The sequence below is a fragment of the Nansenia antarctica genome, assembly GCF_963989245.1.
Source record: "Nansenia antarctica genome assembly, chromosome: 15".
Lineage (NCBI taxonomy): Eukaryota > Metazoa > Chordata > Actinopteri > Argentiniformes > Microstomatidae > Nansenia > Nansenia antarctica.
This window is the reverse complement of record NC_137685.1, coordinates 7786453-7858541: the sequence shown is the minus strand read 5'-3', so window position 1 is coordinate 7858541 and position 72089 is coordinate 7786453. Positions and strand designations below refer to the sequence as shown.

The window sequence follows — 72089 nt, the reverse complement described above, 5'->3', positions numbered from 1 at the left end:
AAATGTTACAATAGAGGGATTAGAAAGGATGTTTGTGGTCTATATCTCTTCATCTGAAGTGGAGCTAAGGGTGGAGCATGGCAGCGCATTGCCCAAGGGCCTCTCATCCACAACATGTTTCAACCATTTCAGTATGTTTGTTGTAATAGTCTATAATTATGAGAAGCATACCCCACCCATATTTAAGGCCTATTATAACATCCTGACTACCGTTGTTGCCATGGCTCAGATTTGTAGTACTTTCTGAGATGTCTATACACCAGGGGAGGGTAGGATATCATTCCTCATTCCGTTCCATGCATTACAATGAGCCCATCCTCCGATTTCTACCTCCACTGGCCTCCCCTGTTATACACATCCCTACTGTGACAGTCCTATTCCAGAATATTAGCTAGTGGTTGTGAAACCTGCCTGTTAGCCTGTCTGAGCTGCTTCCCTGCATGGTCACGGTTCAACTAGTTACCATGGTGACTAGGGACAGCAGCCATGCAGGACATGGCATCAGGACAATGGCTCTACAAGAGAGAGTGTATCCTAACTAACATTTGTGTAACTAACATTACTGACTGACTGACTGAAAATGTTTGCTTAGGTACATGTCAGGACACTGTTTGCCATTTCCATGGAATCTGAGGTGGCTTGGCGAGGTGGAACATGTAACCAAGATCTGGCTAGAGGATGCCAAGTAAAATGTTCTCTCAGCTTTATCCCAAATGAACAGACCCATTAGTGTAATAGGTCCCTGACAGGAGAGTGATGAGATTTGGCCCATGTCTGTTTTCTGCTGGCATCCGGGTGTGGCCCAGGTACAACTCTGTTCCTGGGCCAGAAGTGGGAATGCACTGGCTTCCATTCCTGAGCCGTATCTTTGCCATGAAAAGGCCAGACCTTGGCCAGCGTGTGGACGTGGTCCAAGTATGACTTTTTGTTCCCCAGAACTGGTCAACCACACTCAGACCAGAGATGTCCCAGTTACTACAGGAACATATCTGGGTCACATTCCTCATACCAGAGCTGGCTCAGAGGGCTGGCCCACCCATGTTCAGACCCGGTCTGGCCCACCGAATACTTGCCATTTCCGTAACTGAACCATATGTGCCACCACAAGACCAGATCTGTCCCACAGCTGTCTGCTGACGGAGGTCTGACTGGTCACCATATGGGAACATTGAGGGAATGAATAAGTGGAATAATAAGCGACACTTCTGAACCGGCTATCTGCCTCTGAATGGTGGACAGGAAGGCTGTTGTTAACCCCCACTTTTACCCCCACTTTCAGGTCACCACACTTTTGGGGTGTCTGGTATCAGGTAACACGTGTCTCTCTCAGACCTATTGATTGACCCCATTATCATTGATCAAAAGAATGCTTCTCCGGGCATCCTCTAATCAGCACCTACTGACCTTTGTCCCAGCCTCCCCTATTGTTCTACCGCCACCATCTTCACTGTTGCATCAGATCATTGAACAGTATGCCTTTCTTGCTAGCTGTGTATCCGTAGTGGAGCCTTTAACTCTGGTATGGAAATACATTCAAACACAAAGATAACGTGTCATAGCTGGCAGACAGAAACCGTTCTTCAAATACAGGAAGTGTTCTATCCATCCCTGTGGTAGAAGGGGAGGGTTATGGTTAGACTGTCTCAGTTCTGAGCTGTCTGCAGAACTGTGGTCGTCAGAGCACCCTTCAGCTCAGGTGACGTCGTATAACGGTAAGGACTTTACTTTGCTAGTCAATTGACTTTATTGAACTATTCCAACAGAGCTAAATACGTGGTATGAAATCTGTTACAATGTCATATCTTGGTCCAAGACCCCAGAGCAAAGAAAACTAAGATGTGTGAAACTGAAAAATCTGTGAAATATTATGTTTCAAAGACTTTCAGTCAGGAAGTAACTTCAGAGCAACAACGTATATGTCAGGCTTCCTCTCTGTTTGAGGTCAGCTCTCAAACACAGCTCTTCTGCTTTTGTTCTGTTTGTTGTGTGTCACAGCAGACAGCTTTAGCTTGATTGACAACTGACTGAAGTAGGAGAGACATCTCCTCTTACCTCAGCAGGAGTCATGAAGGTGGCATCCTTCAATGTCAGGAAATTGGGCGTCAGCAAAGTGTCTGATCCGACTGTCCTTCCATACCTCATCAAGGTGATTTATCATTAACCATTTATCTTTGTCATTCTAAATCCTACTCAGTTAATCCTACTCAGTCCTGTACGATAGAGTTACACATCTTCCAGACATTCCAATGTGCCCGTCCTCTGGTTTCTACCTCCACCAGCCTCTCCCCTGACTCATACAGTATGTGACCTCCCCCTGTCCTCAGATAGTGTCTCGCTACAGCGTGATCTTGATCCTAGAGGTGGTTGACAAGTCTGGCAAGGCCATGGCCAAGTTCCTGAAGAAGCTGAACCACACCAGGTTGGCTACCATTCCAAGTCTTCTTCTCAACTGTACTTATCTACTATAACCATCTTGAAGTCTTTCCCACGTCTCTGTTCTGTACAGCATTACAATAATGGTAATACTATAATCTACTACTATAATTCTGTAATTATGATCATATTTAATTTGTCCTACGTGTGTTCGTATTGTCCTGGCAGGGGGAACAGGCATCATCCGTACAGCATGGTGAAGAGTGCAAGGCTGGGTCGGGACGTATACAAAGAACAGTTTGTGTTCCTGTACAGGTGTGTCTCTCAGCAGCTGGTTAGCCTGAAGGCTAACTGAAGCTTCCTGAAATCTGAACCTTAAAAAGTGCCTTAAAGAGATACTCTTTATTATTTTTAGATTAGTCTAAAAATGAGCGCTCACAAGCCAAAGAATTGGTCCTGGATGGGTACACTTAGTCCAAAATGTAATGGTAAAGAATTAGCGAAAACAAATCCTGAACATCTCTCTAATGTTGCCAAGTTGAAAATGATGACACAAGTACAGTATGAGTGAGCAGCTGAACTAGTGGAGATGTTAGTGGATGCAGGTGTTAGTGATGTTAGATGTCTCTGACAGGGAGGACCAGATGACAGGGAGGATAGGGAGGACCAGATGACAGGGAGGACAGGGAGGACCAGATGACAGGGAGGACAGGGTTGACCAGGTGTTAGTGGTGCTAGATGTCTAATGTGAGTCTCTGACAGGGAGGACCAGGTGACGCTAACTGGTACGTACCAGTATGAAGACAACCAGGCGGGAGACGAGGATGTGTTCGCTAGAGAGCCCTACATCCTCCACTTCACCTGCCTCAACACAGGTGTGTACATCCTCCACTTCACCTGCCTCAACACAGGTGTGTACAGGTACCAATTCACCTGCCTCAACACAGGTGTGTACAGGTACCACCTCTGCTGCCTTAACACAGGTGTGTACAGGTCACTGTGTACATGAGAGTATTTGAGGCGTGCCTGATTTATCTTGGAGTGTACACTCAGACAATTCCAATGTGTCCGAGCACACTAAATGAAGCACGTTTCAACTATTTGAAAGCATTTGCCATGAATGTAATGATGTAGTTGTGTTGGGTTCTAGTGCTGAAGGCCCTGGTGTTGTATATAATAATGTGATGTTTCCATGTCTAACCCCTTGTTGCGTCTGTGGGTTGTCCTCAGTGCTGAAGGACCTGGTGTTGATCCCTGTCCACACCAAGCCAGAGGACTCAGAGAAGGAGCTGGATGAGCTCTACGACGTCTTCAATGCTGTGAGGAGGAAGTGGAGGACTGACGTAGGTTCACTCTGGGTCACGTGACATGAGGCCAGGTTCATGTCGAGCTCTAAACAAGGAGAGGGTCTGAAACATAACCCTGTAAATAGCCTTTGTGTCTGATTTTTGTAAATAAACGATACAATAATGTAAATGTTCATGCAAGCATTTTTCGTAACATTTATGTGTATTGTGTGTATTTGTGTATGTGTATTGTGTGTATTTGTGTATGTGTATTGTGTTTACATATGCCTCTTTGTTTCCAGTATTTGTTTTGAAGTAAACAGAATAGAAACTATGTGTGATCCCTACCAGTCTCTGTCTCTGTCTGTCTCTAACTCTGTCTCTGTCTGTCTCTCTCTCTCTGTGTCTGTCTCTCTATGTCTGTCTCTCTATCTTTTTATATGTCTCTGTCTCTCTGTCTATCTCTGCCTCTGTCGCTGTCAGAATGTCATGATCCCTACCAGTCTCTGTCTCTGTCTGTCTCTCTCTCTTTTTCTGTGTCTCTGTCTCTCTGTCTCTCTCTGTCTGTGTCTTTCTCTGTCTCTGTCAGAAGGTCTTGATCCCTAGCAGCAGTGTGTCTCTGTCTCTGTCAGAATGTGATGATCCTGGGGGACTTCAACGCAGCTGGACGCTACGTCACCAAGACAGAGATGAAGGGTCTCCGTATCCGTAGCGACAAGAACTTCCATTGGCTGATCGGAGATGATGTGGACACCACAACGAACACAGGCAACGACTACACCTATGACAGGTAGACCACACCATGACCACAACATGACCTGAACATGACCTCACCAACGACAGGTAGACCACAACATGACCACACCTACGGCAGGTAGACAACAACATGACCACACCTACGGCAGGTAGACCACAACATGACCACAACATGACCTGAACATGACCTCACCTAAGACAGGTAGACCATAACATGACCACTCCTACGGCAGGTATACCACAACATGACCTTAACATGACCTGAATTGATTGATTGATAGATTTTTATTTGGGTAAAAAGTACATCCCAGAGGATAGCACATAAAAGTGTACTGAAACACTTGTTTCCAACATGGTCCTCCTAGACAAAGAGCTACAATACACAAGAACATACAAGATACAATCAGAATACAGTTTGTCATTCTTTACACAAAAGTGCTGCGTATCAGTGTGTATGTGTATGGGTAGGAGTGTGTATGACTATGCGTGTAAGCGCATAAGTATAGTTGTAAAATCAAAGCCTAATACCTGTGGAAAACTTTCTTCCAGAGATGTACCATGTCCTGACAAGTAAAAACATTTAGAGATGGCGCTACCTTAACTGTCAGAGGGAGACTATAATTTTGTTCTATAATAATACCCCGTGAATAATAAAAAGAGCTCAGAGAGGCAGTGCCTTTCACCCTAGCCACTGTGCAAGAGCGTACACTGGCTCTAGTATTATGCTCAGGCCGGGAGTGCACCATCCCGACTTGACTGCTCAGGTAAGCTGGGGCTGTCCCATTTATGACCCTGAACAAGTTTCAGCTTGAGCTGTTCAACGTGCTGCTCTACTGGAAACATGTAATTTATTTATTTTTATGTTTTTTTTTCTGAGTGGGGCAGTCCCACTCATATTTTTCATTTTTATTGACAGTTACAGTGAAGATTTAGACAGGAAGGATGGGTGAGAGAGAGAGGAGGGATGACATGCAGGATATGTCCCCGGCAGGAATCGAACCGGGGTCAGCGCTTAACCCGCTACGCCACCTAAGCGCCCCGGAAACATGTTGACTGCTCTAAATTCAGGTACCCCAATGTGGGTTCTGGAGGGATCGTTCAACATGTAACGGATTATGTTATTTTGCATTACCTGCAACTTATGTTTTAGCTTGGCTGACAGACCACTAAACCAGGCTGAACATGCGTAGTCGACATGACACTGTATGAGTGCAGACACAAGCAACCTTTTGATTCTTGTGTCAAACTCCCTAGTTTTCCGGTACAGAAACGTTAGCTTGTTTGCACTCTTTGCAAGAACAACTGCCGGCATGTCATAGACACAAATCAGAAACATTACTGGACCCAGAATGCACCCCTAGGGCACCACACGTCACCTCCATGGCCCCTGACAGCATCACAAATCTGAGATCTGTCAGTTAAATATGATTCACACCCAGACAGACAGCTTAAGACAGCTTAGAGAAAAGAATAGGATAGTCCACAGTGTCGCAAGCCTTCTGTAGATCCAACACGACCATCCCTGTATAGTTTCCTTTTTGACCTGCCTTAGGTGTTGTCACCTTAGGTGTCACCTTAGGTGTGGTGGACCATATTGTGGTCCACCTGTCATAGGTCATGTTCAGACACATGCATTATACACTTATTTGACCATATCAATGCATGTGTCTGAACATGACCTACGACAGGTGGACCACAACATGACCACACCTACGACAGGTGGACCACAACATGACCACATCTATGACAGGTAGACCACAACATGACCACACCTACGACAGGTAGACCACAACATTACCACACCTACGACAGGTAGACCACAACATGACCACACCTACGACAGGTAGACCTGAACAAGCAGGATAAAAGATGGAGGTGATGTGGTGAAACAGCAAGAATGTTATCAAATGCAGTCCTTTCCTTTCTCCATAGAACCTCTTGTAACGGTCAGTTTGCTTTTTTCAGTACATGAAAAATCGCAAACAGCTCTCTGAAGACCCATATTATATATGGCATTCACTAAATTAAAAATGTAAATCACTTGTGTCATTTCCCTGTTCTTTGCATGCTCTTTGTATGCCATCAGGATCGTCGCGTATGGGGAGCACATGTTGGAGGCTATAGTCCCTGACTCAGCTCAACCCTTCGACTTCCACACAGCCTTCCACCTGTCTGATGACCTGGTGAGTCGTCAGCGGCAACCTCCATGCCTTCCTGTCACCTCCCGTATGTGTCCAAAGAAGAGGAGGCTGGTGGATGTAGAAATCAGAGGGCCGGTCATTGTAATGCATTGAATGAGGAATGAGGAATCTTGTGTGTTTAATACCGTTCCTCATTCCGTTCCATGCATTGCAACGAGCGTGTCCTCCGAGTTCTACCTCCACCAAGCCTCTACTGATCAAATGCAAGTGACTATCTCTTGACTGTCTTGACTATCTCTGTTTGATGAAGGCCCTCAGTATCAGTGACCACTACCCTGTGGAGGTGGAGCTGAGGACGGCGGAGGGACCACAGAAGAAGAGAGCGTCTCCCAGGGCAGAAGGACCACAGAAGAAGAGAGCAGCATCTCCCAGGGCAGATGGACCACAGAAGAAGAGAGCATCTCTCAGGGCAGATGGACCACAGAAGAAGAGAGCATCTCCCAGGGCAGATGGACCACAGAAGAAGAAAACATCTCCCAGGACAGATGGACCACAGAAGAAGAGAGCATCTCCCAGGGCAGATGGACCACAGAAGAAGAGAAGAGCATCTCCCAGGCTGGCCCAAACAGCTGTGAAGAACAGGAAGAGGAAGAGGAAGTAACGGATGAGAGTATTCAAGACCACGATGATTGTTTAAAGCACCATGAAGCGATTGGTTGTCAGCGGAGGCTGGTCCTGGAGCCCGTCCTCCGAGTTCTCCCTCCAACAGCCTCCCCTGGTGCCTGTCTAACCTAATGAGCCACTAGTTACAGGAATCATCAACGAGAGCATGATGATAACAAACGTCATGGAAGATAGAAGTGGATGTTCTAAACATTTGCATTTTTTGACATTTAGCAGATGCCTTTATCCAAATCGACTGACATTACACTTACATGTGTCTAAAGTAAGTGAATCATCTAGTCATCATAAGAAAAACAAATTTATGCTAGAACCAGGGGCCTTCGGCAGTCACAGTATTACTAAAGTATTACTTTAAAAATGTTTGTTTTCCCCCTACCCTTTTTCTTTCTTTTCAAAATCTTTACTTTTATTCCATCACTGACATCTCAATGTTTTTGTTGATCGCTCTTTTTAGCTTTGTTTGTCTTGCTTTGAACCACATTCATGGACCATATGTGTACAGCTAAAAGACTGGAAAAAATAGTAGACAAAACATGACATGATTGTACAAGTTGCTGAAACTGAAATAAAAACTAACTGAATGTTTGTTTTTATTTGTATTATTTACAGTGGAGAAACTGTACAGGGTGGTAGTGGGTTGGGTTGCACATTTTGGGGAATATTCAGAGGTGGAAACCTTCTGTAGGAATTAACGTGAATACTGTATATGTATTTGAATGTATGTATTTGAATGTGTTTTGCATTGGATATATTTACCATATCATATGGAGACAGAAACATAAACCTTTTTACCTTATCAGAAGTAGATGATAATTGCAAATGATTAAATCCTTCCAATATAAATAATAATAAAAAAACAATTTAGTTATTATTTGAACTTTAATTAAATTAAGTGACTCTTCAAAAAACTCACAAACTGTCAAATGCTTTCATATCTGCAGCATAAGCCTTTCATTCCACATAAGCACACACATTCTTTCAAGCTAACCCTAACCCTTAAATAAATACATATTTGTTCACTCAATTTCGTGTCCTGGCGTTCTCTGTCCACTAGAGGGCGGACTCACTCTAGTGCTATTGGAATGCTCAGTAGTCATATTCATACTGCTCACATATCCACAACACAGTAATGGTTGTCATCGAGACCCCCTGCTGGCAGGCTCTGTCTCCCTGGGCAGAGTACCTGCTTTGTGGACGAGCCCTATTGGCTGGGGGCGTGTTCTGCGAGACAACCTGCTCTCTATTGGCTGGACTACAGGAGGTGTGGTTGCAGATTAGTTACAACCTCAAACATTTTACAAAGAAATTGTAGAAACAAAACTAGCACAACTAATTGCCGCAAGTACATAATAAATCCATTATCTCCGTGACATAAGAATGGTACAATAACAAAAATGGTAGCCGCTAACCAAATATGCAACACTAGCTGTAATTATGTCAACAAATACTCTGAATCATGGGATTAACAGAGGTATGGCTTCCTGTGTATCAGTCCCATACTCACATACACATCTGAGTTAGGCATTGTGTGTGTGTGTATGTGTGTGTGTGTGTGTGTGTGTGTGCGTGTGTGTGTATGTGTGTGTGAAAGAGAGAGAGAGAGAGAGAGAGAGAGAGAGAGAGAGAGAGAGAGAGAGAGAGAGAGAGAGAGAGAGAGAGAGAGAGAGAAAGAGAGATAGAAAATGTGGAGGGGGGGGCATCAAACTGGTTCTTACTCACACATCTTAGTTAGGCATTGTGTGTGTATGTGTGTGTGTGTGTGTGTGTGTGTGTGTGTGTGTGTGTGTGCGTGTGTGTGTGTGTGTGAAAGAGAGAGAGTGAGAGAGAGAGAGAGAGAGAGAGAAAGAGAGATAGAAAATATGGAGGGGGGGGGCATCAAACTGGTTCTGCCACATGATGGGAGTCACCGCTCCACCCTGAGGTGTTTAAAAGGCGGGCGTCCATCTGAGGCTCCTCAGCCCCTGTCACCCTGTCCTGCCACATCACTCCTCCTCTCCCTCTCTCTTCACCTCTCGACCACCTAGCCTCCACCTCTGTCCCTCCGTCCTCCATCTCTCCGTCTCTCCCTCTCTTCATCTCTCAACCACCTGTCTCTCCCTCCTCCATCTCTCCGTCTCTCCCTCCTCCGCTCCATCTCTCTCTCTCTCCCTTCCTCCACCATGAGTCTGAGGAGGACCAAGCGGATCAGCTCCAGCAGTTCGGTGCGGAGGTCATACAACGGTGGCGACGGCGGCTTCAGCGGCATGTCCCTGGGCAGCAGCTCTCTGTACGCGGGCAGCAACGGCCACCTGAACAGCCCCTTCTCCACCCTCTCCGTCAACAGGAGCCTGCTGGCCCCGCTCAACCTGGAGATCGACCCCAACCTCCAGCAGGTCCGGACCCAGGAGAAGGAGCAGATCAAGGGCCTCAACAACCGCTTCGCCTCCTTCATCGACAAGGTCTGTGTTGGTGGTGGTTCTCTGGGTGATCTTCTCTGTATGAGTCAGCTACACTGTAGGAGTGACCATCTGGTTTAGTCCCCGCTGATTGAAGAACAGGGAAGACAGTGATTATTCAGTGATTATTCTGGATTTATTCGCCGTCTAATGATCACAAGGTTGGCAGATCGGTGGTTCGAGCCCCGGCTGGCCACATGGGGAAGTGTCCTTGGGCAAGACACTGAACCCCAAAATTGCTCCCAGTGAGCGGGCCGGCGCCTTGCATGGCAGCTTGCCGCCATTGGTGTGTGAATGTGTGTGTGAATGGCTGAATGAGAGGCCGTTGTAAAAGCGCTTTGGAGCAGCAAAAAATAAGTGCAGTCCATTTACCATTTACCATTTATTATAAAGTATTGATCTTTAAAACATTAAAGGTGCATGCAGTCTATGCATGTATGCATGTTATTCTGCAGTCCGTGGACGTTATTTGAAGATAAAGTTGACAGCAATGTGACATGTTCTTAGTTTAGTGTACTGTATCCCTCCATCATTATTTTGACCTTTAAAATGAGACGTGGCCTAGTTCACGAACACAGAGTCACTTTCACCGTAGTGGTCACTGATACGCCGATTACAACATCTCCTCCCCCCGTTCCCACGGCGTCAGTAACAGGCTCACAATACAGGTATTGTATTCTGCAATCCTGCACTCTCCGCATCACCGGAGGTGCACTTCAGCTGAGCGCTCTCTGTGAAGAAATCTCTCCTTTTCATAAAGGTCATTTCATCTCACAACCATGCACTGATGGTGAAGTACATCCTGGAGTCATATCCCATTTATGAGGCATATGCCATTATGAACTAAGGTCATGTTCTCACATGAAAGTCTGAATCAGGACCCGGAGCAAGTGGATGAGTTTGCAACATTGTTGCATAAATTATTTCTCTGATTTGCGTTCTCACAGCCCTTCATGTAAACGAAGTAACATACGCAATCTAAACAACAGACGTGGTAGTTGATTGGTCAGAAAAAAAAAAAATTGCCGGTTCGTCCCGCTCTTATCCAGATCAACACGCATGCGCTGTTGTTTTCCTATGGACAGCCTCGATGCGTCGTTTCTAACCGGAGCGAAACCACCCTTTTCAAGCGGAGCATCCGTTGGTTCTTTGCTCCGGGAGTTACTTCGAATGCGCGTTCTCATAGCTCCAAACAATGCAGAGCAAAGCACATTTTATCCTAAACTCTGTTTCAAGTGAAGCAAATGTTCTAGTGAGAACCAGTGAACAACGTTTCAAGTATCGTATTCCCACAGGGGAGGCTAATGAAGGCAGAAATCGGAGGATGGGTTCATTGTAAATGCATGGGACAGAGTCAGGAATGCTAAACAAACACCATGCATTATAATGAGCCTGTCCTCCAATTTCTACCTCCACCAGCCTCCAGTGAGTGATGTCCCATTTCTCGAATCTCAGGTAGTAACCTGAGAAAAGCAGGACAGACTTGGCGTGACCGGAAGGTTCCCAGAGGTGTGTACAAAGCTTTTAGCGTCAGTCACAGACAATAGGAAGAGAATACTGTGGCCAGCGGCATGAAATACGAACTCCAAATCCCAGTAGAATGGACTAGCTGTTACCACGGTAACACATCTGAAGCCCAGGTGACCGAGCTCCAAGTCTGTGGGGGGTAGCTGAGTGAAAAACACTTTTCTCATCACCATGGTGACGTGGATTGACAATTGAAAAGTCCACCATCTACATTTACCTTACATTTTACATTGTTGGCGTTTAGCAGACACCTTTATCCAAAGTGACTTACAACAAATACATTGTCTAAGTAAGTGAATCATCTATCCTCAGTCATAGCAAGAAAACGTAATCTATGCAATGGCCAGGGTCCATTGGCAGTCATAATGCTAGAAGAAGGAAGATCTTTTAAAAAATTAAAAATACAGTAGAAAAACAGGGGGGTAGAGGGGATGAAGAGGGCTCAGGAGGGACAGTTAAGGTGTAGCCTGAAGAGATGATGAAGAAGAAGAGGTCTTAAGTAAAAAAACAAAACAAAACATAATTTGGCTTACAGATAGAACAAAGGCAGGGTTGGTCCTCCGTGAGTGTGTGAACGCCTGTCCTACACTGTGCCCTGACATAGGGCTTTCACACCGGCAAAGAACCGTGCCGGTTCGCGTTCGGAAACCTCCGAACGTTGGCGCTGTCTGGCGAACGAGCCCGTGTTCATACCGCTGCCGGTGTGAAAGCCCTAACAGACAGCCAACGCTGATTACAGCTACTGACGGAAATGTCCTACACAGCCAGGTCAGACGACAGACAGTATTCAGCAGCCCACACACGACATCACTGTTCAGATGCCTGGATTGTCATCAGCTGTTCTCTGTCAATCAGAAGTATTGACAGGTCTGAATGGACATATAGATGTGAGAAGAGGCTATACCTGCATCAATCCTCTATATCATCTATTGACTACTCTCCTCCTCTCCCATCCTCCTCTCCTGCTCTCATACTCTCCTCTCCTCCCCCCTCCTCCCCTCCCTAGGTGCGTTTCCTGGAGCAGCAGAACAAGATGCTGGAGACCAAGTTCGACCTGCTCCACTGCCAGACAGCGGGCCGCTCCAGCATCCAGCCGCTGTTCGAGGCGTACATGGCCACGCTGCGGCGTCAGATGGACGTGGTCAACAATGACAAGGTCAAGCTGGACGGGGAGCTGAGGAACATGCAGGGTCTGGTGGAGGACTACAAACACAAGTAAGACACAATAAAACCTGTTCAATCTCTCTCTCCTCTCTCCTGTTCAATCTCTCTCTGTCCTCTCCTGTTCAATCTCTCTCTGTCCTCTCTCCTCTCTCCTGTTCAATCTCTCTCTTCTCTCACATGTTCAATCTCTCTCTCTCCTCTCACCTGTACAATCTCTCTCTCCTCTCTCCTGTTCAATCTCTCTCTCTTCTCTCACCTGTTCAATCTCTCTCTCCTCTCTCCTGTTCAATCTCTATCTTCTCTCACCTGTACAATCTCTCTCTCCTCTCTCCTCTTCAATCTCTCTCTCCTCTCACCTGAACAATCTCTCTCTCCTCTCTCCTGTTCAATCTATCTCTCCTCTCTCCTGTTCAATCTCTCTCTCCTCTCACCTGTACAATCTCTCTCTCCTCTCTCCTGTTCAATCTCTCTCTTCTCTCACCTGTACACTCTCTCTCTCCTCTCTCCGGTTCAATCTCTCTCTCCTCTCTCCTCCTCAATCTCTCTCTCCTCTCTCCGCCTCAATCTCTCTCTCCTCTCTCCTCTCTCCTGTTCAATCGCTCTCTCCTCTCTCCTGTTCAATCTCTCTCTTCTCTCACCTGTACAATCTCTCTCTTCTTTCACCTGTACAATCTCTCTCTTCTCTCTCCTGTTCAATCTCTCTCTCCTCTCTCCTGTTCAATCTCTCTCTCCTCTCACCTGTTCAATCTCTCTCCTCTCTCCTCTCTCCTGTTCAATCTCTCTCTCCTCTCTGCTGTTCAATCTCTCTCTCCTCTCTCCTGTTCAATCTCTCTCTCCTCTCTCCTGTTCAATCTGTCTCTTCTCTCACCTGTTCAATCTCTCTCCTCTCTCCTGTTCAATCTCTCTCTCCTCTCACCTGTTCAATCTCTCTCTCCTCTCTCCTCTTCAATCTCTCTCTTCTCTCACCTGTTCAATCTCTCTCTCCTCTCACCTGTACAATCTCTCTCTTCTCTCACATGTACAATCTCTCTCTTCTCTCTCCTGTTCAATCTCTCTCTCCTCTCTCCTGTTCAATCTCTCTCTCCTCTCACTTCTTCAATCTCTCTCTTCTCTCTCCTGTTCAATCTCTCTCTCCTCTCACCTGTACAATCTCTCTCTCCTCTCTCCTCTTCAATCTCTCTCTCCTCTCTCCTGTTCAATCTCTCTCTCCTCTCTCCTCTTCAATCTCTCTCTCCTCTCTCCTGTTCAATCTCTCTCTCCTCTCTCCTGTTCAATCTCTCTCTTCTCTCACCTGTTCAATCTCTCTCCTCTCTCCTGTTCAATCTCTCTCTCTCCTCTCTCACCTGTTCAATCTCTCTCTCCTTTCTCCTGTTCAATCTCTCTCTTCTCTCACCTGTTCAATCTCTCTCTTCTTTCACCTGTTCAATCTCTCTCTCCTCTCACCTGTACAATCTCTCTCTCCTCTCTCCTCTTCAATCTCTCTCTCTACTCCTCTCTCCGGTTCTGCCCTGTAGGTACGAAGACGAGATCAACAAGAGGAACAACCTGGAGAACGACTTTGTCATCCTGAAGAAGGTGAGAGTGTCCTGATACCCCCTGAGGTGTGTTGGAATGGTTCAGCCCCCTGGAGCTCTTTAATGAGGGCCAAACCATGAGCTCACCTTTTACAGGGAGAACTGAGGAGGTCAGTGATACACCAACAGGAAGAAGTTGGGGAGCACGGTGTCATAACGGCGGATGAAAGAACAGAGACACAAGAGACTATGAGCAAACACACACCTTCTGTAGTGAAAGTGAAGTTTCCCAGGTATCATATCACCACAGAAGGTAGTTTCCCAGGTATCATATCACCACAGAAAGTCTGGGTTCGAGGTGGGGCAATAAGCTGACCTTGTACGATAACAACAATCTATCTGAATCTGCACTACAGCAATATAGTGGCTGCGTAGCCCTGAAACAATCATCCACAAAATAATAACACTTTCCTCCCAATGACGTCACACAAACGTAATGTCAACGACATTACTCAACGTTCTCATGTCTTGGCCCCTGACACCTGACCCTACAGTTACAGTAGTTTTGTTCCCAGACACTTCCACCCAAATGTATATCCATCCAAGATGGAGGCGCCATATATGTTGATCCATCCAAGATGGCGGTGCCCTATATGGCGATGGTGCGACGGTCCCCTCAACAACATTGCAATAGTTTGCTAATTTTATTGTTTCTAATCGTGATTTTACCCTACAGTTAGCTGTAGTTAGCTATAGAAGATACGACAGAGAGTCACTTTTGAGACAGAGGCACAACCCAGAGCATCCTGATGGGATGCATCACTGCCTGGTACGGGAACTGCACTGCCCAAAACCGCAAAGCGCTGCGAAGGGTAGTGCAGACAGGTTAGAAGATCAGCAGATGTGAGCTTCCCTCCATCCACGACACCTACAAGGACCTGTGTGTCAGAAAGACCCTCAGGATTATTAGGGACCCCAGCCACCCCAATCAGAAACTGTTTGAGCTATTGCCGTCGGGGAAACGGTACCGAAGCCTTGGGGCTAAAACCCAGAGGCTGTCAAACAGCTATTTCCCCCAAGCAATCAGGCTCCTGGAGGAATACACTGGCAGAATACAAAAGACTGCCACCCCCTAAACAACCCCACGCATACTACAAAAATTAACATATTACAGCATTATAACTACTGCATACTACTGGATTACTTGTATACCATTGCACTCATTTACTACCGTACTGTGTTGTATTATATTGCAATTCATATCATCGTACTCTGCACAGCATTTTTGCACTATAAGCCGCTGTAAAATCCATCACTTTATTACTATCTAGCTACATCATTTATTATTACTATCAATGTAGGGTTACTTTTTTACTTACTTACGTTACGTATTGTTATTGTTGTGTTTTTTGTATCTGAATGCTGCAATGTCAATGTTCACCCAGTCTGAAGCAGTAGACATAGCATTACCATCTTAATTGGTTTGAGAGTTCTTGTCACACTTAACTTGATCACTCACCATCACAGGATGTTGTGAAAATCAGTTCTAAATGGGTTAATTAATTAATTGGTTTGAGAATCTTGTCACACTTAACTTGTCACACTTAACTTGATCACTCACCATCACAGGATGTTGTGAAAATCAGTTCTAAATGGTTGGCCTGATTAGCATGTCTTCTAACAGCGTACATCTTACATTGGGTACGAGGTTAACAGTTACAGTGACTGTGTTGTGCTCTCAGGATGTGGACTCGGCCTACCTGGTGAAGGCCGACCTGGAGGACCGGGTGGGGGCGCTGACGGATGAGATCAACTTCCTCCGAAACATCTACGAGGAGGTAAGTCCGTTCATCGTCAGGTCCACAAACACCTTCTTCACCCTCCCAGTGGGACAATGCTGTGATCCAAACGTCTTTTGTGTTGTTTTCACCCTTCCCTGGCCAGGAGCTGCGTGAGCTACAGGCTAGCATCAAGGACACCTCTGTCGTCGTGCAGATGGACAACTCCCGCAACCTCAACATGGACCAGATCGTGTCCGACGTCAAAGCCCAGTACGAGGACATCGCTGCCAAGAGCAGAGACGAGGCCGAGAGCTGGTACAAGAGCAAGGTAGGAGGGATGGATGGAAGACTGGGGAGGATAACTCTGGTACAAGAGCAAGGTAGGAGGGGTGGATAGAAGACTGGGGAGGATAGCTCTGGTACAAGAGCAGGGTAGGACGGACAGAGGATAGACGACTATACTTCAGGGTGGAGAGGCTAAACAATCTAAACAATGATAATATAACTGAATGATTTCAAATATTTGTCCCCTCAGGAATGGAGAGGCCGAATCTAAGAAAGTAAAACTTTCTGCCAGATTTCAAATGTCTGTCCCTGGTGGTCTGTCTATCATTGTGATAATGCTGCAGGAACTTTAATGAGCCTTGTGTGTTGTGTGTCTCTCCCCTGCCCTGTCCCAGTTTGACCAGATGGCGATCCAGGCCCACCAGTACAATGACGAGCTGAGGAACACCAAGGGAGAGATAGCCGAGCTCAACCGCCTGATTGGCCGTCTACAGAGCGAGATAGAGGCGGTCAAAGCACAGGTAGAGGAGCCTGGTAGAGCTGTACTCATTGAGACGAATAACAGGTCTGGATTGACAGGTTGTAATACAGATACAGGTTCTGATACAGGTTCTGTATCTGTTCAACCAACACAATTATTCATGCATCTGTATTCGGGTAGAAGACCGCAGGTGGGCGTGGTTTACACCGAAAGTCACGTTGATTTAGGCATTTGTTTTCTACTCTAATTGTGATATCCTGTGTAATACTACCTGAAATACCACCCCACACTAATATTAATTGGAAATGCAATTGTTGTGCCTTCAATTCATACTATTGGCATATCATTAATTATGAAATATATTTGATAATAGAGTCCATTGCTAGGTTCACAAATCAGTTGTTGCTGTCACTTGAACTTGTTGCTGTCTGTGTTGCTGTGTGGCTGACACATACAGCACGTGACATAAACGGATGAATATTGATTGAAATACAAGGTAAAATGTAGTGTTTTTTTCAATATTTTGGCTTGGTTTTTTAAATGGAGGACATTTAATTAACACATGCTCCTTGGGGGGGAGCTACAACCTTGCATCCAGGGGAGGCTGGTAGAGATAGAAATTGGAGGACTGGCTCATTGTAATGTATGAAATGGAATAGGAATGATTCCATTACATTGAGCCCGTCCTCTGATTTCTAACTCCACGAGCCTCTCTGACCAAGCATATAAAAGAGAACAGGATGTTGTGTCAAGATGCTGCCGTTGATTCACCATGGTGTCTGTGTCTGTAGCGCGCCAATGTGGAGAACCAGTTGGCAGAGACGGAGGAGCGAGGGGAGATGGCCGTGAAGGAGGCCAAAGCCCGGATCAGAGACCTGGAGGATGCTCTCCAGAGGGCCAAGCAGGACATGGCACGCCAGCTCAGAGAGTACCAGGAGCTGATGAACGTCAAGCTGGCCCTGGATATCGAGATTGCCACCTACAGGAAGCTGCTGGAAGGGGAGGAGGACAGGTGAGGTTGGCACGGAGACAAACGATGTGAAAGGTGTTTGAATTGGTGATGAAAAAAATTAATAAATGAAAGTTAGACAAGTGAACTGATGAGTTTTTTTATATTCTGTATATGTGAGAAATAAAGAAACATTTGCCGAAATCATTCGGTTTATTCATACTAAATAATATTTATCTACCAAAGTAGTAGTTTTGATGTTGATGAAGGAAGCAACAGTCTAGACCTCTCAAGAGAAGAGTTCAGCCCTCCTAAATGTTAAATGAGGCCAGTGTGTAATCTAGTCCATTGGCAGGCATCACACCCTTCTCTCTCTCTCTCCTCCCATCCCTCCCTTCTCTCTCTCTCTCTCCTCCCATCCCTCCCTTCTCTCCCTCCTCCCAGGCTGGGACAGCAGTCCATTGTCAACATCCAGGCGGTGTCCAATTACGGTAAGTCTGGTGAAAGTTGACATACATTCATCAATGAGTTCTACAGTTTCACATTGTCATCAACTTCAATACAACTACCTCAATCCTACTATAAGGAATGCATTTTGAGATACATAACTGCTGTTTATTTTTATTTTATTTTATTTATTTAGTCAAGACTAAAAACCCATATTTTTAATATTGCCTTTAAATGACTAAATAATTAAATTAAGATGTATTGATTAAAGCACTTTGAGCTGCAACGTTTGCAGGAAAAGTGCTATACAAATAAAGTTATTATTATTATTATTATTATTATTATTATTCCTTAGATCAAACAACAGTTGATACAGCGCCTCTCACCTCCCAGTTTAAACTCTGTTGTGTTTCCTTCAGGCTCAAAGAGCAGTAACGGCTTCCACAGCGGCTCCCCTGGCCCGAAGCTGCTCATCAAGACCACAGAGACCAGAGACTGCACCCGCTACAGCTCCCACTAAGAACACATCTGACTTCTGATACATAGCTGTAGAATAAAGTGTCAATTTGTTTAAAGAGTTGTATCGTCATGTCATATCGTACTGACGTGATGTATGGTTTCTTTCCTCAAGACACACTGTATTTAGCAATAGATTATAATCTATTTATCTATAATCTTTATTATAATATATAATCCAACTGGGGGATTTTTAGGGAGACATACAGTTTTAAACCTTCGATGATTATCTGCAAATAAATTAATACATTTAATAAATTAATACAAATAAATACTTTTTTTCCATCCTGAAATTGTGTCTTGAGTTTTATTTCAAGTTTTCAACAGTGTTTCAGTTTAGGCTACACCAGGGGAGGCTGGTGGAGGCAAAACATTGGAGGTGGAGGTAGAAGATGTATGCCTCCACCAGCCTCCCCTGAGCTGGCCTCCACCAGCCTCCCCTGAGCTGGCCTCCACCAGCCTCCCCTGAGCTGGCCTCCACCAGCCTCCACTAAGCTGGCCTCCACCAGCCTCCACTAAGCTGGCCTCCACCAACCTCCACTGAGCTGGCCTCCACCAACCTCCACTGAGCTGGCCTCCACCAGCCTCCCCTGAGCTGGCCTCCACCGGCCTCCACTGAGCTGGCCTCCACCAGCCTCCACTGAGCTGGCCTCCACCAGCCTCCCCTGAGCTGGCCTCCACCAGCCTCCACTAAGCTGGCCTCCACCAGCCTCCCCTGAGCTGGCCTCCACCAGCCTCCCCTGAGCTGGCCTCCACCAACCTCCACTGAGCTGGCCTCCACCAGCCTCCCCTGACCTGGCCTCCACCAGCCTCCCCTGACCTGGCCTCCACCAGCCTCCCCTGAGCTGGCCTCCACCAGCCTCCTCTGAGCTGGCCTCCACCAGCCTCCCCTGAGCTGGCCTCCACCAGCCTCCACTGAGCTGGCCTCCACCAGCCTCCACTGCGCTGGCCTCCACCAGCCTCCCCTGAGCTGGCCTCCACCAGCCTCCCCTGAGCTGGCCTCCACCAGCCTCCCCTGAGCTGGCCTCCACCAGCCTCCACTGCGCTGGCCTCCACCAGCCTCCTCTGGGGTAGCCTATACTATAGAACGCTGCCAGTAACCAATAACCCTGTAACATGAATATCAGATATGACAGCTTCCTCCTTCCTCACAAACAATGGCCCTCATACAGACAGGAAATAGAAATAGGGCACAGACTGGGTTTGGCTGTCACAGACACACGCTGCAGCAGAGATAAGCCGATGGACCAAACACACTCCTCCACTCACCTGTACAGAATGACACCTCATAGTTCTAATCTAACCATCTCCTTTGTCCTGTCAGCTTATCTAGGATCAGAGAGAGAGAGAGAGACGAGATGAACTCAATCTGTTGCCCTTGGTGTTGGACAGAATCCACCGTCTCCAGGAGTACAGCGCCTTGCTCAAAGACGGCCTTGTTGTCCACCTGGGTCCAATCATCCAGTTTACCAGTTTACCAGCCAGTATAAAACCAGGCCATGCTGAGAAAGTTGAGTTCATGTTTTTGTTTGTTTATTTAGTGAAGATCGTTGATGAAGTGAGTCGAGGCTTCTGTGTTGCCCAGTGACAGCCAACAGTCTGAAATTCATCTCCAGATAGATTCATCACAGGCTTCTGAATGGTCGATTTGTGGATTCTTACAACATCATTTCTTATTCAATAGGCTTATCGTTTAAGATATACAACATATTCAATAAATAAAGACGACGAAATGATGCCTGCCTAATGTACCGTATGCATTCATGTAGAAACTGAATCTAGGTATCATAGCACTATTATACAGTAGGATTATACTAACACAGCTTTATCGCCACCTAGTGTTCAATTAACTACATGAGCCACAGCCCAGCCACAGGAGCCAGGCCCAGACCCAGCACGAACTGTCTCCTTTTTTGATTGATTGATTGATTGAAAACTTTATTAGAATGTTTGCAGAAGTAGGTACATGAAAGTACATATTACATACAAGGTCAAACTAAGAGGATAAAAACCCAAGAAAGCCACTGGCTTATTTCAATTGGGGTCCTTGATCCTAACTCTAACTCTAACCCAAAACCCTGACCTCTAAGATTTTAGTCTATTCCCCTTATTTTAGAGACTGTTGGAGAGTATTATAGAGACTATTGGAGACTATTAGAGACTATTACAGACTATTGGAGACTACTAGAGACTATTGGAGACTATTAGAGACTATTGGGGGCTATTAGAGACTATTTTAGAGACTATTTTAGAGACTATTGGAGACCATTAGAGACTATTGGGGACTATTTTAGAGACTATTGGAGACTATTAGAGACTATTTTAGAGACTATTGGAGACCATTAGAGACTATCAGAGACTATTAGAGACTATTAGAGACTATTGGAGACTATTAGAGACTATTAGAGACTATTGGAGACTAATAGTGGGACCAAAATCACAGAAATTCATCTGTGTTCTCTGATCTCCAACTAGCTCCATCTAATACCATTACGACTTCCTGTTTCGATTTTCGCGGCTTCAAAATAAAAGCGCAAGTTAAAACATGAATGGAAAGTGATGGGATCACAGTATCTTTCTCTTATTTTAGATGAAATAAAGACAAATTACCTAACAGAAAGTATATGCAGTTTTGAAAAAGTATTTTTGAACGCACATTGGTGCAAATATTGCGTATATTGGTGCAATTACATATCATTTTACACATGCCTATTATATTTGTATAAACTGGACGAGTACTGTGGTAGTAAAAATCATGTTAAGCCTAGGAGGATATTTAGTGTACTGTCTAATATGTGTTCCCTATGCAATCTAGACAAGGCACAAGGTACTTTTAAACTGTTTACTGCAACACAGTAAAGAGACTATATTTATTTGTAATATGACACACCTCATGTTTGAAACTCAGTTCATATACTAGTACAGTACAGCGGTAGTAAAAATCATGTTTAGCCTTGGAAAATATTTATTGTGGAGTCCATTATATGTTCCCTATGCAGTGCAGCAGTCTTTCATCAGGGTAATTTGGATACTAAAAGAATTACAAACACTTAAAAACACAAATAATACATTGAGAGGATTGAATTATTCAACATTAATTTTATTTCCAGATATAGTTACATATCATTTGTGGTTCCTTTATACGCATACACAATAAGCATTTCTAAATGCTGAAACAAGTTTTTTTAAGGTCGCTTTTATTTTGAAAACAATCCTAATTTACACACATTGACACATGGAAGAAACGCCTCCTCTACATTTGCATATGGCGCAGCTGATGAAACTGTTCTCGCTCCTTGCAGCAAAAAAAACTCATACCCTGTCTTGGAATAATAAGTATAGTCTTGATCACTGACAGCTTCCAGCACCAAACTAACGTGATCAAGTTAATCGGAATGACGATACATTTTAAAATGCTTACCAACCATACACACGTGTCACGTTCACTGTTCAGGCTGCAAGCCGGTGGAAATTCATTAGGGCTTCAAATTCGAGTCAATGGAGCTAGCTAACTTTCTTAGCTACTTATCTAAGTTATACTCTTATCGATCAAAGTCAATAAAGTAGCAGTTCATTCGTAGTGACACTGCAAACTCTTGTGTAAAATGTAGGTATTTTGAGTCTAGGCTGCTTGCTAGCGATTAACATCTATTTCCACACGTTGACATTTGCCTAGGCTTCTACAGAATTAACTGGGAACTTCCGGTTTGGCGAATGTTTCAAAATAAAAGCTCTCAAAGACAGGTCATCCAAATTGTTGCTGGGTCTAAATCTTACCAAAGGGGTCATTATCAGGGACGTAGGAAGTATATTTCGTGAGAGGGCGCTGCCTAAAATGTTGTGAATGTTGTACACATAGAAAATGTTGCATATCACCTGTTAAACAAGCAAAAGGTTTGAACTTTTTAACCCTAACCCTGTAGCCAACATATTCCTTGGTTTAATTCAAGGCACCTGCTCACAGTTGAAAGTTTCTTGTAAAAACATTTATTCAGAGTAATTATACATTTTGAATAGCCAAAATTGACAATATACTGGCCCTGAGAGTGTCAATGCTCTGGCTCAACGGCCTGAGAGCAGACGCTGGAATACTCTCACACTGAGGCTTGACAGAGACATATTTCACTCCCAGTTAATACTGCCTTCACCCAGTCAGTTAATACTGCCGACACCCAGTCAGTTAACACTGCCTTCACCCAGTCAGTTAACACTGCCTTCACCCAGTCAGTTAATACTGCCTTCACCCAGTCAGTTAACACTGCCGTCACCTAGTCAGTTAATACTGCCGTCACCCAGTCAGTTAATACTGCCTTCACCCAGTCAGTTAATACTGCCTTCACCCAGTCAGTTAATACTGCCTTCACCCAGTCAGTTAACACTGCCGTCACCTAGTCAGTTAATACTGCCGTCACCCAGTCAGTTAATACTGCCTTCACCCAGTCAGTTAATACTGCCTTCACCCAGTCAGTTAATACTGCCGTCACACCGTCAGTTAATACTGCCTTCACCCAGTCAGTTAATACTGCCTTCACCCAGTCAGTTAATACTGCCTTCACCCAGTCAGTTAATACTGCCTTCACCCAGTCAGTTAATACTGCCTTCACCCAGTCAGTTAATACTGCCTTCACCCAGTCAGTTAATACTGCCTTCACCCAGTCAGTTAATACTGCCATCACCCAGTCAGTTAATACTGCTGTCACCCAGTCAGTTAATACTGCCTTCACACCGTCAGTTAATACTGCCTTCACCCAGCCAGTTAATACTGCCTTCACCCAGTCAGTTAATACTGCCTTCACCCAGTCAGTTAATACTGCCGACACCCAGTCAGTTAACACTGCCTTCACCCAGTCAGTTAATACTGCCTTCACCCAGTCAGTTAATACTGCCTTCACCCAGTCAGTTAATACTGCCATCACCCAGTCAGTTAATACTGCTGTCACCCAGTCAGTTAATACTGCCTTCACACCGTCAGTTAATACTGCCTTCACCCAGCCAGTTAATACTGCCTTCACCCAGTCAGTTAATACTGCCTTCACCCAGTCAGTTAATACTGCCTTCACACCGTCAGTTAATACTGCCTTCACCCAGCCAGTTAATACTGCCTTCACCCAGTCAGTTAATACTGCCTTCACCCAGTCAGTTAATACTGCCTTCACCCAGTCAGTTAATACTGCCTTCACCCAGTCAGTTAATACTGCCTTCACCCAGTCAGTTAATACTGCCTTCACCCAGTCAGTTAATACTGCCGTCACACCGTCAGTTAATACTGCCGTCACCCAGTCAGTTAATACTGCCTTCACACCGTCAGTTAATACTGCCTTCACACCGTCAGTTAATACTGCCTTCACCCAGTCAGTTAATACTGCCGTCACCCAGTCAGTTAATACTGCCGTCACCCAGTCAGTTAATACTGCCTTCACCCAGTCACTTAATACTGCCTTCACCCAGTCAGTTAATACTGCCGTCACCCAGTCAGTTAATACTGCCTTCACCCAGTCAGTTAATACTGCCTTCACCCAGTCAGTTAATACTGCCTTCACCCAGTCAGTTAATACTGTAACTGCCTTCACCCAGTCAGTTAATACTGCCTTCACCCAGTCAGTTAATACTGCCTTCACACAGTCAGTTAATACTGCCTTCACCCAGTCAGTTAATACTGCCTTCACCCAGTCAGTTAATACTGCCGTCACCCAGTCAGTTAATACTGTAACTGCCTTCACCCAGTCAGTTAATACTGCCTTCACCCAGTCAGTTAATACTGCCGTCACCTAGTCAGTTAATACTGCCTTCACCCAGTCAGTTAATACTGCCTTCACCCAGTCAGTTAATACTGCCTTCACCCAGTCAGTTAATACTGCCTTCACCCAGTCAGTTAATACTGCCGTCACCCAGTCAGTTAATACTGCCTTCACCCAGTCAGTTAATACTGCCTTCACCCAGTCAGTTAATACTGCCGTCACCCAGTCAGTTAATACTGCCGACACCCAGTCAGTTACTTAATACTGCCTTCACCCAGTCAGTTAATACTGCCTTCACCCAGTCAGTTAATACTGCCTCCTTCACCCAGTCAGTTAATACTGCCTTCACCCAGTCAGTTAATACTGCCTTCACCCAGTCAGTTAATACTGCCGTCACCCAGTCAGTTAATACTGCCTTCACCCAGTCAGTTAATACTGCCTTCACCCAGTCAGTTAATACTGCCTTCACCCAGTCAGTTAATACTGCCTTCACCCAGTCAGTTAATACTGCCTTCACCCAGTCAGTTAATACTGCCGTCACCCAGTCAGTTAATACTGCCTTCACCCAGTCACTTAATACTGCCTTCACCCAGTCACTTAATACTGCCTTCACCCAGTTAGTTACAGTTCTTCTTAATTGCTTTGGTGCATTTCTCTGATCAGAATTAAAATTCTCATAACTGTTAGTTCAACCTCCACAACATTTAGTCATTTGTGCACATCATAGTAGCAGTTTCTCATTGCTTCCAACAAATTGCAAATGCTTTTGGACATGCATCAATTACTGTCATACAATTCTCTGCTGTTTTATAACATTATCATTTTCTTATGTCATGTCAGTCAAAATGAACTATACTTTTGGATGCTGAATAGTCATTCCCTATAAAACTAATAGTCCTCATTTCATTGCTTGAGTCATTACATACAAAAATGTTGAACAAGTTGTCAAAATCTGTCAAGCAAATTTTACACATTTCTTTCCAAAAAAATCCTGAAAAAACAATTTCTCTCAGGTGAACCTCAGCTTTCACTGAGGTGAGGAGTGTGTGAAGCATTACATGTAATTGTAACCAATGATGAGCCACTTCTCCACAGTCACTCAGAGCTGAATCCCATGAAACCTCAATTGGCAAGCATATATGAACCGAGCAGGACATAGTGTGTACCATTTTGACAATACTGTGACACAGAAATAGAAGGTCAGCATCGTGGAAGAGGGGCGAGGATGCGGGGAGGGGACAAAACAGGGGAAGAGGAAGAAGAGGCCAAGTACATAGGCAGATTCCTGATGAAATTAGGGCAATTGTGGACCATGTTGTCAATCACGGCCTCACAATGGCTGAGGCAGGTCGAAGGGTGCAGCCAAATGTTGGGAGAACCACTGTAAATTCAATTATTCAAACATTTTGTCGGTGGTATGTGTATATTGGACAGTAATTCAGCACTAAACAATCTGTACTGCACTACTGTCATTGTGTCATACATGAAGCTTACAGTGGGACAAGAACCTGTCACTTTTTACATTTTACATTTAGACTTACAGCTTTACTGCAGCACAGATTTACTGTATTGTAGTGTAAAGTAGTGTTACAGTAAATATTTGCCATATTTACAGTATGGTACTGTACTGCAGCATTTTACAAGTGGGAAGCACTGTGATTGTACACTACAGTAATATGGGTTAAAGCAGTATATCTCATGTTTACTGTACATTACTGTAATTTTACTCTGCACCACATAGACAAGACAAGGCAAGACAACCTCGCAGAGGTGGAAAAGGGCCCCTTTTTACTCCACAACAAGAGGAAGCCATTTGTGCAATGGTGATTGCAAACAATGCCATAAGATTGAGAGAGATACAAAGCGTTGTTATAGAGGATGACAATATCTTTGGGATGTATATAAAAAATACAGAGGACATAATGTAACTGTAAACATGTAGACTATATTTGTTGTCTTTTGATCGGTTAGTCTGACCGACTCTTTCAGGACTCTTTAATGATAAGCCTGATTATGATTATAGGCTAAAAGAGATCCCAATAAACAAACTGCAGCTCTCTCCAAAGTGTGATATCAGTGACGTCACAATGGAAGCACGCTCCGAGTTATGACGCCTAATAGTTGTTCATGTGTCTTGATGTTCTAAAGTTGGTTCAGTGTGTTAAAAACCATGGACGGAGATATACAGTATATAATAGCGGATATAATGGACGTTAAGAGCGATATAATGGACGGTATTAAGAGCCTTAAACAAAAACAACCCAAGGTAAAGTCTACATTTAGCTATTCCGTTCTTGTCCATCCTCCTGCGCATTATGAATGAATGATCTTTATTGTCATTGTAACAGGTGCAACGACATTTAAATGCAAACCCCTAGGTGCTAACAGACAAACACAGTCCTAAGATAATAAAACAAATTTAAAAAAGAATGAGACATACATAGACATAAATAGGGGGGTAAGTGATCGGTAGGCATCTGAGAATGTCTCTATTGTGAACTTCTATAGTTATTTTCATCAGGTTGATTTTCTTGGTTTAAAAGGTCAAGTTATGTGTCTGTATTGTGGGTGTGGGTCAGAGTGCGTCTACGGTCCGACATCAGACAAACTGCGCGGCAAAAAAGTTCGTTAATCAAATTAGCAGAAGTTTGCAGATTTCTCACTGACACACTGTTTAAATATTCGCGGGATGTTTCCATTCCCTGGTGATTGGCGCTGACAGGCAGACACGTGGTTAATTACAGCAGCACCCGACACATTCTGAAACAGTGACATCGAGAGGAACATGTTGTGTTTACTATATTATTTAAGCAATATCACACGAGAGGGAGTGTGTTATACTGAATATCAGCACGGCTGTGATTCGGTCGTAGGTACGAGGCCGCAGCGTGCTGATATTCAGTATAACAGCACGACCTCGAGTGTGATATTGCTTTTATACAACAGTTTTACAGCGCGATTTATTAGTTAACAGTAAAAAACGACAACAGATTATGATTTGTTTGTTCATTTAATCATAAAAATAAACAAAAAATAGTTCCGCAACTGAACTTCAAATGGACTGTTGCCTAGTAACCTGAACACAAACATGTAGTCTAATTAACGGTCATTTAGTAGAACACCTGTGCGGCGGAGTGATACATATAGTTAAAAGTCCCACTGCTGTTATACTATATATCGTAACTCATGGAATGCCTCTTGTCCAATCAAATTACTTGGTCGGAACTAACTGTTGTATAAATAGGCTTACAAATACTAATATAGATACCTGGTGGTAGTCTCATGGCTGTTGCTCCAAAAAGAGACTGAATGATTGCTACTGGAAATAAATGAATGAATGAATGAATGAATGAATGAAATCAACCAAATGAGTCAGTTTATCAAATTAAATTAAATTCAATACTTGTACTGTATCAGGTGGCATTTGCAATTAATTATGTTTTTCCACAGGTCATTCAGAAACACTCAGAAAAGCCTCCTGCAACATTCTCTAATCTCGCTGATTTATATTTACAGTTGCAAATTAATAACATTTGAACTAACTCTTGTGCTTTCAGAAAAAAAGAAAGAAAATTCCTGATATAAAAGGAATTCGCACCAGGCCCCAGGAGTTACATGTAAGTCCAATGCCTACTAAAACCTACTGAAACACACGCACACACACACACACACATGCACACGCACACGCGCGCACACACACACACACACACACACACACACACACACACACACACACACACACACACACACACACACACACACACACACACACGCACACACATAAAAGTGAACAATAAACAAATCACAAAGTGTATGTTTTGATGGTCTCTAGTCTGGTTATCTTATGTTATATGACCACGTGTCTCTTCCAGCTCATTGGGGAGGGTGATGAGCAGGCTGGTGAAGTCGACAAACCACACGTTGACAGGAAAGGCTGGAACAACAACCTGGTAAACTATCACTATGGTTACAGCTTATACAGCACAGCACACATGTAGAAATGCAGTTACTGTATGTCACCTTAAACCCTCTATATGAGTGACTCTTTCTTTATTGGTGGTGTGTGTGTGTGTGTGTGTGTGTGTGTGTGTGTGTGTGTGTGTGTGTGTGTATGCAGTTCTTGATGTAGCCTACTCACTTGCTGTGTGAAAATGAAAATGTGATTCATAATGTTGAGTAATTTCTATTACTGTGTGTGTGTGTGTTTGAAATGCAGTTCTTGAGTTCTTGAATTCTCACATGCTGTTGGAGAATGAAATAACATTGTTATATTCTTACTATTCAGCACTTGCACTGTGTGTGTGTGTGTGTGTGTGTGTGTGTGTGTGTGTGTGTGTGTGTGTGAGAGAGAGAGAGAGAGAGAGAGAGGTGTATTTATTAAATAAAGTTATTGAATTCTCATTTGCTGCTTGAGAATGAATTATTGTTGTGTGTAGTTGTTACTGTATTATTGTTCAGCACTTGCTATGTGAGACTGTGTGTGTGTGTGTGTGTGTGTGTGTGTGTGTGTGTGTGTGTGTGTGTGTGTGAGAGAGAGAGAGAGAGGTGTATTTATTAAATAAAGTTATTGAATTCTCATTTGCTGCTTGAGAATGAATTATTGTTGTGTGTAGTTGTTACTGTATTATTGTTCAGCACTTGCTATGTGAGACTGTGTGTGTGTGTGTGTGTGTGTGTGTGTGTGTGTCTGTGTGTGTGTGTGTGTGTATAAAATACAGTTGCTCTGTGACTTATTCTCAGCACTTGTGAGTGTGTTGGAGGTGCTGCCCCTTGCATGTTTGGCAGAGAGTTTGTGTGGAAGAGTTTTAAAGGCCAATTGTACCCCAGTTTGTACATGTTGCATTGGCTGTTGCTGATAAAAGTACAAAATACATATTATTCCTATTGGAAATAAACTGGCCTGCACTATGTTGTATTTTAACATCAGTCATACTGGTGGTACTTGAAGAGACACATCTTTTCTGAGGTGGTACCCACTGGGCCTTAGTCCATGGGTTAAATGGGAGAACGCTAGGGAACTGACATTAAGTGTAACATTATCTAAACCCCCCCCCCCCCCCAATCTGTATTTGTCTCCATCTGTGTTTCCAACTCAGGCACATACCATCACTCTCCTATACCTCCCACCTTTGGACTCCCCCAGAGGGAGCGATGAACAACAGCCTCACCCCCAGGAGGGAGGAGGGGAGAGGGCCGCGTGCAGGGAGGACTCCCTGAGAGCGGTGGACCAGATCATGGGGCGTCTGCAGAGAGAGCTGTACCGCGGCACGCAGATGCTGGCCCACAGTCTGGACAGCAGCCTGGCGCAGAGGCAGCGGAGCCGGGAGGACGAGCTGTTCCGCGAGACCCAGCGGCGCCAGAGACGCGCCGGCCACATGGGGACGTGGACCAAGCTGTGAATGGAGGAAAGCAAGGAGGCGGAGGAAGGGAGAAGGGAGAAGAAGGCGACGAGAGAAGGTGGGAACAGCAAGAAGAAGGCCAGCCGGTACAGCGACCGCCTGCTGAAGGCCAGGACGGAGTTCAGGGCCATGATGGCAGCAGGAGAGTTCGCCAGGGAGAGGGACGCCATGGACAGGAACGCCCTGGAGGCGGAGAGAGACGCGGCGGACAGAGAGGAGTGGCACCTGAGGCTGGCCGCTGTGGCGGAGGCCCTGAAGAGCCACGGCAGAGAGGTGAAGGAGAGTGTGGCGGAGGTGTGGGACAGCATGGAGGAGAGGAGGAAGAAGAGCAAGAAGTGCAATCCATTTACCATTTTCAAGAAGAAAAAGAGGATGGAGCAGGAGGGAGTTAGACAGATGGAGGAGGAGATGATGGAGGAGGAGAGAGTTAGACAGATGGAGGAGGAGAGAGTTAGAGAGATGGAGGAGGAGGGAGTAAGACAGATGGAGGAGGAGAGAGTAAGAGAGATGGAGGAGTGTGAAGTGCAGATGGTGAAGATGGAGGGAACGTGTGAACAGAAGGTGGAAGGAACGTCTGAAGTGCAGATGGTGAAGAGAAAAGTGGTGAAGAAAAAGGTGGATATGGAGATGACGGGACAGACGTCCAGACAGCAAACTGTAAGTTCATTTAGTTGGAATGTCTCGACCATGAGTCTTGGGCTTACTGAAGATAATGTTTACATATCCTATGGCAATGAATTCCCTTTCTACTTACTGATAATGTTGGATATTGCAATGCCAGATGTTTAAGTCATTATTGCATTTGAAGTGCCTTGTCTTTGAATTAGAATAGAATTGAGTGCATGTGTGAAACGTCCATAAGCAGGGCTGGACTGGGACAAAAATTAGGCCCTGGCATTTTTGGCCCAGACAGGCCCACCCCAACCGGTCGGACCACACCCACCAGCACAAAAATACTTGCCTTATATACTCGTCTTATATACTGTGCTGTACAGTCATATGACAAACTGTAGTATTCCCCCAAACCACTACAAAGACGACTATATACAGTAAGCAATGGTACCAGTGCAAGTAGACCAGTGTACTCAGTGATCAGATTCCAGAGCGAATTTACGAACGCAGCCTTGTTGTTCTAGATTTTTTTCCCCATTATCAACCTATCATTGCGCTTTAGAGTAAAACAAAGCACGCAACTGTCGCGTCTATCTTTTCATGGCAACTCTACATTGTGATTTACAAGGGATATTAACTAATATTAAGTAATATTATTACTTGGTTACATTTTGCAATTGATCCGCGGTACACATGCGTGCCGAACCGTGGGGGGCGATCCGTTACACCCCTACACAGCTACCTATATTTTCCTTACCGGGTCAACGGTTACAGGCTGACTCGGCCCCGCTTCTTCTGTATCCTCTCTATCCTCTGTATCTGTCCCCTGCACCCGCTCCTCCCTGCTAGCCTCCTCTTCAACCTGTTGCTGTTGCTGCTGTGGTCAACTTGAGGGTGCAGCAAACATGTCCCTAATGTTTACACATTTGGCAGCATCTGCCTCGAGTTTCTTTTTGTTTTTCTCCCTAAGTTTTTCCCAGCCTCCCTTCTGTTTTAGTGTGCTTTTGCGCTCCATCTCTCTTAGTATCTATCTAGTAACTATCCAGGCTAACTAAATTTATTTTGCTGGCCGGCTCAGCCCAAAACTACCGCGAAACTGAGACGGAGGTCTGGTGCTGCGTGCGTGCGTGACCCCTGACCCCCCCCCCCCTTCTCTCTGTTGATTGGGCCAGCCCAGTGTCTGTATAGAAAATTGACCAATGGGCCGCTGTCGCTAGCTTTCGGCCGGGCCGGCTGGTAAAACATTTTTATTTTTTATTTTGCCGGTCAGCTCGGCCCAAAACTACCGCGGCCCACCGGGCAAATGCCCGGTATGCCAGATGGCCAGTCCAGCCCTGTCCATAAGTAACCTATAAAGAGTCTATGGTGTCACAACCTCTCCCCTGTGTTCTAATCCCGCCTCTGTCTCTCCTGTCCTGCAGGGCCCAGGACCAATGAGAGGCCAGGATGGCAAAGGACTGGGGGATGGACATTTAGCCTCCCTCATCTATAACCCCCCTTCTCCCACCGAGGAAGTCCTTCCTCCCATCCAGGGGAGCACGAAAGGAAAGAAAAAAGCCGCAAGGAAAGCACAAGAGGATGAGGAAAGAGTTAAGATGCAACAAGAAGAAGATGAGAGGGAGCATGGGATACAGGGAGTGGAGAACATACGTCTTACGGGACAAGAGAAGACAGCAAAGAGGCTGAGCTTGAAGAAAAGGTGAGCCCATTGAAATTGGAATGAGTCTTTAACGGTGGCCTCATCGGGAGGATAAGAACACATAGGGTCAGCATCTAGAACAGGCATAGTAAGAGAAGGAATGACATCACGTCCTCGTCTGCGGCCTAGGACAGTGGGGTGCTATGTTGTTGTTTTATTAATGGTACACTAATGTCAGGTATATCTCTCTCACTCACATGCAGGTGCATCAAGTTTCTGCATCGATATGGATTAGCATGAGTGCTGAGCGGTTGATACGACAGCAGGTGATACCACCCCTGCTTGGATTACAATGTGCATGGGTTTAAATGTTGGGTTTAAGTATTTTGTGAAACAATTTAAAAAGTAGCCATTCAAATTGGGTGTGTGGTAGAGGGCAACAACAGAACTGTTTTTTATTATTGTATTTTTTTTAAATTGTTTTTTTTATTGTTTTTATTGTTTTTTATTAGTCCGGGAGCCAAATTGTTTCATTGTTTGGGCAACAACAGAACTGTTTTTTTATTATTGTATTATTTTCTGTATTGTTTTTTATTGTTTTTATTGTTTTTTAATAGTCTGGGAGCCAAATTGTTTCATTGTTTAAGAATTGTTTGTGAAACAATGAAAATGAGCGGGGAAAGTAGCCATTCAAATTGGGTGTGTGGTAGAGGGCAACATCAGAACTGTTTTTTATTATTGTATTATTTTTTGTATTGCTTTTTATTGTTTTTATTGTTTTTTAATAGTCCGGGAGCCAAATAGTTTCATTGTTTGGGCAACAACAGAACAGTTTTTTATTATTGTATTATTTTTTGTATTGTTTTGTATTGTTTTGTATTGTTTTTATTGTTTTTTATTAGTCTGGGAGACAAATTGTTTCATTGTTTGTGAAACAATGAAAATGAGCGGGAGTAGCCATTCAAATTGGGTGTGTGGTAGAGGGCAACAACAGAACAGTTTTTTACGGAGCCCCCCTGGGGTCACATGGTAGATTTTTTTTAAAAATGTGTGAATCCGTTCCCTCGGTTTAGTAATTTGTTCCCTCGGTTTAGTAATTCGTTAGGGTTAGGGTTAGGCCCTACGAGCCAGAACGATCGCAAGGATTAGGGTTAGGGTTAGGGTTAAAATCCTTGCGATCGTTCTGGCTCGTAGATGATGATGATGACACAGCTAGTCACCTCCTTATCTAACATGATGACACAGCTAGTCACCTCCTTATCTAGCATGATGACAGCTAGTCACCTCCTTATCTAACAGGATGACACAGCTAGTCACCTCCTTATCTAACAGGATGACACAGCTAGTCACCTCCTTATCTAACATGATGACACAGCTAGTCACCTCCTTATCTAACAGGATGACACAGCTAGTCACCTCCTTATCTAACAACATGACACAGCTAGTCACCTCCTTATCTAACAGGATGACACAGATAGTCACCTCCTTATCTAACATGATGACACAGCTAGTCACCTCCTTATCTAACAGGATGACACAGCTAGTCACCTCCTTATCTAACAGGATGACACAGCTAGTCACCTCCTTATCTAACTGGATGACACAGCTAGTCACCTCCTTACCTAACAGGATGACACAGCTAGTCACCTCCTTATCTAACAGGATGACACAGCTAGTCACCTCCTTATCTAACATGATGACACAGCTAGTCACCTCCTTATCTAAAACAGGATGACACAGCTAGTCACCTCCTTATCTAACAGGATGACACAGCTAGTCACCTCCTTATCTAACAGGATGACACAGCTAGTCACCTCCTTATCTAACATGATGACACAGCTAGTCACCTCCTTATCTAACATGATGACACAGCTAGTCACCTCCTTATCTAACAACATGACACAGCTAGTCACCTCCTTATCTAACAACATGACACAGCTAGTCACCTCCTTATCTAACAGGATGACACAGCTAGTCACCTCCTTATCTAACAGGATGACACAGCTAGTCACCTCCTTATCTAACAGGATGACACAGCTAGTCACCTCCTTATCTAACAGGATGACACAGATAGTCACCTCCTTATCTAACATGATGACACAGCTAGTCACCTCCTTATCTAACAGGATGACACAGCTAGTCACCTCCTTATCTAACAGGATGACACAGCTAGTCACCTCCTTATCTAACAGGATGACACAGCTAGTCACCTCCTTATCTAACAGGATGACACAGCTAGTCACCTCCTTATCTAACAGGATGACACAGATAGTCACCTCCTTATCTAACATGATGACACAGCTAGTCACCTCCTTATCTAACAGGATGACACAGCTAGTCACCTCCTTATCTAACAGGATGACACAGCTAGTCACCTCCTTATCTAACATGATGACACAGCTAGTCACCTCCTTATCTAACAACATGACACAGCTAGTCACCTCCTTATCTAACTGGATGACACAGCTAGTCACCTCCTTATCTAACATGATGACACAGCTAGTCACCTCCTTATCTAACATGATGACACAGCTAGTCACCTCCTTATCTAACAGGATGACACAGCTAGTCACCTCCTTATCTAACAGGATGACACAGCTAGTCACCTCCTTATCTAACAGGATGACACAGCTAGTCACCTCCTTATCTAACAGGATGACACAGCTAGTCACCTCCTTACCTAACAGGATGACACAGCTAGTCACCTCCTTATCTAACATGATGACACAGCTAGTCACCTCCTTATCTAACAGGATGACACAGCTAGTCACCTCCTTATCTAACAGGATGACACAGCTAGTCACCTCCTTATCTAACAGGATGACACAGCTAGTCACCTCCTTATCTAACTGGATGACACAGCTAGTCACCTCCTTACCTAACAGGATGACACAGCTAGTCACCTCCTTATCTAACAGGATGACACAGCTAGTCACCTCCTTATCTAACATGATGACACAGCTAGTCACCTCCTTATCTAAAACAGGATGACACAGCTGGTCACCTCCTTATCTAACAGGATGACACAGCTAGTCACCTCCTTATCTAACAGGATGACACAGCTAGTCACCTCCTTATCTAACAGGATGACACAGCTAGTCACCTCCTTATCTAACATGATGACACAGCTAGTCACCTCCTTATCTAACAACATGACACAGCTAGTCACCTCCTTATCTAACAACATGACACAGCTAGTCACCTCCTTATCTAACAGGATGACACAGCTAGTCACCTCCTTATCTAACAGGATGACACAGCTAGTCACCTCCTTATCTAACAGGATGACACAGCTAGTCACCTCCTTATCTAACAGGATGACACAGATAGTCACCTCCTTATCTAACATGATGACACAGCTAGTCACCTCCTTATCTAACAGGATGACACAGCTAGTCACCTCCTTATCTAACATGATGACACAGCTAGTCACCTCCTTATCTAACAACATGACACAGCTAGTCACCTCCTTATCTAACAACATGACACAGCTAGTCACCTCCTTATCTAACATGATGACACAGCTAGTTACCTCCTTATCTAACAGGATGACACAGCTAGTCACCTCCTTATCTAACAGGATGACACAGCTAGTCACCTCCTTATCTAACAGGATGACACAGCTAGTCACCTCCTTATCTAACAGGATGACACAGCTAGTCACCTCCTTACCTAACAGGATGACACAGCTAGTCACCTCCTTATCTAACATGATGACACAGCTAGTCACCTCCTTATCTAACAGGATGACACAGCTAGTCACCTCCTTATCTAACAGGATGACACAGCTAGTCACCTCCTTATCTAACAGGATGACACAGCTAGTCACCTCCTTATCTAACAGGATGACACAGCTAGTCACCTCCTTATCTAACAGGATGACACAGCTAGTCACCTCCTTATCTAACAGGATGACACAGCTAGTCACCTCCTTATCTAACAACATGACACAGCTAGTCACCTCCTTATCTAACAGGATGACACAGCTAGTCACCTCCTTATCTAACAGGATGACACAGCTAGTCACCTCCTTATCTAACAACATGACACAGCTAGTCACCTCCTTATCTAACAGGATGACACAGCTAGTCACATCCTTATCTAACAGGATGACACAGCTAGTCACCTCCTTATCTAACATGATGACACAGCTAGTCAACTCCTTATCTAACAGGATGACACAGCTAGTCACCTCCTTATCTAACAGGATGACACAGCTAGTCACCTCCTTATCTAACATGATGACACAGCTAGTCACCTCCTTATCTAACAGGATGACACAGCTAGTCACCTCCTTATCTAACATGATGACACAGCTAGTCACCTCCTTATCTAACAGGATGACACAGCTAGTCACCTCCTTATCTAACAGGATGACACAGCTAGTCACTTCCTTATCTAACATGATGACACAGCTAGTCACCTCCTTATCTAACAGGATGACACAGCTAGTCACCTCCATATCTAACAGGATGACACAGCTAGTCACCTCCTTATCTAACATGATGACACAGCTAGTCACCTCCTTATCTAACATGATGACACAGCTGTGTCACCTCCTTATCTAACAGGATGACACAGCTAGTCACCTCCTTATCTAACAGGATGACACAGCTAGTCACATCCTTATCTAACAGGATGACACAGCTAGTCACCTCCTTATCTAACATGATGACACAGCTAGTCACCTCCTTATCTAACATGATGACACAGCTAGTCACCTCCTTATCTAACAACATGACACAGCTAGTCACCTCCTTATCTAACATGATGACACAGCTAGTCACCTCCTTATCTAACAGGATGACACAGCTAGTCACCTCCTTATCTAACATGATGACACAGCTAGTCACCTCCATATCTAACAGGATGACACAGCTAGTCACCTCCTTATCTAACAGGATGACACAGCTAGTCACCTCCTTATCTAACATGATGACACAGCTAGTCACCTCCATATCTAACAGGATGACACAGCTAGTCACCTCCTTATCTAACAGGATGACACAGCTAGTAACCTCTTTATCTAACAGGATGACACAGCTAGTCACCTCCTTATCTAACAGGATGACACAGCTAGTCACCTCCTTATCTAACAGGATGACACAGCTAGTCACCTCCTTATCTAACAGGATGACACAGCTAGTCACCTCCTTATCTAACATGATGACACAGCTAGTCACCTCCTTATCTAACATGATGACACAGCTAGTCACCTCCTTATCTAACAGGATGACACAGCTAGTCACCTCCTTATCTAACAGGATGACACAGCTAGTCACCTCCTTATCTAACAGGATGACACAGCTAGTCACCTCCTTATCTAACAGGATGACACAGCTAGTCACCTCCTTATCTAACAACATGACACAGCTAGTCACCTCCTTATCTAACAGGATGACACAGCTAGTCACCTCCTTATCTAACAACATGACACAGCTAGTCACCTCCTTATCTAACAGGATAACACAGCTAGTCACCTCCTTATCTAACATGATGACACAGCTAGTCACCTCCTTATCTAACATGATGACACAGCTAGTCACCTCCTTATCTAAAATGATGACACAGCTAGTCACCTCCTTATCTAACAACATGACACAGCTAGTCACCTCCTTATCTAACAACATGACACAGCTAGTCCTATGTATTTATTTATTTTATTCTTTATTTTATTCTATTCATTTTATTTTATTTTATTTATTTTATTCTATTCATTTTATTTTATTTTATTTATTTTATTCTATTCATTTTATTTTATTTTATTTATTTTATTCTATTCATTTTATTTTATTTTATTTTATTAATTGTATTTTATTTTATTAATTTTATTGTATTCATTTTAAAGGATTTATTCATTTCATTTCATTTTAGTCATTATAAAGGATTCTGTCAATAAATGATGAACCTTGTTGTTTGAACTAAATGCAATTTATTTATGAGTTGATTACATTATTATGATTAATAAAGATTACAAACAAGATTACTTTGACTTGAAGTTCATTTGAAATCATATACATCAGTACTTTCACTCAAGTTGTATCTTGAATGGAGCCACATCACTTTCACTACAGTAATATTCTGTCATATTAAAGTCTCTTTGCTGTATCTTTTCTTTACTTTCCCACCACTGATGATTAATAAAAGGATCTTTCATGTAGCGATTCAAATTCAATGGGAATGTGGATTGTTTTTTTTGTGACTATTTGGTGCTGTTGCTGCTCTAGGTTCCACCAAAATCAATCAGTTCTAAGGTTTAACAATTATTATATATGAATTATATTATTCAACAATGATTATATTTTAATATTTCTTTAATTTAATAACTTTCTCATATTTATTGTAAAAGATAGCCCTGCTAACGCATTGATACCAGCCGTCCCTGGTTACCGATAACACCAGCACTAACACTCTAACCCCAGAGGGTGGCGCCACAATTCATTCCACTTTGTATCATTGCTCCCCCAGTTTTTCTCAATTGCTTTGGTGCATTTCTCTGATCAGAATTAAAATTCTCATAACTGTTAGTTCAACCTCCACAACATTTAGTCATTTGTGCACATCATAGTAGCAGTTTCTCATTGCTTCCAACAAATTGCAAATGCTTTTGGACATGCATCAATTACTGTCATACAATTCTCTGCTGTTTTATAACATTATCATTTTTTATGTCATGTCAGTCAAAATGAACTATACTTTTGGATGCTGAATAGTCATTCCCTATAAAACTAATAGTGCTAATTACATTGCTTGAGTCATTACATACAAAAATGTTGAACAAGTTGTCAAAATCTGTCAAGCAAATTGTATACATTTCTTTATAATTTTTCCTGAAAAAACTATTTACAGTATCTCGGGTGAACCTCAGCTTTCACTGATGAGGAGGAGTGTGTGAAGCATTGATTGTAACCAATGATAAGCCACTTCTCCACAGTCACTCAGAGCTGAATCCCATGAACCCTCAATTTGGCAAGCATATGAACCGAGCAGGACATAGTGTGTACCATTTTGACAATACTGTGACACAGAAATAGAAGGTCAGCATCGTGGAAGAGGGGCGAGGATGCGGGGAGGAAGGGAAAGGGGACAAAACAGGGGAAGAGGAAGAAGAGGCCAGGTATATAGGCAGATTCCTGATGAAATTAGGGCAATTGTGGACCATGTTGTCAATCACGGCCTCACAATGGCTTCAACGAGGAGGGAATTACAATGTGTGCAGCAATCTCAGAAAACGGCGTCCTCACCCATATACCCTGTCTTGGTCCATATAACACACAACATCTGCTGACTTTTTAAGACATTCTTTACAGGGACATAATCCCTGAGAATGAGAGGGGTCTAAATGGAGACCATCTGAACAAGTTTGTTGTTGTATGGGATAATGTGCATTTTCACCACTCAGATCTGGTCACAGTGGTTTGCAGCACCATGAAAGGATGCTGGTGGAATATCTCCCTCCCTACTCCCCATTCCTGAATCCAATAGAGGAGTTTTTCTCTGCCTGGAGGTGGAAGGTATATGACCGGCATCCACATACCCAAATGGCCTTGCTAGTGGCCATGGATGCAGCATGTGATGACATCACAGCACAGCCCTGCAGAGGGTGGATTCGCCACTCAAGGAGGTACTTTCCTCGCTGCATTGCCAGGGATGATATTCGCTGTGATGTCGATGAAAATATGTGGCCAGACAGACAGGAACGTCTGGATGTGAATGAATGATTTACAGTACTGTGTATGTTGTATGTTCCAATTCAGTTCCAATATGTACTGCAATATTGTTTACAGTTGTGCACAGCTCTACCCAAAGGGTGTTTCTTATGTTTGTTGTAAATAAGTTTGTATTTTCTTTTGCACAATGCTGTGAACAAATTAGAATTGCAAAGTGCATATGCAGTAAAAATGTGAAACATACGTATTCAGTGTCTTGTACTCATTTACCTCACTAAACACAGTAATGTGTAACCCACTGTAGATTTCAAATGGCTGTGCAAATAGTGTATAGTACTGTCTTGAGCATATTCAGGTAGTGTCACCAAGATCTGACTTTTTTGCATTGGAAAACACTTACAGAGTGAACTGTCATAATGAAAACATGACAAAGCCATTTGACTATCTTGTTCATAAACAATGGTGTCAGGACTTTTCATTTTGATGACACTGACACTTTCATTGACATGAATACTTGCTTTTGAGGAATGAACTATCCATTTTGAGCAAGTGCCACGCTTTTGCAGGTTATCAACTAGGTTTTGCAGTTTGTACTAATTGTTTTGAGAAAAGCACTAACTGTTGTGCAAATGTTAATAGTGATGTGAGAAATGCACCAAAGCGACTGAGAAAAACTGTAATACTGCCTTCACACCGTCAGGTTGTAAATGCTAGCTAGACTAATCGTTCCCCTAGTCTAGACAATAATTGTCTAAAAGTCTAGAAAAAGTCTAAAAAGGTAGTTTTAGGGCTGACCATATGGTTAGTAACCGTCTCAAGGTCAGGATTCATGATAACTTGAACAATATTTATATCAGTAGTGGTCACAATGAATGCATGAATTAAACAAATAAAAAATGAAAATACAGAGAGTATTCTTTATTTTACATTTCTTTATTGTCATACTAATCAATAATAATGTGCATATAAAATTACCATTAAGTCATAAAAACTATGGATAAAAGATACAACTGATGTACAATAACGATAAAGGTAACGATGTTGTAACCAGTTCCACAAACGTATCATCTCCTTCAATTTCAATTTGATTTCATCTTTTCCCAAAGGATGAATTTTGTTTGTGACAATTATACATTCAAGAATTCAAAAGGAGTGGAGTGAGAGCATTGTGAGGTGTCAACAACATTTGGGTGACTACAAAACCAAGAGCTGGTTTCCTGGGCCAGATCTTAATTGAAAGTGGTCCAGGACTTTGCTTAAAGGTAGACTCAGCTGTATATTGCAATATGACAAAGCCACAAAATAGCCGGGCAACTACTGGCAGTAGCTATAACTAGCCAAATCCAGGACAATTCTCCGTCAGCCATTTTCCAACATGGCTTTTTCAACATGGGTTGAGTTGCTGTGCTTGTGTGCCTACAGAACCGCTACGAGTCACACATCTTGCTAGGATGAAGCTAAAACGTTAAAAGGAGATGATTGGTTGGTAGATTAAGCCAATGGCTAGGCGACTGACAGATTCTCCTGGTCCTTGTATTGTCATATCACTCTACAAAGAGTCTACTTTGAATTAACTTCATCCCCAGGCAGAGCACATACAAGCCTGGAATGACGATGACTTAAACCTGGCCTTAGTGTGAGTGAATTTACTGAGGAAAGTAATTTGTCATTATTCGATTTCAGCCAATCACAACAATCATGCCAATGTGTTAAGATGCAAATTACCCCAAAAAACTAAAAGTTAGTCACTATGAAGCTGAACTTCCCACAGCAGTACAACTTTGAGCAATTTTGGTAATTAAATCAGTTTTTTCTATGGCTTATCATACTGGCAGCATAACATAATTTACCTGGAGCCCACAGGGGTATTCCATCAACGTCACTAAAGGAGAAGCCAGGCTTATTTTTGTTTAAGTCTCACAAGCTTGGATTTTCCTTTAGCGAGGAGGGGGGGCGGGGGGGGAGTGTTGCCTAACTTGTAGAAGTGTGTTTCCCAAACTACCATGTAGAAATCCTGACTAAGATCAAACATTCGGTCTTGAATGCAAAGAGAGACACAAGAGTTTTAACCACCCACGTAGTGAAGCATGTTTGTTAAACAATTGAAAGCTATAACGAGGGACTAACAAAGCTTTAGCGATGTTAGTAGCGCCACAGGCTTTTGGTAAACAAGCTCCAAACACTTGTGTTTGTGGGGTGAGACCTTTCACTGGCTAATCAAGTAGCGTGCAACGTCAACTAAAACTGAGAGATGATAGGTTCAGATCATCCTGCAAAAGCGCATGCCCATTCATTACATATTGTGCCACTTTAAACTACTTTAAAAGACAAATTAGCAGCTGTAGCTCAAGAGCAATGGCCAAATCATATGGCTTGTGAGCCAGGTTATAACATAATAAGTGGGTAAACAATTTTTTATTCTATCGTATAATATTGTTTTAGGCTTCGAGCCAAGTATTGTTGTGACCCTATTACATATTTTTTCAAATTAGTTCTCAAAACTTCAAGACAAAATAATGTCTCATGAGGCCATAAGAGCGGATGATCAGACATTATCACATTAAGAACATTCATCAATAATTTAATCTTCTCAATAAGATGTATAAAGTCACGAGTACTTACAACATTGACATCATCTTGGCTTTGATGCAAAAGTACTGTATAACAGACCTGGGTCGAAATAGTATTTCAAGTATTTTAATTATATGATTGAAATAAGTCCTGTTCTTGATATCAAAAAATGTTTGTGAACATTTTTACAATATCAAATAGAAATGGACGATATCAGTTTTTAGTACAAGAAAACCTGCTATCACACTTATTAAAGGTAGACTATGGGATATGATGTCATAGAAAGAATGACATGGCTCCACTGCCAGAGACTGTCAAAAACAGAGATTCAACAGACTAGACGAATATAGCGTGAGCTATTTATTTTTAAATGATCAAATACTATATGGATCAACATTTTACCTACCAATACTAAAAATACACAAAGTATTTCGACCCAGGTCTGCTTTGCCTGAAATCTAAAATCAGCTTTTGGCACTATCTCACATTGCACATTTCAACGTCAAAACATATGAATTAAAATAAAGGCACAATCTAAGAGTTTCAAGTGCTGTTTTTGCAGGTGTTTGTACAGTATGTACCCCGTCTTGTAGAACATTGAGTAAAAACACTTCATGCCACCAGCTGATGAGAACATTGATGCATAAAATTCACTATAAAAATGAGCATAAAGGAGATTCTTGGCATGACCATTCACACGGATGCTATCCTTCAATTGATTCCTTGGCTTGGACACGATAGACACAAACATTTCCGAGGTCAGGAAGAACGCCAGCCTTGTCAATAATGTTAATAGCGCTGAATAGATGTATATAAAAGTAGTGGAAGTAGGGTAGCCCGGCTCTCCCAACCTCCAGCTCCATCAGTCCTGTTTGGCCAGTGGTACAGTCTCACTTCATAATTGCACTTGAGGTTAGTTCATGTAGAAAAAGGTGAAGCGGAACATCAGTGTCTGATATTGTTGTCTTTTCGTGGATTTCTGTAGGAACACCATGCTGCTGCAGAAAGCACAGTGGGTCATTATAGAACAGTTCCGTCAGGGTCAGTCTTGTAGATCTCTCTCCATGTACCTCTGGAGACGCAGGCAGCGTGGACAGGAGGACGACTGGGCCTTGCAGGCCGAATGAAACACAGACTTGCAGATTTTACACCTGAGGAAGAAAGAAAGAAAGGAGTACGTGAGGGGAGAGAAAGAGAGGATATGGGGTAGGTACCATATTTTCCGGACTATAAGTCACTTTTTTTTTTCTCATAGTTTTACATTACCGTCTACAGCCGCGAGAGGGCGCTATGAGGTAGGTACAAGTGTACATTCTATCCTGGTGATTTGGTTGAGGTTGTTCATTGAGTTCATAGTAATTGAGAGAGCGTCTGAGAGAGTCTTGGCGAAACGTAAACGTTTGATTTATGGATAGATGCAGAGCTTTCGGTTGTTTCTTGTGTAGTGGTAGAGGGGCTACGAGACATTTTAGCAACCTGTAACCTGGCCGTCCTGTTTTTGAGGTCAGTTAGTTGTTAGCACCTTGCAGTGTAGCCTCTGTACCGTAGTTGGGTTGGTGAAGTCCCCTGCGGATAGTAGTCTCACATCCACGCCTACCTTCTGGAGAGTGTCTTCCTTGTCTACCAGGCTGTTTGTGATTGTTAATGGACTGACTTATATAGCGCCTTATTCCAAAGCGCTTTACAATGGCCTCTCATTCACCCATTCACACACACATTCACACACCAATGGCGGCAAGCTGCCATGCAAGGCGCCGGCCTGCTCATTGGGAGCAATTTTGGGGTTCAGTGTCTTGCCCAAGGACACTTCGACATGTGACCAGCCGGGGCTCGAACCGCCGATCTGCCAACCTTACCATCATTAGACGGCGGCTCTACCTCCATTGTTGAGCTCACCATTGTCAAAATGTTGGTTTTGCTCTACCTTAGGTTTGTGCTGTGTCTCAAATTATATTTGTTTTGTTGACGGACACCAATAGCTAACAGACTCCAAAGGCAAGCACAAAGCCTAGAATCAAGACTAGACATTGTGTCAAATGTTGTCGTCTCTAAATAGTGAAACCAACATTATGCCCTCAAATAAAAACTGCCACTCTGTACTTGAACCTGATGTTAATTGTTTGATTTAAAATCCAAACTTTTGGAGTATAGAGAGCAAGTTTCACTAGCACAGGGCACTGTACGTTGAATGTATGAATTCAATATTTTCGTGTGAGAACCCACGTCTTCAAAAGAGTGACCACAACATTTTGGCATGTGAAAGGTTCTCCGATATGACGATTTTAGAAGTTGTGTATGCCCCCAGCATATGAGTCGTGGTTTAAAGCCTTTTTTTTTTTAACCTTTATTTAACCAGGTGACTTCATTGACACAAGGAATCTCTTTTCCAAGAGGGACCTGGCCAAGAGGGGCAGCATAAGGACACAGGCATACATTCAATACACAGATAATATAAGATAAGATACATAATACAAAATAACATGAAATTAAAAGCAGGTTTGGGCAGGCACAGATACTGAATTAAAAGCAATGACAATTTTCAATACTTTCACCTTCTAATCCTTTAAAATCGTTAGCAGCCTCCAACACCTCCCCCCTCTCTCCCCCCCACCCCCTTATCTCTAGCAGGAACTATGGATTCAGAGCAGGAACTCTGAATCCATAGTTCCTGCTGGATTCAGAGAAAACAGGCCCTACCTGGTGGTGATGTCAAACTGGAAGGGGAAGATGATGTCGTTGGAGTGGCAGATTTGGCAGATGAAGCCTCTCTGGGTGCAGAGGTCACAGTGGTGGACGTGGTTGGAGGCAAACTGGATCAGCGTGTTCAGGTAGGCGGCGTACTGCCCATCCGCTATCTAACCATACACACATCACACAGGCACGCGCCCAAACGGGGGTTAGGGGGGAGCATAAAACATATGTTAAAATCAATCAACTTTGACGGTGTCATTTTAGAGGTGAAGATGTGCTTTAATTCTGTGAGAAATATCATATGAACATGACAGCATGCATAGTAGATACCTGTCTTAAGTCCATCACACTGTAGAGATGACTGGATTCCAACAAGTACGTCCGCTGGTCCAGTCTGAAGAGGAACAACATTGTTTTTTACTATGGTGAGGGAACATTTTGTTCTTAGTGAAATATTTGTGTTGAAATTATCAAAGTAATACACCCCCCCCAGCACACACACACACTCACACTCACACCCCCACACACACACACACACACACACACACGCACACGCACACATAACACATAACACATAACACATAACACATAACACATAACACATACTTTGCCTGGGCCTTCTTGCAGGCTCCGCTGCGGCAGGTGGACAGGTAGTCCCCTAGGAGGCGGAGTCTCTGGCGGAGGTCGTGAGCTTCGGCCATGGGCTCTGCGTGCTCCCAGAGGTCAGGGTTCAGACAGTCCAGGTTGAACAGCGGCTCCTGCTCGACCTGGGCCAGCAGCTTCAGGGCCTGTCTGGAGACCTTCACACGACACAAACAGGCAGCAGAACATCATATAACGTCAGCAAGGACATTTTAACCCTGGTTTACAAATCACTCATTGAATCCATTCTCACCTTCAATAACACATCCTGGTACAACTCCCTCACTGTCAAACACAAAACCAAACTCTCCCGTATAGTCAATCAGGCAAGTAAAATCATCGGCTCACCTCAAACCCCCCTGTCTGAAATCTACAACTGGTCACTAATCAGGAAAGCCACACAAATCACACAGGACCCCTCTCACCCCCTCCACCAATCATTTCAGCCACTTCCATCAGGCCGCCGTTATAGAACTCCACTGGCCCGGAAAAACACATATAAAATCATTCATTCCCACTGCAACCACCGCCCTGAACAAGGAAGCACACTGCATTTTAGCATTTTAGCTTTTTAAATCATAATACTGTTTTTATTACTATTCTTTTTAAATGACTAGACTTTTTAAATAGGCACTACATAAACACTGTTATATCTGTCTGTTTTTATTGTATGTATGTGACCTATGTGTGTTTTTAATGTGGAAACTGTATTCTTGAACTGCACTTCTGCCTGTCAAAGGAGAATTTCTGTCACTCTGTGACAGACAATAAAGCATTCTTGAATCTTGAATCATATGCCAGAGCAACTTACTTAACAACAGATACATGTCACATTGAGCCAGTAAGAACAGTCGTTATTTAATCCTAAATGTGAAAGGTTAATAATAAATAAACAAATATGTATAGCAAGTCAGAACAACAATGATTTCTAGAGCATTCATATTATAGGCAGAGAGTCCTTCGGAAATGGACAGTTTTGATGAGACAAGCAGCAGTTTTTTTTTACTGACTTTCTAGTATTTTATTTATATCTACTAAGTCGATTTTTAAAATGTTATTGATGTGTAAAAAACAAAACAAAACAGGTGTCTCATAACTGTTGATTACATAGTTATGGACTCTGGTTGGGTAACTCAAAAGTTGTTTGACAGTTGACTGTTTCACAGTTTGAAATGCTAACAGTTCAAACTATGGTTAAAGTTAGTAATTGGTGAGGTTAATGTTAAGGTGAGGGAAAATTATTATCGCTATCAGGTTATGGCCGTGAAGTCAGGCCTGTGTTATGCCTCAGTCCTTTACACCCAGGACAAGCCAGAACACAACCCGGACCTGTAACACCTTGAGGGAAATCTTCCTCAACAACAAGGGATCCCAGAAGAAGAAGTCTGTGTGTGTGTGTGTGTGTTTGTGTGGGGGATAAACCTGTGGGAGACTCACCTCCCGCGGTGTGAGGTCCCAGTTGTGCACCATGCGGGAGGGGATGACGATGGCGTCACCGTGGTGACAGGAGTCGCAGTAGTACTGGCCAGAGAACTCACACAGCCTGGCTTTCCCAGAGGAGACGCCTATCTGCCTGGAGCATCCTACAGAGAAGAGAGGTGAGGTGTAAACAGACAGACACCATGTTCGTAAACACACTCTGAGAGTTCCTGTACGGACAACAACCTTATTGATTCCCTCTGAGGACAAGATGGACTGAGAGTGATACTGATATTCCCTGAATCTATTATGACTAATGGACAAAGCAAACTATTGAGGACATATGTAAGAATGTGATACCCACAATGACCTGTCTGTTTTTTTGTTCTTTGTTATTCATGTAAAAAAAGAAAAGAAAAATAAAGTATAAAAAAAACAAACACACTGAGAGCATCGGAGCGGAACTGGGTTCAACGTCATAAAGGGACCAAGTCATTTGATCCTACAAGAGGCTGATCAGATTTCCAGAGCGAATTTACGAACGCAGCCCATGTACGCTACAGTATAGATGAAAACAACAATCCCAAAATCCAGACATCTCAATCAAATAGCAGAGGGGGATGGCATGCTATGTTGTGTATAGTACAGCTTTTGGAGAGTAGGCCAGAACCTACATATGTTCTGCATCATACCTGTGGCAATCCGATATACGTCTGATTAAAACATGAAAACGATCACGATAAATGATTGAATTAACAAAAACGTAGAGCCACCTGCACATTTGAAGCTCTGAGCGTCCAGCCCCTTCTCCGTGGGAACCGTGCAGAGATTGGCCAGCAGCAGCCCGCCCCCCTTCAGCCTGTGCTGCACCAGTCTGTGGATGTTCCCCGCTCCCACCCCGGACCCCTCGGCCCCTCCGTCCTCTCCGCTCTCCAGGTACGAGTCCAGGGCCCCCCTGATGAGGCCCCTCCACGCCCGCGCCTCCTCCGGGGTCTCGGCCCTCAGCTTGAGCACGTCCTTGGTTCCCCCCATGAGGACCTTAAAGAAGGCCGGCCCCCCCAGCGAAACGTCGGGGACCACGTCCCGGATCTTCTCGATGGGGTGGGAGAAGCGCAGCATCTTGCGCCCCCCCTCCTGGACGCGGAAGCCTTTCAGAGCCTCTAAGGAGAGGGAGAGGACCAGAGGGACCCAGGAGGGGCTCGCCGCCTCCGTGTCCGAGGAGAGGTACAGCACCGCCTCCTTAATGGCGTCCGATTCTGGGTCGGTGGGCCGCTTCCAGTCCAGCACCAGCTCCGGCGGCGGCGGCGGCTGCTGCTCTCGTCCAGCTCCGAGCTCCGCCGACAACGCCACCTGTCGCTCGGGGCTGGTGGGGGTCGAGCAGGGGGACGTTAGCGAGGAACCCGGGAGGGGTTCGTTGGGGCTGGCGGCGCCGCTGCTGCTCTCGTTATCGGCGGTGGGCTGCAGCACCTCACACTGGTCGTCACGGGCCAGCGGGCGGCACTTGTTGACGGCTTCGACGACGCGGTCCACCCAGTCCTCCGCCTCGTCCTGATTGGCCGCCCGGAGGTAGAGCCGTTTCCCGGGGAAGGCCAGCTCGAAGCGGCCGTCGGGCGAGGTGACGCGGGCGTCCTCGCAGCGCAGCAGGGAGCAGTTGTCGTAGCAGGTGCGCTCCTCGGCGTTCAGGTAGAGGCGGAACTCGAAAGGCGAGAGCTCGCAGTAGTAGTCGCGCCAGATGCCGACCGTGCCGCGACGTTCCAGGTGGCCGAGCTTCAGAAGCCCACGGAAAGGGTTGGAAAGGCCTGCAGGACAGGGGGAGAGAGGGGGAAAGATACATAGAAAGAGAATAATACATTAGACTTATATAGTGCTTTTCTAGACACTCAAAGACGCTTTACAAACTGAAAAGATCGAGGTGGGTTTTGAGGGCCTTGAGAAGGGAACACTTAAGCCAAGGAACAAACACAGGTAGGTAATGGTAAGAAAGGTGTCGCTTTAAAAAAAATAAACATTTCAAAAGTGATAAGATGAATGTCAGATGAATGCGGAGACCGAGAGGTGTTGCTTCCTTATGATAATTAATTAATGCTCGAGATAGACAATTAAGATAAAGTTTAATCCATTTACACAGCGCTGGGCCAGCCTCTCTCAACACACGGCAAGCAACGGTGAGAGACTCGCACCTAATGACATTTTGCAGCGGCCTTATATGCTAGATTTCCGCTGACACCGGAAACAGCTGTCCCTTGCCAATCATCGGTCACCCGTCATACATGTTTACATACTAAAGTTAGAAGCTATCTTGCCTCTGCTTCCCTACCATAACGGCCGGTCAACAGTTACCTGACTCTCAGTCAGCTGACCGTTCGTTCCCAAATATACTGATCTATTGACCCCAGTACCCATATAAGTCTCCCACCTGGCTGACCACCACAAGGCTCCCCTGTCCTTAGATCCCAACTGGTCCCCATCTCTATATTTGGCTCAGGTCCAGTTACAGAAACGCATGCTGACTCAGAGTGGTCAGTTTATGTCCTGAGAGTGGACACACTTAAAGTATGTTTAAGGTTACACAATGAGTATTGCAATATTTGATAGGCACACAGCATCTTGCACATAGCTACACAAAACGCATCATATCAGCTCACTCTTTTTTGTCTTCTCTAATGGACAGTAACTTTAATTATTTCTCTTTCTTTCCCCATGGTTGAGATCCCGCATTCCTCCCCCGGAATCGTCTTTAAATGACTTTTCCCATGGACAAATGCAAGTTCCCAGTCATGTGGCCTGACAAAGTGAACAAACATCTCACTCCACAATTGACTTGGCATGAGTAAAAGGTCACTTTGTGGTTAACTACTCTGATTAATAATCACCTCCTTTGGATAAAAACCTTTGTTGTTTAAAGGAGAAAATATCCAAATAGGTTTCTCATTGCTATGTCTAACTACTCATTACAAATGAAGTAGGTATCATTTCCATCATTAATTCAAATCACATGTTTTTCCATAGTTTGTTACATAATTATACATTTTTAACAAATAGGGATATCGTCAATCCTTTTCTTTAGGTGTCTTCGATATCCCAGGTCGATCTTCAACAGAGGGACCATCATGCTTTTCCGGTCGCAATGAGGCACTATCTGAGACGCTGGAACATTGTTGTCTTTCGCCTTCTCGTCCTCTTGTATTGTTGCTGTGTTATTGAGAGACTCACAGTAGAAATTATTTCATTCACCCTCATGCTGCTTGCTCAAATGTTTTAACAGTGTTATTGAAACTCTAAATCCTTACCCCCTACTTTTCTCTCCCCTATTGTTCTATGTCCCCATTGTCTGATCTTAAAGGTTTACTCCTGTTGTGGTGAATACGTACAACAATTGTCAACAAACTGGCAAACTCCTGCAACTGAGTCTAGTGCGCTATTTGGTTTAACTCCCTGGATGTCACGACGCATGCGAACAAGATTAGTGTCAGAGTCTTCAGTTAAAGTAAAGTCTGTTTCGTTAGTTAACACCCAGAGCGTATACAGAACCGATAGAATTGTGGCCATCCATCTTATGCACAATGAGGCCAGGATCACATGGTGTCTCCCGTCACGCATCGTCTGTCCGGTATCTCTTGTCCTAGTTTCAATCTTAATTCACAACAACATCAAGAATAATTGTTAATAGCAGAGATAGTTATCATTATGGTACTGGAATCAGTAATCGTTTCATAATACGTGTTTTCCCCTTTGCTTGGGTCTCATCGTCAGAGTTGAGAGTGGGTTGGGCCCCCTGTGGTCCCCCCCCTCTAGTGAGTTCTGCACTTGCCTGCTGAGACATTTTTAGATACAGGGATTGCACAATCGTTAAGTACAGGTAGACAGACATTGAGTTTCTCTCAAAATGGTTAACTCGTCCTTCATCAATGCTCCTAGAGGAAACAAAAGGATTTGTCATTTGAAGTTCATGCCATGGGTATTCAAACTAGGACGTGTGTTGTGAAAAACCGTGAACCGTCCCTTTAATATTCAAATCAGTTCTTCAGTACTTAGTTTATTTACTGTCAATGTGCAATCTGAGTCAATTCCCATAAGCATACTTTTAATGAGGTAGATAGGTTCTATTCTACCCGTATGTTAAAAATTCTGATCACAATCGTTACTGATGGCTTGAATACTTCCCCGTTGGTCTATGTACACTATGAGCTTATTTTGCATTAAGGTGTAAATTTGCTGTGAACATTTAAATGTTCTATCCCTCTCTTATAGTCAAATATTTCTCAGTCAATCACCCGTTGGTTTTAGTAGATTTATCAGAGACACTCTTGAGTCAGTGTGAATGGTTTTCTATCATAAATGTTGCATCAATGTGTAATGCTCGTGCATTCAGCTGTTGGCCGATTAACACTGTTGATTGTGAAGTACTGTCATATTCGTATGTGTAATTGCTTTATCAAAGTCTGTAGTCTGTCATGTCATTATCATGTTTCCGCTTCCACACAGAAAAACAACATTTTCATTTACAGTTTACACAGAGAATTATCATTTGTGGTTTCCCCTTTCTCTCATCCGTCAATCGTTCACTGTCATTTCAGCCCCCACTTCTGTTAGATTGGCCCTCAGCAACGCCCCCGTTGTTAGTCCGTCGCTCATTTTCCCTGCAGTTTCTCGGTTCTGTCAGGAGATAGAATTGGCAAGAGTTGTGTTGTCCGTTCGGGATTATTCATCAATCAAAATGTCACATATTCCTCTTTGCTTGTGTGAACATCAACAGTCATCAATGCATGTCTCTGTTTACTAAGTAAATTCAAATGTTACGTTTACTGAGTCAATGCAGAATTGTATGATAATTACAATAAGAGACAACTACATTTTCATGTCTAACACTTCTATGTGTTCTCTGCGTGTCTGTGTCACCGAGCTGCGTCTTGTTTGCAAGGGCAGTTCTATTAATAGTGTTGTTTCAGAGCGTCGTCCCTGGTGCAGCGTTGTGGAGCACAAGTGCACTCGTGTCTCTTACCACCTTTTGCTGTTTGTGCTAAGCTATTTAGCTTGTCCTGAAAATACAATAGTTATTCATTTCACTCTTTATCATTTGTTTACAATATGTTAATCAATACAAGGATTATTATTACTTAACTCAATGATTTCCCTATAACTCTATCACTCGACATGCTTCACGTAAGACTTCATTACCCATAATGCTTAGTATTCATTCCAACCCTCTAGGTCCGCGTATTGCGCCAGCTCCAAGACTTGTGGTTGGTATCGCTTATTAAACAATCCCAAAGCTTCTAATTCCCTTATTCGTTTTTCAATCAATGCTGGTGTCATTGAGAAAATGTCTGGTGTCGATAATTTGAAGTTTTTCGCATCGTCTCCAATACCATCTAGAATCATATTTGTAAAGAATGCGTTAGGTTTGTCATCTAATTCCAAATTCGCCTTTTCTCTCCAGGTATTTTGGAATCTGATTACAAAGTCAGACATTGTTTCATTAGGCTTACGTTTACAGTTCAGAATCTGTGAGATATCACGGTTTTGGCTAGCATGTTCGTTTAGAAATTTTGTTAATTGTTCAATGTGAGTCACTTTGTGTTGTTTATTAAACCATGGGAATCGTTCATTAATTGTATTACCTCTACATGGCCCATCATTATCTTCATTCAAAGTTTCACAAGCATTTATCAAAGTATCAATTTCAACATCTGGCATTAACGTGATCAGAATGTATCTTAAATCCGTGCCATTCAAATTACCATGTAGCAACATTGTTTCATACCAATTTATGAATCCTTTTGGGTTAATCAAGGGTCTGGGTGCGTCGACTATGATTGCAGATACGTCGGTCAGGGTTAATGGTTTATACAGTACTTTCTCCTCTATATTTAACAATGGTGCCTGCACCCGGATTACGCTGCGTATCACAGTCTGCTCCGCCTGTTCCGGCTGTACAGGAGGAGACACGCTCTGTATCCCCTTTACCTTGGGTATAGGGTTAAACCTATTGTGTTCCTTCTTTCTGACAATATTACCAGGCCATTGATTAGACATTATTACCCATGCTTGATAGACTTCTTTCATGTAATCAATATCCCATAATGGATCGCAAATGCTTTTGTTTGATATCAAATATTCATCAATAATCTTTAGTTTATTCTTTTCAAAACTCCCGATACTTGGGAAATTATCGTCACTCCATTCCGCAATCTTTGTTAGAAACGGTTCTGCATAGAATGGTCCTAATTTAAGTAAAATCCATCCTTTTGGTGTCACTGTATCAGTGTATTTTATCGGAATATCAATTATGTGTGGATCAATTTCCAATAGTTTCTTAATAGATTTCTTTTCCCCTCGTGGCAAGTCCCTAACCGACTTGTACTTAATAATCCGTTTCTCACAATTTGTCGTCCTAGACATTCGATTCCCCATGTTTGATTAATTACACTGCACACAATGTTAGTAAAAAGGAATTCTTTTATCTAAATTGTCTCGTTAGAGCTTTATAGTTACACCATTCGTGTTATATACTTTAATTCAGTCTGTTGTATTGCGTTTCATCAAGGTCAATTAAATCCACGTCTCATCTGTTCTCTCCTGTCTCAATAAATCAATCTTGTCACTCAAATCTGTTGCGCTCTAACATTAACACAAATACCGTATCCGTTCAACTTCTTATCGTCCTACAACTGTCTTTTTACCTCTGACCTATATCTTTCATTATACTAGACCACTTATAAACACTTTCTTTAAATCACACTTCAAATTACATACCATAACCACTTGCGTGTCAATACCTTATTCATTTAACCATCTTAATCAACATTCTACTTCATAGTTTCAATTGACTCAAGCGTGCTTCTGCAGTTCACCTTATTTCCTGTCAAATACCTCAATATGTCTGTACCTTACAGATAAACACATGTCTGTACCTTACAGATAAAAACATAAATAAAAACCCACGGAATGCCCAATTCCGTTTAATCAATTCTTCTATGAATTAATCAATATCCAGTGTCAGTATTAATCTCCTCCAGAGTGACACCTAGCAGCTCTGTCCTTTATAACGCATTATCCTATGTGGATCATTGACCTTCATGTTCACACCAATACTCAACCTTTAATATTTAGTCAAATCTAGTCATTGGCCCCCCCATCATCAAATTCATCCCCTTTCCTTCATTCAAGGAAAAAAATTACAGGTTTTTCCCTCTAGAACAACAATTCAGGTTAAGCACACAACCACACTGGTTTATCTGCCTTACCTGTCTCGCTGAATCTAGGATCCTGTTCGTTAAACGCCAATTTGATAAGATGAATGTCAGATGAATGCGGAGACCGAGAGGTGTTGCTTCCTTATGATAATTAATTAATGCTCGAGATAGACAATTAAGATAAAGTTTAATCCATTTACACAGCGCTGGGCCAGCCTCTCTCAACACACGGCAAGCAACGGTGAGAGACTCGCACCTAATGACATTTTGCAGCGGCCTTATATGCTAGATTTCCGCTGACACCGGAAACAGCTGTCCCTTGCCAATCATCGGTCACCCGTCATACATGTTTACATACTAAAGTTAGAAGCTATCTTGCCTCTGCTTCCCTACCATAACGGCCGGTCAACAGTTACCTGACTCTTAGTCAGCTGACCGTTCGTTCCCAAATATACTGATCTATTGACCCCAGTACCCATATAAGTCTCCCACCTGGCTGACCACCACAAGGCTCCCCTGTCCTTAGATCCCAACTGGTCCCCATCTCTATATTTGGCTCAGGTCCAGTTACAGAAACGCATGCTGACTCAGAGTGGTCAGTTTATGTCCTGAGAGTGGACACACTTAAAGTATGTTTAAGGTTACACAATGAGTATTGCAATATTTGATAGGCACACAGCATCTTGCACATAGCTACACAAAACGCATCATATCAAAAAGGGATCTTCCTTTTTCTTTTTTCTGTTTTTTACTTGGGACTGATGGAACATCCCCCATTCCTCGTTTTTTTCTGATTAGGTAAAACAGGAATGACAGGTCTGATCGTAAAATAAAATGAGACAACACATATATTCAATACAAAGTTCACAGAGCCAAGGAGGAAGTGACAGAAAGACAGAAAAACGACCTGTTCAAAATGATATGAAGTTGTAAGCAAAAAGTAGGAAGTGCACCTAAAAAGGAACCAACGGGAGCGCTATCACTACTAAGAGGCACTAAAATATCCTTACACATAATCTCTCATTCTCACATTTAGGGCATTTAGCAGACGCCTTTGTCCAAAGCGACTTACAACAATAATAAACTTTAATAAAATGAAATAGTACTTGGTCAGGATAAAACAACAGTAGCATAATTAAAACATAGATATAAGACCTGATAAACAAAGTGTATAATAATAAACACATCTGACAGGAGGGGGAGACTTCAGGAGGGACAGCTAAGCTGCAGCCTCTCATCTGCTAAAGAAAAGTAGCCATGAACTGCAGTCTTTTCCTAAATTGACAGGGAGAATTGAAAGGATTCCTCTTACAGGGTTCCCGCACCTACTGAAACATCAAATTCAAGCACCTTTCAAGGACTTTCAAGACTCAATTCCCTCAAATTCAAGGACCCAACATGGCATAGTTTGAGACAGAACTAGTTGATGAGCTAAGTAAAACATTTTTGAATATTATTTTTTTTGAGAGAGAGAGAGAGAGAGAGAGAGAGAGAGAGAGAGAGAGAGAGAGAGAGAGAGAGAGAGAGAGAGAGAGAGAGAGAGGGGGGAATTCAAGCACTTTCAATGACCCCATGTCTATTTTCAAAAACATTTAAGACCTTGATTTCTTTTTCTCAAATTCACAAACTTTCAAGAATTTCAAGGACCTGTGGAACCTGTGGAACCCTGCTCTTAGTTCCCTAAAGCTAAAGTGTTACAAACACCATGCCTACTTCAACAAAGGCTGAAACAAGGAACTGTAAACACTTGCGTCATGATTCATGTGTGTCAACTCATGATCGAGGTCCCATGCCAAGTGGGACCTAAGTAGCCCTGCGCCACAGATCTAGTATCAGATTACCCAGCCCCAAATACTAACCTTAACCATCAGGTCATTTTCAATGACTATATTGATACACTACTATATCACTCCATCATCACCTGGTTCCCTGCTGCAACGACCAAGGACAAGGCCAAGTTGCAGCGGGTAATACGCTCAGCAGAGAGGGTGATCGGCTGTCCCTTGCCCTCCCTCAACTCCCTGCATGACACCAGGGCTCTGAGGAGGGCAAGGAAGATCATGGCAGACCCCTTCCACCCCGGCCACGGCCTCCTCACCCTGCTTCCCTCTGGAAGAAGGTTGCGGCTGCCTAAGGCATTAAAGGCCCGCCACAGGCTCAGCTTCTTCCCCTCAGCCGCCAGGCTGCTAAATGACTCTGGCTTCCCCCTCCCCCCCACCTCCAAGTCTGCCCAGGACTGAACATGCACTGGACCTTGAATAACTCTGCACTGCACTTTATATACAGCACTATTCATGCACTGTCTGTCCTGTGTTGTCCTGTTTTTGCCTTTCTTTGCATTTGTATTTGTACTTGTTTTGTTCATGTATGTGAAAAAAGCATAAATGCACCTTCTGTAAATGCCAAAGCAAATTCCTACATGTGTCAAGCATAATGGCAATAAACGTTATCTGAATCTGAATCTGAATCTGAATCAGTGGCTAACGACAGCGTATAGATTCATTGTGTGGCTTGACCCTGTGTTCTGTAGCCTACCTATCTGCCTGCGGTGGACCACGCTGGGGGGCGACTGGGGGCTCTCAAGCTCTGGGGGAGGAGAGCTCATCCCGTTCACGCGTGCCGGGGCGACACCTAGTGATTGGTGGGGGTCGGCCTGTTCCTCCTGGTGTGGCTTATAGTCATCCTCCGAGATCCAGGAGTGGGAATGCTGGTGGGAAAAGAGGTCGTAACAGGTGACGACACAAACACTCACACCATATTAAAACTGGTTGCTAAATAATTTCCTATTCCCAATGGGACAATTCTACTAGCCAACGTGTCCTTCCTTTTGGTGTGAATACCTTATTAGGACAGTCAATCTTTGTCCTAGTCTCTACTTACAAACGCTTGTATCTGACGATCATGAAACAATCATGCAATGCAACTGGAGGTGCTAGCTACATGGCTGGGGGAGAGCGGCTTGTCCCACCCTTCAACCTCCATTTATGATATCAGATTTTCTTGATATCTGTCAATAATTTTATTTTATTTTTTTAGCTTAGTGGTTTGCGTACATCCTAAAGACGAAAAGTGGCCCAGATTCTGTATTTGAGATAACAATACAAAAAAGCATGAAAAACATACATTCTATATATTCGGGCCGCAGGACTATTGAGATCTGATGGTTTAATTAACAATTTCATAGTCTCCACTGCTCTACATCTCAATCCACACCACTCTGCCCACCGGCCGAAGTCAGCTTTTCCTAATATAAAGTGTTAGCATTAGTATTAATAGTTAAAATAATAGTTTCAAGTTGTTTGTCAGTGGTTGAGTTACTGAATGACTTGTGGTGTAGCTAAACAACACTGCCCTCTAACAACAACACAGACCTATTTTGTTACATGTTCAATCCATATGATGTTTGTTAAATGTCTCAATTGTCCAGGCAATAGAACTGTTGCTGGTCACGTTGACTGACACTAACATTTCCTAACAGAAACCATGCTAGCTAGCTAATATTGTGGCTCAAGTCTTTCTAGCTAACATTAATGTTTTGGATGGAGATCATAACAATTATCTAACCATGTCATAGAGTTACATTTTGCAATGTCACGGGCAGACTTAGTTTTATGTAGCAAGCTGTCTTGCTATGTAATACTTGATTAGTTAGCGAGCTAATTATTCGTTTCACTTATACAATGTCAACAGAGAGAACTAGGTGGGCCGTGGTGTGAATCATGCTAGTCAGAAGCAGTAGTTGTGAACGTCTCCAGAGGAGTCAGTCCTATGTTCCTTGTTGTCCAGCCAGTGGAAACAGGCTGTCAGTGAACCTGGAAATAGATTTTTCTACAGAACCTTCAAACTCATATTCAGATTCAACACTATGTTGGAACACACTGCATACACTACGTATTCCACACTGCACTGAATAGAAATGTATGCTTTTATTATGCTTACGAGATCATAAAAGTTTTATGATTATTTATTTTTATGAAATCATGTTTTATATCACTATTTGTACTTCTGGTTAGATGCTGAACTGCATTTTGTTGTCTGGTACTTGTACTCTGCAATGACAGTGTGTTTCTAATGTGCAAGCCTGTCTATGCCTGTTTGTGTTTTATGTCATGCTGGCTGCCTTCTGGCTTCTGGCTTCTTGTGTTGTTTTTTCTGGTTTGGTGAGCCGAAGACAATTTTCCACCTTGGTGGCCAATAAAGTTATATTCAATTCAATTCAATTCAATTCAATTCAATAAAGTTGAATCTGGTTGCAAAGCTCCATGGATGATGGTCAGGGAGAACTCAGGACTTAAGGTCAGGTCAGGTCAACCACATGATGAGAGTCAGACTCAGAGGGTTCAAGAGAGGGGGAGAAAGAGAGGAGTATAAACCAGGCCTTGAACTTACTGACAGGGAGTCCGCTGACATCTGTCTGCTAACTATACTAGCAGAGCGACGTACACCCTTGTTCCCCGGAGGCTCTACGGCACTCCGCGCACAATTCTCCATCTTCTTCTCTCCTGTATTGTGTGGAATCTCAACGACAGGGAGGTTAGGGGTGGCCGGCGCTCTCTCCTCTGGGTTTCTGAGAGAGGAGGGGGGTAGTTCAGGGTGTGTGCTCACTTCAGAGTAGACCAGATCCAAATGTACTTTTGAGGTCGTTATGGATGACGACAACGGCTCCTGGTCTGGGACCAGTGAAGGTGGGTCGAAGGGGTCTGTGAGAGGCGTAGCAGGGCCCTGGGTCTCGCTGTCTGAACCGCTGAAGGCCGTGGTCTCGGAGAGGGGGTCCGGACCGGAGCTGGAGACGTAAGAGTCTTCACGCATGGAGTCCTGACTGGAGTGGCCACTCCCTCTGCAGTCAGAGAGCCCACTGCAGAGGCACAGAGGGAACACAGAGAACACACGGTCAGGACAGAAAGGAAAACATTTGGGTTCCCACACCTTCTGAAACATCAAATTCAAGCACCTTTCAAGGACTTTCAGGACTTTCAATTCCCTCAAATTCAAGGACCCAACACGGCATAGTTTGAGACAGATCTAGATGAGAATTTATATAATAGGAACTATCCGCTCACAGACAACAATTAAAAAGAGAGAGAGAGAGAGAGAGAGAGAGAGAGAGAGAGGGGAATTCAAGCACTTTCAATGACCCATGTCTATTTTTAAAAACGTTTAAGACCTTGATTTCTTTTTCTCAAATTCACAAACGTTCAAGGATTTCAAGGACCCGTGGGAACCCTGTTAGTTGGAAAACACTTTTACTGAACTTTTTTTAGGCATATTTGATTCTGTTCTGCAGGGGATCGGGGTGGGGCAGGGTTTGCACAGTTGAGCCTGGCCACTGGGCTTTAGTATTCCTCCTACCCCCCGGGGCGATGATTTAAAGCTGGACTTTTCACATGATAACATCCAACCTCATACTTTGCCGTGTTCACAATCCTTGTCATCTAAAATCACTGCTTGAAAATATCTCCAAAATATGATAAGCCAACTGAGCAAGCACACGGTAACTCTGAGTTACTGGGTTACCGGGTTCAAACGGCCTGAATACAAAAAACGTCTCACAGCCACAGCCACATACACAAACACACGCATGACTTACTCTTTAGGAGGCCTCTTAGCGTTGCTCTCTAAGTGAGTGGCTATGTCCAGGTCACATGGCCAGGGCTCTCTGTCTGGACTCCTCGGGTCCTGACCCTGCAGAAGGCTGTCTGAGCTCAGGCTGGAGGAGAGCTGGGACGACCCTGTGGTGTCCAGGCTCAACGTGGACGAGTTCAGGGGGGTCCTGCCCCCCGTGACGCCCACAGCCCCCCTCCCCAGCAGCCCAGGCCCCCCTCCTCGCTGCACCTCCACGGTATCCGACCCGCCTGACGACTGCGAGACAGTATCCCAGGATTCCTTGGAAAGGGGCTTGGAAACGACACCACCACCGCCGCCGTTGTTAGAGAGGGCGTCAAAGGCGTCCGCCTGGCTGGCGGCGGCGGGGCACAGGCCGGCGAGCGCTAGAGGGGTGGTGGTCCACTCGTTGAGCACGGCCGACTTGTAGGAGAGGTTGAAGGAGAGGGAGGCCAGGCCCTGGCTGTAGGTGAGCAGCACCTCACGCTCCTCGGGGTCCAGCAGCAGGGCGGAGGGCTGGTAGTGGGCCTGCAGCTTGGAGCCCTCGCGGAACAGGGAGGCCAGGTAGCACTCCATCAGGCCGTGGTTGAGGGCCAGACGCAGCCAGGCCCGGCAGCGGCCCACGTCCGTGCCCACGAAACTCAGCTTCTCCAGCTCCGTGATGACGTCACTGAGGGGGACCAAGAGGCAGTTATTACTCTGTCATTAAAACACTGCTGTGTTTTAGTATCAGATGTTGGGTCCAATTCACTCAAATTTATCGCAGATGCTGGTTATTCTTGCTTTCGACTAACCAAAACTCATTAACCAGTTAAATAACGGAAGAAAGCGTTCTAAAAATGTAAAAGACGTGACCCACAAGAAATACAAATGCACGGACTGTATACATTATCTTAACTTAAACTCAAAACGATCATCCACATGATTAGCTTGCTTCCACTGAAAATTATACTAAAGTCCTCATCAGCAGCATGCTTATGGTAAGACAGTAATTGAAACCGACAAACTGTAATAGAGGTGGTGAGCAATGCGCACTGCAGTGACACCCCTTGATCATTTGTTTGTCTTCAGGCTTGCACTCACCGGTGAGTGACGGTCTTCAGCAGGCTCCAGAACACTGGTTGGGGGAGCGGTCCACAGGACCCCCCCTTCCTGCTGCGCCCCGCCGCCTCAGAGTGGACATACTTGCTCCTGATGCAGTGGATGAAGACGGCCTCCAGGGCGCAGCACAGGTGGTTGGCGTCGGCGTCCTCGCTGGTCACCTCGGCGTCAGTCGTCACGTAGCGCTTCTGCAGGGCCTTGAGTGACAGCGCCAACTTCTCTTGGATCCACTAGAGATACGGTGGAAATGGGTACAACAGAATGAATACTAGCGTCTTACAGGGTTCCCACACCTTCTGAAACAAGCACCTTTCAAGGACTTTCAAGACTCAATTCCCTCAAATTCTAGGACCCAACACGGCATAGTTTGAGACAGAACTAGGCTAGTTGACGAGCTAAGTATAACATTTTTTAATATATATTTTTTTTAGAGAGAGAGAGAGAGGGAGAGAGAGAGAGAGAGAGAGAGAGAGAGAGAGAGAGAGAGAGAGAGAGAGAGAGAGAGAGAGAGAGAGAGGAATTCAAGCACTTTCAAGGACCCATGTCTATTTTCAAAAACCTTTAAGACCTTGATTTCTTTTTATCAAATTCACAAACTTTCAAGGATTTCAAGGACCTGTGGGAACCCTGGTCTTACTTTCAGGTTGCCTTTAATGAGGGAAGCACTCTAAAAACATCTACAATTTTTATGACATTTGTAAATGTGACATTGAAATCAATAAAGTAATATACATACAGTATATATGTGTCACAATGTCCTAGGTGCTACGGGAAAGAAAAATGCATACAGACAAATGAGGAGGAGCACTTTGAGCTGCAACGTTTGCAGGAAAAGCGCTATACAAATAAAAAGTTAATATTATTATTTGCATGGTGTATGCAAACTACAGCATATTGCTCCCCCTAAGTACCTTTACTGCAACATTATTGATCAGAGGCGGCATCACCTGTTGCCTCTAGGGTATGGGAGCAATATTGTGTGTGGCTCTTGTGTTCTTCTTTTATGTAAACCTTTGAACAGAGTGACAAACGAGGCTTAACTTCTGCATCACTGGAGCTCTTCCGAGAAGACATTTCACAAACATATTTAACAACTTGTGTGTCAACACAGGAATGTACTTCCACTGGCATCGGAAACAAAAAAGATGTGTCATCACTGTGGCATAGGGGGCCATTGGTCATGTGAACATGAAACATGCCCTGTAGCCTACCTACTGACACACATGGAAGTCACCTGATGTCAGCTGACTCATGGGAAAATGTCCACAGAACATTGATGGGACGCCTCTCAGACTAGGAGGTGTGATGACAACATGGTTGTTGAAGCATGTTCTAGGCGTCCAAAAACATTTGGCCAACAACATGTTTGTCAACACGGCACTTTGAGACAGCTGCTACTACTTCTTTTTCTGGTCCCTGTCATGCTTCCTCTCGACAAACTACTCAAAAACTGTGAATGAATAGAGTTGTATGAAATATGCCATCAATGTTTTGTTTTTCTGAATTGGCCCTGACCTTGGCTGTACTTGGCCCTGACAGTTTTAAGTTGCATATTTTGCTTCCCCTTAAGATACAGAATGGTCACATTGGTGGGTGGCGGGGGGGTTGTGATTGGGCGGGTGGGTGGGAGGTATCTGGCGGGAGGGACATTTGTGGGAGGGGAAGGGGAGGGGGGTGGGGGGGGTGAAAGGTTTATGCGAATTTTGTATTTGTACTGGTAAACCGTATTTTTGTTCAATTCTATTCTATTTTCTCCTTTGTTTATTTGTATGTTACCACTCCCCGTGTTTTACTCCCTGAAATAATAATTAAAAATTCACCAAAAAAAAGAATGGTCACATTATAGGTCCCATTCATTCTGGTGATATGTCCAAAAACACCTCGCAGACAATCGAAAAAAGCGACACATATTATTTAGCCAATCATTCTGGTACATTGAGCTGTATAACCTGTAAAGAGCTGTAAACTCCACTCATTAATGTAAATGATTAAAATGTACTGTACACACGCAAAAGCCCTTTTTATCACAAGCCTTTGACACTATTTGACCCTAAGCCTTGACTCATTAACTCATTGTGTCCGCCTGGCAAACTAGACACAGTATAACTTGCAAACTTAGTAGCATTATTTAGGCCTACTATCCACAAGTCCATATTATAGGCCTACATTTTAAATCAACAGGTAAGCAGTCAACTGTAGATGTGGCTAGACACGGTTTTTAGTATCACACAACAGTATGCAGCCTACCTGTTTGACATCTTTCACCTCTGGTCCCGTGTCTGGTGTCTGTGTAGCTAGCATGGCTCCTCCACAGATGGTTCACTCCCCCATGGTGTGCTGTAACACATCACATCTCTTCTGTAATCATGTGATTTCAACCACAAGCCAAACCTCAACCAACGAGAACACACTGATAAACATGTTGTCAGTTAGGTTTGGAATTGCCAGACCTTTTTTACTTTGTATCAAGTGATACATTTCACATACTTAGTAGTCTAGTGCACTATTATTCAGTAACTGTACTATCACACCACAATTGTGGACATGATCAGAATGCTGCAGTAAGAAAGCTGCTGTTTGGATCTGCTGTTTGTTTTGGTAATATCAGTGAGATGACAACATTGTATTTTAATAATTTTAATTAAATAATGTTGCCATTTAGCAGACGCTTTTATCCAAAGCGACTTACAATTATGAATTACAGGGACATTCCCCCTGGAGTAACTGAGGTCTAAGTGCCTTACCCAAGGGCACACTAGTAGTGGTGTGGCTTCAGGCGGGATTTGAACTCACAACCTTCCGATCCCAAGTCCAACTCACTATCCACTAGACCACCACTATCTCTTGTATGTAGCAGTTTGTGTTGACAGTCAAGGAAGTAACCAGATACAAATGAGACCAGTGCAGACATGGCGAACATAACTTCCTGAAAGGGTACAGTGAGTACTAGTCATGAGAACAGAACGTGTGTGTGTGTGTGTGTGTGTGTGTGTGTGTGTGTGTGTGTGTGTGTGTGTGTGTGTGTGTGTGTGTGTGTGTGTGTGTGTGTGTGTGTCAGAAGCAGTGTGGCTGGAGCCCATCCCTAAGAGTATTTTCACGTCATATTGACATCCTCTAAGTGTTCAGATGTGCTTTAGGACAGAGATCTTAGCCGGACGAATATGAAATGTCGTTAGGAGGAAATAGGTGTTACGAAATCAGCCCATCACTAATAGCTCTGCCCATAGCCTAGGCAGGGTAGGAGTGTCAATATACACCTCCTAAAACAAACCTCTGAACAAAGACAAGTAGCTCGTTACATAGATTAACCCAATGTGCAACAAGCTGAACACCAAATAAAGATGATTTAGGCTACAAGGGACAAGCATTGACTCACCTGGGTCATGTTGACTTGTGTCGCTCCAGAGGCAAAGCAGAATCGCGAATGTGGCTACGTAACGTAACGTAACGTAAGGACTATTTTATTTTATTTTATTTTATTTTTTCAGTTGCCGTGGCTCCGTTTGAACAGCTGTCTAGTTATGTTGACCGCAACACATGTATTAATAAATTATCAATATAAAAAATATCACCCCAAAATTCAAAGGTGTCTGCAGTCTCGGGATAGTTAGAACTAACCAGGCTCAGTTGAGAAGAGAGGACTGATGCATCATGGGATTCCTGGAGCCTATGGCTGCGTTCGTAAATGAGAGTGAGAGCGCCAGAGGGCACACTGGGTCCGACGTCATAAAGGAATCGCGTAATTTGATTGGGCAAGAGGCATTCTGTGAGTGGTAATCCGATTTCCAGATCGATTTTTACGAACGCAACCTATGCAAAGCGAGAGACACAACTCCGCCCCTTCTGAGCTCACCCCAGGTGAAATTTGACCCTAGGGTCAATCCCATAGATATTGATCTGTGGCCCTTGAACTCAGAGGTATGAGTGGGTGGGTATCAATGATCATCATTATGAAGCTGAAGTGTTTAAGTTAATCAAGAAACATTGATCAGCGGAAAACAGTACTATGATAAGATTATCAGTAGGTCTTTCCTGGACATACTATACTTGGAACAATCTATAGCCAGAATACATGGAGCTTAAGAAAGGACAATTCAAAGATGGACCTCTGCAATACATAGGATAAAAGAGTTGATGGAGTGACTGTGTTTGTAGGCTGTGTTGTATGTGAATGTAACCTGTAATTGTTGTATTATTATGATTTTATGATATACCAAATATAGTGTAATGAAGAACTATGGGGTGGGGGGTGGGTGGAAGGGATGTTATCGCCATGGGGGGGGGGGGTAAGATAAGAAGAAAAAAATCAGGACAGACACTTATTTTGTTTGGTGTAATAATGTGAGTTTTTCATGTGTACTGTTTTGCAATAAATAATTGATTACAAAAAATAATAAGATTATCAGTAGGCCTTTTGCATTTTTTAAGTGTTACACTACATACGTACAGTAGCCTAGTTATAAACTATTATGTTTTCATACTCAAATATAAAACACACAAATACAAGAATAGAACTTTTTTAAATTCGGAAAAACTTGATACATCTCAGCAATGACAGTTGGATTTGTAAAGTGTTCTTCATATAGAACAAACTGAACAAAGGCTGAGTTCTATGCACGATCACCACTTGCTGTGGAAAGACGGATATTGAACTCAAGTGTTGCTTCTATATCTCTCAGACCACTCACCATACATAGCTCTCTCTGTATGAAATGCTGGTGTTGCTGATTGAATTATCATCGGACTGGTAGTCACACACGTGCAGGCCAGGCACTTCATCTCATACCCGCATATTTGAAATACTTTTTCCTCTGTCAAATCATATGCAATGAATCTCTACAAAGCTGTCAACAATAATACCCTATTGTAACAAACTGAGGTAAACACTGAAGTAGATTTTCACCCAACAAAAAAAGGCATAATTGGGCACATGATTGAAAGAAGAAAAATGTGTTTATTAGCTGTAAACATCTAAAATGAATGATGTTATACAGATCAACTGCAGTGGGTAAAATATCCTCTTGTGTAAGAGGCTGAGCGCCGATTGGCTAATTCTTTGACCCACGACCTCCTCTCTTCTCGGTGATGCGTCGGAGGGTGAACCGTGACACCAGGTGGGCCTCAGCAGCTGTGCAGGTGTCTGACTCGTCCAAGGTACAGTGACGTTGGCTGTGGCCTTAGCCACCCTGGTCCTCTGGTGAGCTTCAGCCATGGGTTCTGTGGTGGACAGTTTGGTCCTCACCTCTGCAACTTTCCTCCGCCACACAGTCCCGTTAGCTTTCGGCCTCTCCGCACTTGTAAGGTCAGTGACATGAAAACAAAGTGCATGGATGGTGGGTTTATGCTTCGCCACACTGGTCTTCCTTTCGTGAGCAGTGTCCAGTTTGGTCATCTCTGGCATGTTATAGACCGTATAGACATGGATATGAGGGGGACTAACAGTGGGTGAAGCCTCAGCCACACTGGTCATCCTTTCGTGAGCGTCGGTAATGTCCCTTGTGGTGTCCGTGTCCAGTTTGGTCATCATCTCTGGCATGTTATAGACCACTACAACATCCCTCCTCCACACGGTCTCATTGGCATTAGCCATCTCCCCACTCCTGAAGTGGATCTGAGGGGGACTAACAGTGGGTGAAGCCTCAGCCACGTCGGTCCTCTGGTGAGCGTTGGTAATGTTATCTGTGGTGGCCAGTTTTCTCTGTATCCTGCCATCAACCTCTCCAACCTCCCTGCTCCACACGGTCACATTGGCCTCAGCCATCTCCCCACTCCCGAAGTCGGTTACCTGGATATGAGGGGGACTAACAGTGGGTGAAGCCTCAGCCACGTCGGTCCTCTGGTTAGCGTTGGTAATGTTATCTGTGGTGGTCAGTTTTGTCTGTATCCTGCCATCAACCTCCTCTCCAACCTCCCTGCTCCACACCGTCACATTCTCTTTAGCCATCTCCCCACTCTTGAGGTCAGTTGTGTGATTACGAGGGGCTGCTCTGATGGTGGGTGTAGTAGTAGCCATTACCCTGGTCCTAGGGTTAGCGCGTTCCGGGGTCGTCGTCACTTCGGTGAGCCAGCTTGCCCGGCGGTTGAAGAGGTCCGTCAGGGCCGTCTGGGTGTCTACCTGGTGTGAGATAAAATACGCTCTGGAATGAGGTACAGGAGCATAAAGGCTAGAACAAACAGGCTGTCCAACAGTTTCTATCCATGGGCCATCAGAACACTGAACAATAGACATAACACATAAGACATGTTCATAAATGTTTATCTTCAGGGGAAAAAGTGCAATAGAAATGTGCAATAACTCTATTCTAAGTGCCTATTTATACATTTATATATTTTTACAGTATTATTATAGTATTATAACGCCACTGACCTCATGTCTTTTAGCTTGCTTTTATAGTTGTTTTTATTTTCTTAAGATTGTTGTCTTTATTTGCACTTGACACCACGGACCTCATTGTCTCTTAGCTTGTTTTATAGCATTTTCGCTTTTTAATTTGTCTAGTGTGTAATATTTGTGATATGTTATATGTGTATATGTTTGTGAATATGTGAATATGTTTTTCTGTTTTTGCACCTTCAGAAGAACCACTACAATTTCATTGTATAGGCAACTGTACAAGGACAATAAAGTCTATTCTATTCTATTCTATTCTACCTGGAGCGGAGGAGTGCTGGCCCACTGCCGGGGCACCATGGGGGGCATGAGTGTGTCCATAAAGACCTCCCTGTCCGGGAGCTCCAGGGTGTTGAGGGCCACCAAAATACCAATGCAAAAAACTACAATGGAAAACTTCATAGCTATTTAAAAAAAGAGCTCAAATCCAGCTAATTGAAAAAACAGCCGCACTCAAAGAGAAACAGTTGAGTTGTGTATGTTCCGAGTGTTCGTTTGGAAGGTTGAAAAGAGGTTGTCCAGGTTACTGTCATAGAGTGGTCTATGATGCCACGGTGGGCAGCTAGAATGTTAGACATTATTACTTTGGTGAATGGTGAAGTTGAATTCTGATGATTAGAAGAGCCACAGTTTTTCTCTATCGCTTTAACACCAACATTGGAACCTCAAACACAATGACCAAAACCTGAAACTGGTGTATTTTATCTCTTTATGTCAATTCTTCACAATGACAAACACATTTCTTGCTTATCCCTCATTTTGCAGCTCTAAACCACACAGTTAACAACACACTAAACACAATTCTCTACATTTGGCGCATACTCTTCCTTGATAAAATCTCTTGTGTTCACATGGAAAACACTACAATTCAGAATGCTAAACTCAAACCACCAATCACACAATCACACTCTATGGGCAACAGCCAGTAAAACGAAGGGAATACGCCCCCCACACCACTGGAACATGCCCCCAAACCCACTCGCAAACAAGCTAAGTTATTAAGCTCAATTAAATTGATAACAAATTAATTAATAATAATGATTAATTAACACTGCTTCAGACGCTGATGTGTCCAATTACATTTGAGCCCCTTTACATTTGAGGGGACTGTCTATAAAAATGGTTGCAATTCCTAAACATTTCTTTTTTTTAAAATACTTTCTTTTTCTTTTTTTTATTCTTCTTTTTTTACATGAATAACAAAGAACAAAAAAACAGACAGGTCATTGTGGGTATCGCATTCTTACATATGTCCTCAATAGTTTGCTTTGTGTCACAGGTTACTTTGTCCATTAGTCATAATAGATTCAGGGAATATCAGTATCATTCTCAGTCCATCTTGTCCTCAGAGGGAATCAATAAGGTTGTTGTCCGTACAGGAACTCTGTGTGTCCCTATCCAATCTCTCAGTCACACATTCCTAAACATGTCAATATTTTTGTTCAACCCCTTGAATTAAAGCTGAAAGTCTGCACTTAAATTGAATTTCGATTGTTTCATTTCAGATCCATTGTGGTGGTGTACGGAGACAAAATTATGGAAATTGTGTCACTGTCCATCCAAATATTTCCCGATCTAACTGTATGTCTTTCCTCAGAGCAATAGAGACATCTAGTGGTGTTAAAAAGTGTGATAGACAACTCCCAAACATACTGTACATAGAATTAGAACCAGAGATGTCAAGAGAGGCTGAAAAGGGCATTTCAAAGGACAAGAATACGATGTTCCTTACTGTACACCTTTTATTTAGTTTATTTATTTTGTGCAAAAATATGAAACTACTCAGTAATCAACTTTTCATAAGAATAAGAATGGAAAAATAACACCACCAACACAATATCAGTGAAAAGAAAAACACAAAATCAAACATGAAAACATGAAAAAATATTCGGGAATGAGAGATTTTGATCTATTTGACTCACAAATCTGTATCTTTTAAACACATTACATGAAATATATATATAGAAATACATATAAAACAGCATTGGGTACTTGAAACTGCAGCGTAAATACAGTAATTGTGGTCATCTGAGCTAAGTCGGTGATCTCTCAGTGATCTGAGCATATGATTGACCATAAATCACATCCTATAGGCTACTCTAACTATCACAGTACAGTAGGTCATTTCAATGTTCCTTTGCCAAACACTGCTGATGAGACATGTGCATGTATGCCGTGATATGAGGCACACATACACCAAGGTTTCCGGGAATGATTGGACCTCACAACCCAGCTCACTCCTCTCCCTCAGGCTGGGCGTACAGTGAGATGTCCTCATACAGACTGCCACCGCAGTGCTCTATCTCCAAACCCTGTGTCGAAGACAGAGAAAACTCACATTGGATTTCACTTCACTGGGATAACACATGTTTAGTGTACTCCTTGATTAGGATCTTGTGAATCCCCTCACTTATCACCTGTCCAATTGATTTCATACTTAACAAATTGCTTCTTTAGAAGTATAGGAGTAATAACGAGGGAATATCTCTCACACAGTTTGGACCAATGTGAACAGCAGACCTGGGTTGAGATAGTATTTTAAGTATTTCAATTACTTTCAAGGCTCAATTAAAAATGAGAACATTTTCAGTTGAAAATGTCAATGTTTTTGGAAATGTTCTAATAGAACATCAATATAGACAGCTAGGAACTAGCTGATGGCTGCATGCTCAACAAGAAAACATCAACTAAACCAATGGTGAGATGGAAACATTTGGAAGTCACCTGACATGAAAACAACAGAGAGAGAGAGAAAGAGAGAGAGAGAGAGAGAGAGAGAGAGAGAGAGAGAGAGAGAGAGAGAAGAGAGAGAGAGAGAGAGAGAGAGAGAGAGAGAGAGAGAGAGAGAGAGAGAGAAGAGCAAGAACACAGCTGTGAGGACCTTTACTGTTTCCTGTCTGTCACAGAGGGCTGATCATGTCTGAGGTTAGGTTAAACCCATTTGAATGTGAAACCATACAGAACATGTGCGGAAACAAATTGGAAAAAAAGTAAAAGGTGACTCAAACCCTCACATCTTGCTCTCCTCACATAATCACTAATCCACACATACACCATTGCAGCATAACAGTTGTGCAAGGGTTGAGAAGTGAATTTGCTGTCATTTTGTCAAAATGCAGCAAAAGCCCTTTTAATTATCATCACACAACATCCCCACATACCTCGTAGATGTGATCATGAACAGGCACCTCGTAGTTCGGTTCCTCTTTTTTCACCTAGAAGATGTGACACATATTATGAGTCACTGCATCAACTGTTCAATTGTAGACACTCATTCATCTCTTATCTAAACTGGGCCATTTATAGTACACATGAACATTTATTGTTTTCCATTTTTGTTCCAACAGCTGAACTACAAAATGTCATTAGCTAGGTCTAAGTGAAGGAGCCAGGGTTTCCGTTAGAAAAATTTGCCGCCGGACATCGTGTCCGGGAAGATTTCGATTTACCGGACAAACGTGAATTATTCCGGTCATCATATTAAAATATAATTAAATTTTTTTTTTTCAAAATCATATTTTTTTTTCTCCAAATCTAATATAGCTGTTTGTCGCGGTGATTACTGTTGTGTAGCGACCTATATATGCCATTTAATGTCTATTTCTCATCCGATACGATTAGATGCGAGCTATATAATAATATAACATGATTCGCATGCGCGCTATGCCATTATGTCCAGCGCTGAACGGGCGCCTCACTGGGAACTGAACAGACAGCATCGATCAATGAACGGACTCCACATTACGTTAACTGAAGTTTGTTAAATTGTTTGGGATTAATGTGAGTTTTCAATTTTCTCTTTCCAGTTTTACCCTTTTTTTTAAATTTTATCAATAAAACAACGTCATTTCTATAACCAGGGGGGTGTTCCATCGACGTCGCTGGAGGAAAGTCTGGGCTTGTTTTGACAAGTCTCGCGAGATCTATCAAGATATGCCTGGATCTTTTTAAGAGTCTCGCGGGACTTGGCGAAGTGGGCCTAGGTTTTCCTTTGGCGACGTTGATGGAACACCCCCCAGGTCTCGCTGGTTGGGAAGGCATTTTCGTTTAGCTGCCTGTCAAATCATACTTAGGGGATAGCCCTGTAAGCTCATACGGGTCTGTATGTCGTCCTGAAGACCGGCTGTTAGATCATATAGCTGAAGTTTGTCTCCATCTTACAACACTACTTTACATTGTTAGCAGGCTCATAAAACAAACCGTGTTAGTTGACTAGCGATGTGTCATTGATTTTCGACAACGCGGAAATGTATTCACATTTTTCGAAAGAAAAGTCAAAGCATTAGAACGTAGAACGGAACATCGCACGCGCGCGGAAAGCCACCGGCCCCGATTTGGCCAGAACTTTTTTTTCCGTCAGGAGATTTTCTTTTTGTTGCTTGAATCCCTGGGCTCCCCCGCACACCGTGATTTAATTCGCACACTGTCTTAGTGTAAATGTTGTCCGTTTCGTTTGTTATCCTTGTTATTGTGCGATAAAGATAAGGCTTTCCGCTTCGGGCCACCATTTTCAGCTGGGCACCGGACACACACACTCGTGCACGCGCGGCACTGCCCGAGAGAGAAGGACCCGCCCCCTTTGGTTAGCCTATAGGCTGGCTGGAGGGGGCGGGTCCTTCTCTCTCGGGCAGTGTGTGTGCGTGGGTGTGTGTGTGTTTGGTGCTCAGCTGAGAATGGTGGTGATTATTTTCACCGGACATTTTGTCCGACGAGTTTTCAGTTTGTCGGACTTCAACAAATGTTACCGGACAAAGACCGGTAATTACCGGTTAACGGAAACCCTGGAAGGAGCACATTGATGGTGCCAGGCTACTAACCAAGATTTGTTTGCATAGCAGTGGTGCGACAACACACAAGATTAACAGTACAGCCTGGACAACGATGAAAGCATCCTTCATCTTACTCCTCCGTACTGCTCCTTCAAGGTTAACGGGTCCTTTAGAGAGAGAGAGAGAGAGAGAGAGAGAGAGAGAGAGAAAGAGAGAGAGAGAGAGAGAGAGAGAGAGAGAGAGAGAGAGAGAGAGAGAGAGAGAGACGGAAAATGGATCAAACTGAAAATCAGGTTATGAACTGTTGCACT

The 72089-nt window shown here is 43.6% G+C and overlaps 3 protein-coding genes across 3 annotated transcripts; 2 read left to right on the top strand and 1 right to left on the bottom strand.

Moving 5' to 3' along the window:
* Window positions 1–2065: 2065 nt before the first annotated feature.
* Window positions 2066–7217, top strand: LOC308170962 (deoxyribonuclease-1-like; the record flags this gene model as incomplete). Its single annotated transcript, XM_080545816.1, has 8 exons — window positions 2066–2146; window positions 2325–2419; window positions 2602–2688; window positions 3136–3248; window positions 3604–3716; window positions 4292–4449; window positions 6502–6598; window positions 6867–7217. 8 exons carry the CDS (start codon window positions 2066–2068, stop codon window positions 7215–7217), a joined length of 1095 nt encoding a protein of 364 aa, XP_080401942.1.
* Window positions 7218–9399: 2182 nt separating this feature from the next.
* On the top strand, window positions 9400–18343 carry LOC308170992 (keratin, type II cytoskeletal 8; the record flags this gene model as incomplete). Its single annotated transcript, XM_080545848.1, has 9 exons — window positions 9400–9678; window positions 12209–12417; window positions 13881–13941; window positions 15623–15718; window positions 15825–15989; window positions 16342–16467; window positions 17219–17439; window positions 17821–17867; window positions 18243–18343. The coding sequence occupies 9 exons, from the start codon at window positions 9400–9402 to the stop codon at window positions 18341–18343; spliced, it is 1305 nt and encodes a 434-aa protein (XP_080401974.1).
* Window positions 18344–42064: 23721 nt separating this feature from the next.
* On the bottom strand, window positions 42065–62919 carry plekhm1 (pleckstrin homology domain containing, family M (with RUN domain) member 1; the record flags this gene model as incomplete). The annotated part of the gene is made up of 11 exons (XM_080545814.1): window positions 42065–43119; window positions 44666–44823; window positions 44990–45053; window positions 45266–45459; window positions 46739–46884; window positions 47494–48519; window positions 56452–56623; window positions 58306–58771; window positions 59504–60187; window positions 60601–60848; window positions 62866–62919. The coding sequence occupies 11 exons, from the start codon at window positions 62917–62919 to the stop codon at window positions 43011–43013; spliced, it is 3321 nt and encodes a 1106-aa protein (XP_080401940.1). The 3' UTR covers window positions 42065–43010.
* Window positions 62920–72089: the final 9170 nt, after the last annotated feature.